The following is a 72,089-nucleotide window of genomic DNA, read 5'->3' on the forward strand; positions in this document are numbered from 1 at the left end:
GAGTGTTTTCACCATCAAACTTTCCAGCTCTGCTTATAGCGCTCCTAATACTACTTATTGTTCTCCTCCATCGCAGGCGCAGCTGTTGGTGTTCCTCCTCCTTTATCTTAATGAACCTTTCTTTTCCTTTATCAGAAAATGACTTTCCTCCCTAAAAGTGTCCATGATAGTCCGTATAGAGGTCAAAGTTGGTCAACCTTCCCCCATAAAGAAAACTATCATCACTTTTTTATTCTTCTATTCTTTCGCCCACTCTGATTCTTTTTCTGACTCATGACCATAAATCTCCCTCTCTGTCTAAGAGGTTCCTGGGCGTTTGTCCAGGATATTTATGAAATATTTCTGCTCATTCACACTATGACTCAATCTCCCTGTCAAAGTAAATCAGCTCTTTATATTAATAGTGTTTCACATGATCAATTGACTCCATACATCACTTTAAAGAGTGATGTTGTAGGTAAATCTAAGCATCTCTTATGTGATGTTGAGGGTTTCTGGTATGTAAACACAAGCTTCTACTGAGCTGTGCAACGTTGGAAAACTCAACATTCACTTTCTGTTTCCCACTGTTTTAGGTTTAACTGTTATACTGTAAATCATCTAATATTGGCCTGTATTCTATTAACGGCCGGGTATCATATTTTGGCCGGTGTCGGAGTCGGCGGAGGTGAATAATGGCCGGTTTTTTATTGTGGCTGGGTGGAATGTGGTAACAAGCAAGTACGGGGGGCAGTTGTGTCATCCGTCTCACTTTTGATTTGCCAGTGATAGACCGCGAGGGTAACTTTAACCGTGCGAGACGAAGAAGAGGCGAAAATTTGATATCAAGTTCAAAGAGAACGTGCTGATTATGCTGTAGAACACTCTGGGGAGCAGTAGCAGGGGTTGTATGAACTAGTCGACTTCACTATAGTGACTTTTTATGCCTGTCGTCGACTAGTCGCTGTCACGTGATAACCGGCAAGATGCAGTCCTCGGAAAAGACAGCAGCCTGCTGTCAGCAGGTGACAAGCTCCTGCACGTTGGGAGGCAACGCGCTGTGCCAGAGCGTCGGTACTGACACCCGCCGTAAAACGGACATTTAACCAAATTGTGACGTTTACCCTCTTGCAATTTAACCTTCCCCTCACCCCCATCCTAACCTTAACCAGCTTGCGAATGCAAAGCTCTGATTGTTGACACACTCCAGACATCTGCGTCCTGAACACGGCCACAGTAACATTATCAAATCAGGTGTCGCCACCTCAAAAACTAATTTAACACGCGATCGTTCATGTCAACTCATTTCCTGTTATGTTTTCTGTCTTTTATTCTTTTATTTGTGCCTGATGCGTTTCGCTGCTGTGGATCGGGGCGCATCACCAGTTTTGTCCTCGGTGACGCACCTAACTGATGTGGCAGGCAAGCAGCGAGCAATCCGTTGTTTTTGCAGTCGGTAGATCTTTTAGAACTGCAGTTCTATGGCGTTTAAAGCGTGCCACAACCCGTGCACGCGCATTGGGTCCACAGCGCGCGTGTGAACGGGAATCGCGAGCGCAAATATACATGGCAGCGCGCGTGTGAACGGGACTCGCGAGCGGAAATATACATGGCGAGAGGTCATTTGTGCACTGAGAGGGAGCAAACTGTGTCTGTGAGCGCACAAGGATGTGCACAAGTGACAAACCTGCGTGCGCGCGTTGTCAACGAGCACACGGCAGAGGAAAACGTGCGCGCGCGGCAGCCTCTCTGCGCGCTCGGTTTCTGACTCCTGCTCGCTCGGCTGTAAGGGCTTTTGGCACTCTGGAGGCGTGGCCTGTGGCAGATCTTCTCTGTCCTCTGATTGGTTAGTTTACCCCGCACTTTACCCTCTACCTATCTATATAAAAAAAAGTCTGATATTCAGTAGTTGCTGGCATAGCTCAGCTGGGAGAGCCGGTGACTCTCCCCTCGGAGGATCCAGGTTCGAGTCCGGGCAAGGAAAATGCAGCAGTTGTCATGTTAATTTTTCTTAATTCCAGGTATTTTACATTTGTGACCGTTCAACTGTCATTAAACGTCCGAATGTTTGCTGGGCAGTGTTTTAAAAAGTGCACATAAGCTAGATGGTTTTAACAATATAAAATTACATTTTTTGTGATACTGGAAAAATACATACTGAAATAAAACTACTGATTGAAAACTTTATGACTGTGGTTGTACAATATATGACTCACTAATACACTGCAAACTCCCTTAGAGTGGGGCTTCCAGAGAGAGAGAGAGAGAGAGAGAGAGAGAGAGAGAGAGAGAGAGAGAGAGAAGTTCTTGCCTCATTAATGTATTGTTTATTTTTTTCAGTATTTAATTGACAAATTTTCCTTTCAAATAATTAATTGATGAGTTACATAATTGTCCATTTAGAATTGTTGAATGGACTGAGTCAAGTTTGGTGCACTTTATATATTTCAAAACATGTTTTTTTAATTTTAATGATGCATATAAATAATTTAAATGTCAATTTAATGAAATATTTCTATTTTTTCATTACCTCACCCTTGTTTTGACAAAAACGGGACCTTGCTGGATAATATCACGGAGAAACTATTTGTTCACAGTACTTGGCTCAGTGAGGATCTGTATACCAAAGGAGATGCTCAGAAATCTGTCTGCAGATTGTTACAACCCAGACTGGAAGTGGTGGGCTGTAATAAGAAAGGAGACCAAACAGAGGAGTGGGGGTTCAACAACTGATTTATTTAACAAAAGTAAGGATTTACTAAAGCAAGTTAGTGAACAGAAAATGGCCAGTGAGGACTCTCCACCACACAGGAGAGACCCAGTGAAAGCAGAAAAACAGTAGGCTTTGTAGGCAGCACCACACCCTGAGCCCAGGTGCCTCCAAGGCTGCTTAACGAGCTGCCTACAACAGAAGAAAAACACAATTAAACACAAATGAAAACCCAATGAGACGGTGGGGGCATCACAACACGTTCAGGACTACCCAAACACCAGTAATTCTTGACTGCACTAACTTGCTTTAGTAAATCCTTACTTTGGTTAAATAAATCAGTTGTTGAACCCCCACTCCTCTGTTTGGTCTCCTTTCTTATTACAGCCCACCACTTCCAGTCTGGGTTGCAACAATCTGCAGACAGATTTCTGAGTATCTCCTCCTTTATACAGATCCTCACTGAGCCAAGTACTGTGAACAAATAGTTTCTCCGTGATATTATCCAGCAAGGTCTTGTTTTTGTCAAAACAAGGGTGAGGTAATGAAAAAATAGAAATATTTCAATAAATTAACATTAAAATTATTTATATGCATAATTAAAAAAAACATGTTTTGAAATAAAGTGCACCAAACTTGACTCAGTCCATTCAACAATTCTAAATGGACAATTATGTAACTCATCAATTAATTATTTGAAAGGATAATTGTCAATTAAATGCTGAAAAAAATAAACAATACATTAATGAGGCGAGAAGTTTTTAAACTTGAACATACCTACACCCACAAGTCTATTTTTACCTGGTTAAAACCATCTAGCTTATGTGCACTTTTTAAAACACTGCCCAGCAAACATTCGGACATTTAATGACAGTTGAACGGTCACAACTGTAAAATAATATTACAGGAATTAGGAAAGAATAGTATGACATCAACTCTATGTTCCTTGGCCGGACTCGAACCTGGATCCTCCAGAGTGAGAGTCACCCACTCTCCCAGCTGAGCTATGCCAGCAACTGCTGAACATCAGATTTTTTTATATAGATAGCTAGAGAGTAAAGTGCGGGGTAAACTAACCAATCAGAGGACAGGGAAGATCTGCCACAGGCCACGCCTCCAGAGTGCCAAAACTCCTCACAGCCGAGCGAGCGGAATTAGAAACCGAGCGCGCAGAGGCTGCCGAGCGCGCAGAGAGGCTGCCGCGCGCGCACGTTTTCCTCTGCCGTGTGCTCGTTGGCAACGCGCGCACGCAGGTTTGTCACTTGTGCACATCCTTGTGCGCTCACAGACACAGTTTGCTCCCTCTCAGTGCACAAATGACCTCTCGCCATGTATATTTTCGCTCGCGAGTCCCGTTCACGCGCGCACTGCCATGTATATTTTCGCTCGCGAGTCCCGTTCACACGCGCGCTGTGGACCCAATGCTCGTGCACGGGTTGTGGCACGGGTCTGACGCGATACAGTTCAAAGGTAACTCATAAGGTGAATATATATGAACCCAGGTAGCAGTTTTTCTTTAGGATTGAGAGGAGATGCAGGAAGATAATAAACAGGCAGGACAGAAAAATAGTCAAATAAAAACGAGTTCGTTTTTGTACCTGGTGGTTGCAACAAACAGACACCATTGAAGGTAATCAGAAGTGAGGAACAGAAAATGAAATAATTATTTTAATGTTTAGAGCAGCAGGAACTCTGAGAGGCTGCAGGCGCATCGGTGAGTTTGCGGCCGCTGCGCAGGGGGAGGGGGGAGAGGGCTGAAGCAGAAACTACCGTTGTTAAAAGAAATGTGTTTAACTTTGAAAATGTGGGCTCAATTTTAATTGTCAAAAACTCCAGCGAACCATTAGTTCATTTTGCTCAAATAGAAATAGAGGCCTGCCTCTAATACTGGCCCTCCTTCCAATAAAGGCCTGGAGCTTGGTGAGCTTGAGTCAAATACAGGCCCGGGCCTGTATTAGAGGATTTACGGTATATATGCTCCCACTTGGGGATATGTTTAGAAATTTTGGGATATCCTTCCATTCTTATGCTGATGATACACAGCTTTTTCTAAAAATGTATTCATCATCTTGTTTAGGGTCTGACCTCATGAGGAAATTACTATGCAGTGATTTTCTCCAAAATGACTGTGCTTAAATTGCTCTGAAAAGCAAATAATCACATCAGCGCCAAGAAACTTCATTTCCCATGATGCTTTGCACACGGAAGCATTGGGATGATGTCACCGCCTAATACCAGAAACACGTTCTGCGCATGTGCGGGAGGCCGTGGAGCTTTTCCCGCGAACTAAGACCATAAATCTTCAGCAGAGACAAAGAAACCTCGTTCTTTTGCCCAGGATACCTGGCGGTAAGGACACGCTTGTCGAACGCTCCGACTCCCTTGAGCACACGGAAGCTCTAAGTGCCCAAGTTGAGCCCACGGGACCGCTGAAAAAAACTAAACTGCAAGCCCATCAGATCTGCTCGTTACTGCTCCCCTCCAGCTGATGTTTGAGGACACAGAACTGCGAAGGAAAGCAGCAACTCCATCCAGCTCTCAGAGACGCTGTAAGTTGTCAAACTCAGCACGAAAGAAACTTTGTTCTCTTTGTGTCCAGCCCGTGGAGAAACACTCCCGGAAAACGCCAAAACAGCGGAGAAAGCCATCAAACCGACGGACGACCCCAAACTGCGGAGAAACACGGAGAACCGTCAAATCAAAAGAGGGAGGGACGCCTCGCTCTTCTGGTGATCAGAAACTCATCTCTTTCTCTCATTCTTTCCTTCTCCCGTTTCCTCTATAGTCCAGAATAAGCAATAAACCGCGTCTATTGCTTAAAAGTAGCTTCGTGTTTTCCTCTTTCGTTCCCAAACACGTCCGTCGGGTCATTTTGAAAGAATAAACTGCTTATTGATCATTGTTTGGTATCTTTAAATGTTTTCTGCTTGGCCACGTGGTTAAACTAAAATATATTATTCGTGATTAATCTTTTGTGTTGTTTCATGATCCTTTGAAATGTTTTGAGTGAATTTAAGGTTAAGTTACTTATGATTCTAAGTGCCTTGGAAGTTAAAGTGCAAGTTGCCACCCACACTTTAGCCAGACAAAAAGGTCAGCCATCTTGCATACAGACTCCATTTTAGAAACACACACACACATACATACACACAAAACACCTTGAACATTATTTTGAATATACATCATTTTATTATATCACATGGTTATTATTCATTTATGCCACTGTTTATTCATTTGACAAATTGTTAATTAAACGTTATAAAATTCAGATTTTCGTCTCCAGTAGCTTTGTTGTGTCGAAGAGAAATCTCTGCTCCAAGGATTCTACGAACTTCAAGAAAGACTGATAAGAGTTTTGGATTCAATTTTTCCCGTTTGAAGGGAATGGTGCCCCGTATATACTTAAGAATATCTTAATTAATTAATAAATCAGTAAATATTCCCATATTTACAGAATTTATTGAAGAATCCAAAAGTAAGTTAACGCTTACTAATTGTTCGCTACCGAATAACCCCAACAATCTTCACATGCTCTTAGTGCATGCGTGGATGTGACAAAGGTAAGGATGTCTGAAAATTTTCTCCAGCTAAACAGCAGCAAAACAGAGGTACTACTCATTGGTACTCCTCATCAGGTCAAATCTTCTAACCAAAAAAAAAAAAAACAATTACCATATTAGGTAGTAACATAACATTTTCTACATCCATCACAAATCTTGGGATCAAACTGGACCAACATTTATCATTTGAAAATCATGTCCCTCACCTTTCTAAAGTATAATTTTTCCATCTTAAAAACATAGCAAGACTTCACCCGTTTCTTACCCAATCAGATGCTAAGAAGTTGATCCATGCCTTTGTTTCATCTAGGCTAGTCTACTGCAACTCTTTATTCATTGGAATCTCTAGTGGATGCCTACAGAAACTTCAGCACATCCAGAACTGTGCTGCCAGGATTGTGACAAGGGGTCACAAGTATGACCACATTACACCTGTACTGAAGTCTCTTCGTTAGTTACCAATCCCCCATAGAATTAAATACAAATTAGGTCTCCTTACCTATAAGTGTATCCACGGAAATACTCCTATTTATCCTAAAGAGCTCCTTACTCTCCACATCACCTCAAGAAATCATCGCTCTAGAAATTCTCAATTCCTGCAACAGCCCAGGACAAAACTTCACTCCATGTGAGATCGAGCTTTTCAAGCTGCAGCCCCACGCCTGTGGAACACACTCCCTGAAACACCGAGAGCACCTCAGAGTGTTGAATGTTTTAAAAACATCTGAAGACATTTTTATATACACAGGCTTTTTCAAACTGATTGATATTGCTGTTGTTTGACCATGTGTTAACTTAGCATTGTATGGTTTAATTTGTTTTATTTGGTTTTATTGAATGTTTTTAATTTTTCTTTAGATTGTTTCTGATTTTCTACTGTAGCACTTTGAGAATTCATTGAAATGTAAAGTGCGTTACAAATAAAACCTTTTGTGCTGGGGTCTCCGTGCTCTGGGTGGCATTTTGAAAACAGAGGTGCCTATTGGGGCCAGTGGGGGAGCTGGCTCCCTGGAGGGCTAAGCCCAACCAGCCATTCCTCCCCATCCCCGCACATTTCTCTCCTCCTGCTCCCTCACATCATCACACAAACATACAAATAGGACCTTGGGGGGTGGGCAAGTCAGGGAGTGCGGGAATGGACCCCATTTCCGCATTCCTGTGGCAACCTGCCCCCCAATTTTATTTGCACCTTATACACTTCCACTGACGACATTCCACGCAAACACACACTTAGGGCCTTGGGAGTGAGCACATTCAACGGCATTTGGCATGGGGATATCTCAGCCTCCTCCCAGGTGCCGGTGCCCACGTCCAATTTTAAACCGCACTTAGACACTGAGGGCTGAGGGTGTAAGTGGGGAGGTGCGGTGGCATCAGCTGGCATAGGCCGGATGATGCCCGCACTGCCCGCTCACCACAGCCATGGAATACACCTCATGATCACACAACACTATATTGGAGCAGGCGGAGGGAGACTAGGGGTCTTACGCCGGGGACACACTGGCCGCGGAAGCGCCGCAAAGTGCCGCGAAAATGCGACCGCCTTCATTCGGCGCCCTTGTTAAGCTATTCTATAGACCACATGGGCCGCTGAAGCGCTGCGAATCGCCTCGTGCCGGCGCTCCAGCCCGCGCCGTGCAGCGATCATTTCGGCGTTGGCTCTATTTTTTTCGCGAGCCGTGGGTGAATCGCGTCAATTCTGGCAGGAAGTCAAACGTAGACATAAGAGGCAGGCCGGTAAAGTTAACAAAATAAAGCATTTCAAAATAAAATTCCGCAATAGTCAAATGTGTTCGTAAACAGACACTGCAGAAAAACCACACGAACACGCACACACATACACACACATCGAACTTGTGTGCGTGTGTGACCTCGTGAAAGGGGGTGTGGTTTTGGGTGTCTTTCCACCGGAGCAAACAGGACAGAGAGGCAGAAAGTCTGAGGCAAGCAGTTAGGATGGATGACTTTAAATGAAGTTGAGAAACACAAGGAGCTGTACGACCCCCGAAAAACATGGTTATTTACGTACCCATTTCGGAAGAAACTGCTAGGATACAGCTGCAGAATTGGAGCGGGTTCCAAGAGATTGAACCAGCAGAAACAACTCATACCATAAGTTCACACACACACACACACACACACACACACACACACACACACGCACACGCACACACGTACAAACACTCAAACGTAGAGGAAAAGAGCTGAGAAAAGGCAGAGAGGAAATGGAGGACACCAAGTGTTTAAAAGAAAAACTACAGCTGAGCCGAGGTGCGCCTCGACTGGGGCGCGTCTGATCTGAACTGATGAGCGGCGAGCAGCGGCCGAATTTCGTGAGCGATTTGCTTCTCGGCGCTTCCGCGGCCGGTGTGTCCCCGGCGTTAGCCACCTTTGTTGTTGCTTGGCTTCCTGGGGCTGGAGGCTAGGAGGGAGATCTGGCCGTCCGGTTGGGGTCTGGGGTGGTGGGTTGCTGTGCTCAGCGTTGGGCGGGGGAGCCTGCTCATCAGCACCCCAGCAGAAAGGGTCAAACTCTGGTTACCGGTGATGGTTGTACCCCATGTGCAGCAGTACCGGGACCAGAGTTAATAGGGTGTGTATGGGGAGCATGAGTGGGTGTCCGGCATGCATTTTCGTAAGTCTTGGGTTGTATGTGCATGTGTGAGCATGAGGGAGGCACTGTGTGACTGTGTTTGTGTATGACTGTATATGTCAGGTGGGGCCTTTGACTCCTCCCCTCTCCTGGAACTTCTTTTGATGATATAGATCTTCGTCCCCCCTCCTCCTGCCACACCTGGTGTGAGGGGTTGTGCCTTGGTCTGCCTGAGTGTTCGTGGCTCCCGGGTCAGGGGGTTTAAGATTTTTGGCATCTGCCTGATCAATCCCGGTGGCTGCCTGGTGGGGTCTGGGTCCCTGGGCTCTGCTGGGTCCCTGGCGGGGGTGGTCGCCCCTGGGTCCCGGGTCGCTGGGTCCCGGGCTCGGCCGGCTAGGGGGTGGGAGGCTGCAGGCGGGCCTGTGGGCTTGCCGCTGATGTCTCCCGGGACTCTGCCGGCTGCTGGCTGTGGCCCCCCGGGGCGATCCTCTGTGCCTCTCGTGGGGGCCTTTCTGGTTGCAGTCTCCTTGGGGTTCCTGTGTTCTGGGGCAGCGCCTGGATCTCTGGGACTTGGAGCTCCCCCCGTCTCCTACGCATCTTTGGGGGGCGGATTTGTGGCCCCTCACACTCTCTGTTGGACGCTCCTATAGAAAAACCTTACATAAACAAGCGTGTGTACACACACAGGTGCTCACATGGTGCTCTCAAAAGTATGGACTTGGGCACGTTAAACACAGGTCTTGAGGCTATGGTGGGCAATTAATGCACTGTGATTTATTATCGTGATTCTTCAGTTAAGCAATGTTGATTATATATTTCTTCATCAAGTTGACGCAGTGATAGCTAGATCTTGTTGTATTGTTGTTGTGTCCCTTTTTTTGTCTTTTTGCTTATTTTGTTTTTTTCTGCAGGTCTAGAAGCAGACTCTTGTTCATTGTTTATTTTTGTGGAACCCCCCCCCCCCCCCCCTCTTCCCACCTTTTGTCTTTTCCTTTCTCTTTCACCTCTGTCTCCGTGTCTGGTCGGAATTACAAAGCATTCAAAAACAATAACAATAAAGTTTAAAGTATCAGGCGTGACATTAAAAGCAGACGCTTTGATGCTCCACCTGAGAGTAAATCTGTAAGGCTTGTTCCCAGCATTCAGACATTAATTCTGTTTGCTTCACAGCCAGACAGGACACGGTAATAAAAAATTAAATAAATATTTTCTTATTATTATTATTAAAGTGTCGGTTTTGTGGCTTCATCTTTTTCTGATCGTGATCCCCGTCTGTTATCTGTTCAAATGGTGAGAACGTACCAGAATCACATTCTTCAAAGGTCAAGTTTACTCATAGTTTTTATACATTTGCAGTGGTCTCAAGTAGGTTATGACCTCAGCTTCCTTATGACCTCAAGTGAGTCCCAACTCTGGTAATTTTTAAATCAAACATGAAAACGTCATATACTCATCAGCCTTTGAATGAGTGTTTCTTATGCTGCACCTTCTACACTGTAACTGCTCACCCTTTACCTTTGCCTTTTATCTGATTCTTAAATCTGAAATGAATTTGTGTATTTTAAGTAGGGATGCACCGATCAGGTTTTTTGCTGCCGATCACCGATACCGATATCAAAGAATGCTGATCACCGATTCCGATCACGTGGATTGGCCAGAAATTTTCTACAACATTATAATGAGTGCTACAAACTACATAATCTGGGAATAACAGAAATGTAACCTAATCTAAAATGGTCCGTATTAGGGTTGTCACGGTGTGAAAATTTAACCTCACGGTTATTGTGACCAAAATTACCACGATTTTCGGTACTATTGCGGTATTTTTTTTAAACGTGCTACATTTTCACACAATTAAATAAACCCTGTATATCAGGAAATAATTGTCCTCAGTTTGTGTCTAAATTTTGCCTAAAATGTGTTATTTTGTAATTATGTTGTTTATTTGTTTACATTTTTCCCTTAAGTCTTTAAAATACCAATATTTGCCCATAACTTCTTATTTTATGTCTGTTTGATGTCATCATTTAAAAATATTAGATCAGATGATACTCAGTACTCAAGTAGCCTTCTAATCAGATACTTTTTTACCCTTACTTGAGCAATCCGTATATCAGGAAAATATTGTCCTTGGTTTGTGTCCTTCCAGTGAGCTTTGCCAGGGAAAATGTCATCAGGCAGTAATCACTGTTAAATTCACAATTATTCTTGGAGAGAGACCAACTCTTATCTGCCCCTGGGAGCCCCGTAATGCATAGCGTCATTTCAACATGGCGGTGTCCGCGACACGGTTTATATGCAGGTAGCGACACTGCTGCTGCTTTATATAGCGACTCGTTGCGTTCTCCCTCAACCCAAATCCTCGGATCACGCATTTTAGCTAAAACGCTAACGCTAACTTGCCTTGCGTTGGCTGTAGAGTTGTGGGTGATGGTCACGCAGATGTGTCATGAGATTTGAAGCGTTGCTGCCTTTCACAAACACTTTTTCTGCTCGTGCTGCAAACAGGATAGCCGTCCGTCTTCTATAAACTCCCTCAGCATTCTTCAAATATCTAAAATATGCCCGTACTTCCGACTTTGTCTTCTTTGAGGGATAATAAATGTCCTCCTGAGCGCTGCCGTCTCCTCCTTTGACCATTATTTCAGCTTTAGCTTCAAGAAAGTTTTGTTGGAAACAAAGCGTGCATGAGCCGCCGGCAACTTCAGCCGATGATACGGTGGCTGGTAAGGGTCACCGCGCCTACACCGCAGCCACGGTAAACCCACCAAGATAATATAGTTTTTTAAAAAACAAGACAGTTATTATTATTGTCAACTTTTTTTTTTTACCGGGGTTTACCGCTACACTGGTTACCGTGACAACCCTACCTGATCGGTTTGCTTTGATCTATTTAGAAAATTCCGATCAAAACCGATAGGGGCGCTATCGGCCGATTACGATCAAATGCCGATCCATCGGTGCATCCCTAATTTTAAGCATGCTGTCACGTTGGTGTTAATGTTCATGCTATTCTTGTTACTGGAATGGACATGGAATTGCCTCTGTGAATGAAATTTGCTATAAAAATAAAGCTGCTTTGTAAGTTGTTCTCTGGGGAGAAAAGCTCAGATGCTCCTGTTTGAGGATGTAGAAGTCAGCTGGACGAGAGAGGCAGCAGACGGTGGGATTTGGAGTCTTATTTCCTGATATTTGGATATCTCGCCTCTGATTGGATAAAAGCAACGCAACCTACCACTGACTCCATGTGCTCTGCAATGTCTATGTTTTCTCTCTCCAAATAACCAACACATTCTCACACCCGAAGCGACTGAAACCAACGAAGGGTGACCAAGCGTTTGCTTCCGACACGTCGGGAGGCGACACGCTGTGCCAAAGTGTCGCTTTTTCGCCGCCTGCGGTAAAACGGACATTTTACCAACATTAAACCTCTAACCTCTAGCGATTTAACCTTCCCCTCACCCCCATCCTAACCATAACCCAGTTTCTCATTCTAAATTTCCCGTTAACTGTGTTTGAGAGGAACGATACAACAAGAAACAAATTTTTGCATGCGCAAGTGGGTTAAGGGGAAGGTTAAATTGCAAGAGGGTAAAAGTCACAATTCACTAAAATCTCCGTTTGACCGTGGGTGTTGGGGCTCCCAACACGTCGGAAACAAACGTTTGGTCACCCTTCGTCAGTTTTAGCCGCTTCGGGTGTGAGAATGTGCTGAAATAGCACAAGTCAGAAGGAGTTCTGTTGTGTGGTGGAGTTGCTAATGCTAACAGTTAGCTTCTACTAGCTAAGATGTTGTCTGCTGTTTCCTGGACGCTAAACCAACAATAGCCTTCCTCGTCGTGAGCCAAGATGGGTGAGTCCATCATGTTAAGTGACAGTGTGACATAGATCTGTCAGGCTTTTCTAATCCTAGAGTTTCACCGTCTGTTTTATATCAGAAGCTAAATCAGGAGATAGGTGTAGGAGACTATTTTCATGTTCAGCCTGCATGAAAAACACAAAGTGACCGATCGTTTTAACGAACTATAAACTAAAATAAAGATGTCTCAGTGAACCTGCTTTTTAAAATGAGGAACAACATGCATGTTAGCAAACAGGTCAAGTTTTCTCACTGGTATGCAAAGCCTAACTAATGCACGCTCCAGGGCATACTCCTTGAGTTTTATTTGCAGAAACCGAAATCCCTCCAGTTAATCATAATAAGCTGATGCATTGTATTGCAGATCCAGGCAGAGACAGAGCCTCTGAAACATGGTCCCAACTGCCTACCAGAAACTAGCTAATTAAGCACAAAAGTCCAAGTGTTCTCCGGGTACACCCTAAATGTGCTAAGTAACCCATAAACAAGCACTGTACTTTGACAAAGTAGATCTCCGTTTGGCAAGGAGAGAGACACCTCCTTGTTAACAGAATCACTCGTCAAGCAATGTCACGAGTCAGTTCTCGCCAGTGTTATTTTTGTGTTTAAACTCAACATCACGTTAACAGCTACACCTCAGCTCAATCTGACGAGTGACGACTTATCTATTGGCTCCAGTCCTAAGAAGCTGTGAAATTGTCTCAGATCGGGGACAAACTGAAACCTCAGAATAAACACGGCCTGAACAAAGTCGATGATTATTGCTTCTGAAGCTGTTATTTCAACAGGCCAAGCTCTGAGGGGCCACAACTTGACCTGACTTACTCTCTTGAGACAATTTCTGTTTTGTTTTCTGGTTTTTGTTCTCCATTATTCTAACACACTCAGCTTCTATTTGCCTTTATTGGCAAATGGTGATTTAGATGAAAGATTGCAGCTTAGCAACCCCAGTCACCAGGGCCATTATCAGCACAATGCTGTGTGATTGTCAGAAATGTACTCAAAAAGCCTTTCCATCCAAAGGCCTTGAGTATAAAATGTTAAATGTGTGTTATTGTTGGCTCAGGGCTGCAGAGAAATGTAACAGCTGAATGTGATTGCAGCAGGATGACATAAATTGCATCTAAGTTGCATGCAAACTGGAAGTCCGCTCACAATAAGTCCAGGAGTTTTTTTTTCCGATACGTCAGCGTGATTTTTGTCAGCGGATTAAAGCCAATTAAAAATGTTGGCGGTTTTTTATTTTTCGAATCGCTCCAAATCTTGCAGTTTCTTCAAAGTTTCCCACATGCTTGCTCAGCATTAATAGCAGATGTCAGTGAGTGAGAGGCTGACAATGTGACCGCGGGCAGATGCAATCCATTACTACTTCCTCTGGATAATGATGCTGGCTTAAAGTCATGATTTTAGGTCTCTGGGCTCGTTTACAGAGTTAGTGAACAGTAGTGACTTTAAATAGTTGGTTAGTGTAAGTAGATGAAATGATCTGCCTCTCTTGGGTCAAAACAAATACTGACATCTATGTGGAGGAGTTTAAGTATCTCACGGTCTTGTTCACAAGTGTGGAAAAAATGCAGCGTGAGATTGATTGGTGGATTGGTGCTGCATCTGCAGTGATGCAGGCGTTGAACCGATCTGTCTTGGTGAAAAGAGAGCTGAGTCAGAAGGCGAAGCTCTCGATTCACTGGTCGAGCTACGTTCCTACCACACCTATGGTCACAAGCTTTAGGTAATGACCGAAAGAACAAAATCGCGGATAAAAGTGGCCGAAATGAGTTTTCTCCGCAGGGTGGCTGGGCTCTCCCTTTGCGAAAGGGTGAGAAGCTCGGTCATCCAGGAGGGGCTCAGAGTAGACCCGCTGCTCCTCCACGTCGGTAGGAGTCAGTTATGGTAGCTCCAGCATCTGGTCAGGATGCCTCCTGAACGTTTCCGGGCATGTCCAACCGGGAGAAGACCCAGGACAGGCTGGAGGGACAATGCCTCTTGGCTGGCCAGGGAACGCCTTGAGATGGGAGCTGGCCCAAGTGGCTGGGGAGAGGGATGTTTGGGCCTCTCGGCTGAGGATGCTGCCCTCGCGACCCGACTCCATTTAAGTGGCTGAAAATGGATAGATGGATGACATCTATGTTAAAAGAGAATAAGGTGTTCAATACCATCATTGAAGGTCAAAGATTTCCTGTTTTTTCCATCCTGTCTTTTCTCACCCTCATTGTTTGATATTTTTAGCCACATTTGGACCAAAGTTCCTCCTTCTTCTGGTTTCTGTACCTGCAAGCAAGTCTGCCCTATTTCCCCCTGTGGGGATCCAAAACCTCACGAGAAGACAAGTAATCTCAAAGTGAAGCATTTTGTTCCAACACGTCCATCGTGCAATTATATCAGATCATTTGTTCTTGTTATGTGGGTGGTAAGTAGGTGTGGCACGGAGCTTATTACAGACGAGGATGCTCGCTGATGGAGGGCACTGATTGGGTGTCTTGGCATGAGAGATATCCAGCGTAGGTGACAAGGGTCTTTGCATCCGAGGGGCACGTTCACAAGGGGCATTGCTTCATGTGACTCAGTTTTCCTTAAGGCCAGCACCGGCACAAATAACGGTGCAGAAGAAGTACATTTTGGTCCCCAGGTACAGTTTGGCTGTAGGGTTGATATTTGAGCTCCAGGTAACTTTTGGTTGGACCTGACAGGTTTATTTACCCAGCTGTTGGTGGCTCCATATATGTACTCATTGTTCTAAATGGTAAAGATGAATATGTTTTTGAGGGAGGAGGATGAAGGTAGGGCCTTGTTTTCTGCTGGGATACGGGCTTTCACATACAGTGGGACCATTATTTAGGGTTGATGCCGTGACAGCACATGAAAACGTGTGGGTCAGAGCATTCACCTTTCTGTTATTATTGTTGTTGTACTTAAAGCCACACCAGCCACAGGGCGTTAACCGGGTACATTTAAAGGTCTAGAATTCCTTACAGGAATGCAAATCAACTCCCAACAGCTACGGGCAGAGTCTGGAACAAAGGACCATGAGACTAACGTCAGTGTAGTTTCAACTTTAGCATCTGTTTCTCTCAGTGCTTACAAAAAAAAACACTTTTGGGAATCTGAGCTTCACTGACAACAGCCCCCTTTTAAATGAAGCGTTATGCTACATTTAGAGGAAACCCCACATTTATTTTATTCCTACCGTTAAAGAGGTGATCTGTGGTGAAGTGAACGGCATCACACCGCTTCCTGAGAGCAGGTGTTTGACTCTCAGGTGAATGAAATTAAGAAAATAAGCTTCTGCTAAACTGTTGCAGAATTAAAAACAATAACCATTTTTTTAGGTGAAAATAAGACACAGTCCTGGAAATCACTGATGTAATTGTGAACGTGACTTTGTTCTTCATGCTTTAAGGCATGCAGATCACTCAGAGGAAATAATTGTAACTCAACATCAAGGTTTTGGTTTCATATCAGTGAAACTTACTGAGTTTTAGCCAGTGTGGCGTTTTCTAATGCTAGGTTTTGCACTTCACATTGCCTCTATACACTCTTATTATTGATAATTTAATGTGAGTGGCAAAATAATCTGTGTACAGTTGTTTAAAGAAAACAAATATGTTGAGTTAAAGAAATGAGTTGTCTTTAGCTTTCCTTGTTTGTCCATAAATTTTAATTTCCCTTTTATTTCCAAATCGTTTTTAAAAGCCACCATTGCAGCACATGGATTTGTTTTTCTTTGTGTTCTCCCTGTAGTGTTGTGCTCAATGTTGGTGAAACAGATGTGGGTTGAGTTCAATTTAACCGGTCTTTGTCTCTGTTGCTGAGCAACACCCAATGGAGACAATCTGGAGAAACTACAAAATCAGAAGCAGATTTGAATGGAACATGGTGGAAAGTACCACAGATGACTAAAACACAGCCACAAACACAACATTCCTGGTGGGACTGAGAAATCAGCCAGACTGATAAAGCCGTGCATAAACACACATTCTGATCTGTAATAGATACTTTTCTGGTTGTCTTATTTATAATTGAACAGTATTGTTCCTGTCTGGGTTCTCCCTGTACACAATAATAACGGTCATAGGGACTCATAACCCCACTTTATTTTTGTATTTCCTTGTGTTTTGCTTGTGTTAGATTAACAAAAACATCAGCTTTATCTTTAGAACATGTGAAAACTATAGTTTTATAGTTCTGATATATATACACTTAGAATCAGTATGTTTGAATGATGTCTGCATGGACTTAAACTGATTTTTTTCGGGGGTCGGATACTGACATGTATGCTGCCGAGGAGAAGGCAGGAACATGCAGCAGTGCCTGACTCGGGTTCAGGGGCCTCAGGTAGACCTTGGCTCCTCTGCTGTCTCATCACAGGGGAGGGGAAAGTCCAGGAGGGGGAGGACCCAACCTTACCTGGATGTCCTATGTCTTTTATAGTCCGGAAGTTGTGCAAATGCAGGGATGGGAGTGGATATTCTGCTGGGGTGGGGCTGGGTTGGTGCCCTCGGACTCCGTGAGGCTCTGTGATGCTGCTGCTTTGGGCCCTGGCATGATGGGCTGGGGTCTCCATGCTCTGGGTGGCATTTTGACAACAGAGGTGCCTATTGGGGGAGCTGGCTCCCTGGAGGGCTTTAGTCCAACCAGCCTTTCCTCCCCATCCCCACACATTTCTCTCCTCCTGCTCCCTCACATCATCACACAAACATGCACATAGGACCTTGGGGGGTGGACAAGTCAGGGAGTGCGTGTATGGACCCCATTTCCGCATTCCTTTGGCAACCTGCCCCCCAATTTTATCTGCACCTTAAACACTTCCACCAATGACATTCCACGCAAACACACACTTAGTGCCTTGGGAGTGAGCACATCCAACGGCATTTGGCAGGGGGATATCTCAGCCTCATCCCGAGTGCCGGTGTCGGTACAAGATCTGCTCGGGTGCAAAATTGGCTCGGGGTCCGTCGACTGCCGATGACGTCTAAGTAGTTGATTGGCTGAACATGAACCTTACGGAATTACGTAATCACGTTACATTGTTATCACGTTACGTTGGTCCAGGCAAATCTTTCTGTTGGAAAGATGGACAACTTTTACAAAGAAATCCATCATTACCTCTTTGAAAATACACTTTTAGCATAGAGCTGCATGTATATTAGGGCTGAACGATTAACTGCATGTGCAATTAAATTGCGATGTGACAAAAGGAGATTTTCTAATCGCAAAGGCTGCAATTTGGCAGCGAGTGGTTAGCGCAATGCTAATATACATGGAAAAACCCATAGGAATGCTAATGCTAATATCGCTGATTACATTATTACAAATTATGAATTAGAAACGTGCCAAATGATTACATTTGGAGTCTAATAGAAAGTAAAACTACCATCAATCAAATAAGTACAGAGGGGACCAGAGTGAATAGGGTGTATAGAGAAACCTTACATAAACAAGCGCATGTACACACACAGGTGCTCACATGGTGCTCTCATAAGTATGGACTTGGGCATTTTCAACACAGGTCTTAAGGCTATGGTTGGCACTAAATGCACTGTGATTTATTATCGTGTGATTGTTCAGTTAAACAATGTTGATTATATATTTCTTCATCAAGTTGACGCAGTGATAGCTTGATCTTGTTGTATTGTTGTGTCCCATTTTTTGGGGTTGTTTTTTGTTTTTTCTTCTCTCTTTCTGCAGGTCTAGAAGCAGATTCTTGTTCATTATTGTTTATTTTTGTAGAACACGCAACCCCCCCACCCCCCCCCCCCCTATCTTTTGTCTCTTCCTTTCTCTTTCACCTCTGTCTCCGTGTCTGGTCGGAATTAAAAAGCATTCACAAACAGTAACAATACAGTTTTAAGTATCAGGCGTGACATTAAAAGCAGACGCTTTGATGCTCCACCTGAGAGTAAATCTGTAAGGCTTGTCACCAGCATTCAGACATCAATTCTGTTTGCTTCACAGCCAGACAGGACACACACACAAATAAATAAATAAATAAAACTGACTTTTATTATTTCCCCTGTATATATCCAGATACATTTTTGGAATTTAACTTTGCATATTTTAATGATAAAATCTAGATTCTAGATTTTTATTAGCACATTTACATTCATTCTATTATTTTAATGTTAAAGGAGCATAAAGTAAGAATGCCATCTTGTGGTCAAATTTGGGTGCTACAGCCCATGTTTCAAAACAAGTTCTATCTAAGTGACTCTTACCTTCCCGTTCCGTGAGTTCCGTGGCTGTTGCTAGCTACAGATCAGCACTAGAAGATTCTAGATGATGAGTAAAGACAAGTCACACACAGTAAGTATAGATAAATACACTTCACTGTAATAACGAGTTGTTAGTAATTGAAAAGTAGCTTGAGATCATCTTGGAGTTGACCATTTGTTTCTAATAAACCGTTAGCATTGTTAGCTCAATGTTAGCTTCTAGCCTTCTTCATCAGATATTAGAGTAAGGCTGGGCAACAAATCGAAAATGTATTGTTATCGAAATTTCTGACTTTTATCGAGATAATTTTTTCCATGTCAATAAATCTGACAATAAAAAAAAAAGAAAACATGTGTGTAACTTGGCAACATTAATGTCCCTATAAGAAGCTGAACCACCTTGAGGCACATAAAAATGTGACTCAACGTAATAAAAGCGACGGCCCCATCTAGTAGACAACCTTTGCTTCTGCGCATACCTGTAATTATCGTCTATTTACCGTTATCCAGGGGAAATCCTCAACATATCGTGATATTGATTTTAGGCCATATCGCCCAGCCCTACATTAGAGTAAGCAAAAGGATACCGTGGCTTCTTATGTATACAAGAATTAACTTCTGGGGTCAGGGTACCTTTACTGGCTTTGTTTGCTGCGTTTTTTCGGCCGGAGTCGAATTTCTTTGGTTCTTTTAAAAAGGACATCAACTTTAAACAAAAATTCAAATGTAGTAAAATAGTTCAATTTAAGAATATTATATTTTTATTTATATGAATCCAAAAGTGCATTTTTGTTTATATTTGATTGGTGCATTTTATTTAGGTGAGCACTTTGATGTCTGATCAGTAGCTTCCTCTGCCTCCTGTTCCTTTGGACTTTCTGTTTCATCCCCAACCTTTATCTGGAGAACAGATCATGCAGGAGGCTTTGGGTTCAGCTGCTGTCTCTGACCTCTAAACTGACATTTAAATATTAAAATGTTTCCTTGATACAATTTCCCTCAAACAAGAAGCCTTCATTAACATGAACTTGTGATAATTATTGTCTTGTTGGCTAATTTTCTTCTATTCCATCATCAGAGCACACCTCACCGAGATCCTGTTAATCATCGGCACCACCAAGGTTTGCCGTACTCGTGTTGCCTTTGTGGCATTTAAAGACTAACCACCATCACGGATCAGTAGGGGAAACACGGCGGCCCTCGACGAGTCCGGATTGTCCTGAACTGTACGACCACAGCGTCTGCCACTCTGCGGTAAAATCTCAGGCAGCTTTTTAAATTACACATCTGTCTACCTCTTGATAGATCATTAGTGTCTTCATATGTCTGTAATCATAGGTTATTTGTTATCATTAGGTATGTGGATGATGTGGAATGCTCTCTGGAATGCTGCTGAGTGGGAACATTGTGCATGGCCTCAAACACAACCTGAGCTTTTCTTTCCCTGTTTGGTTCGGGTTAATCTTTAACTCTTATGAGCTGGAACTAAAACTCCTGTCTTTGGATCATAGCAACACCTGAGATCTGAGGTGGTGGAAAAACCAAGCTTTAAACTAAAACTCATTTTAGGCAGTTTCAGTTATATTTCAGTGTATTTTTGTGTAAAACTTTTGCATTTCACCCAATAAACCCATTTTAACAGCCTCTACTGACAGAAATGTAGATTCTGCTCATCATAATATGTGCGAAGACCTAGTTTGGACGTCATATAGACGTGGGCTGGACAGATGGACTCAACATAGATATGATCTGCATGTCCATGCCACGTTGACTGTTTGCAGGGAAGCTAAAAGGTAGTCTGAGTTAAAGTATTTCAGTAGGACTATTAAGACTTTATCATCTCTTCTAAATAAGTCAAAAATAATAAAAAAGAAAATACATCAGTTGGTTTTTCTTGTCTTAAATGCATAGCAGTATAGAATTTGTTGTTTCAAACACTTTTACACAACTATACTGGTGCAAATTCACCTTCTGCTTTGCAGCAATTTGACTCCGGTATAGAAAAATGTTTCAGCTAAATTTTGAGTGAAATGATAGAAAGTTGAATAAACATAAGAGGGGCTAATCTAATCATAAAACTGAATTGAATCACTTCTTAGGAGAAAACATGAAAATCTTCTGCACATTCTGAATTTATTAGTCATTTACTGAAAATATTTAGATGGTCAAGCTCCCATAATTACCTTCTCCTTATTTTATTTTTGAAACTTTCATTGTTTCACACCCTGATGGCTAAAGTTACAAAGCCGTGCTTTTCCCCTGACCTGTCGGTTATAGAATTCTGTACTAGCCGATAGCTTATCAATCCTTAAAAGGCCATGTTCTTTTGTTATGTATAGAAATCAGTCTTATGGGTGGCAGATTCGAGCAGTGCAGCAACAACAACCAGGAGCAGAAGAGTTAAAAGTGATGACCTGACCTCCAAATCCCCTCTGATATCAGCTCGATCAGGCATCTGTGGGATGTGGTGGGAAAACAAGTCTGATCCAAGGAGGCCCCACCTTTCGGGACTTAAAGGATCTGTTTGGCACGTCAGAAAGCGCAGGAGCACCCTGAGAGGTCCCGTGGAGTCCACGTCCTCGCGGGTCAGAGCTGCTTTGGAAAAGACTTGTAAAATATTTGACAGGTGGTTTTAATGTTGGTCTGCAAGGACACTGTGGTTTGGTTCAGTCTCACAAACTCGTGTGCAGTAGCTTTAGATTTACTCCCCAGAGGAAGAAAAAAAACTCCCCTTATGCAGCTTTTTAAAGAACAACTCCTGGTTGTGTTTTTGTTTCGCGTGAAACTGTCTCCGTCCTGCAACAGTCAGCGCTTTAGTGGCATTAGCGTATCTGTTGTTTTAAGGCTCTCTTGGTGACACACCTACCAAAACATTCCTCGTGCTTTATTTTTAACAGTACTGACATTTGATAGAGTGAAAGATGGCGAGTCCAACCTCTGTTTACAACTGTATGGCTGGTATCTCCCCAGCAGCTCTGGAGCCGAGCCAGGAGCTGAGGGGGTAGAGCATGATGGGGAGGAATCAGTGGGCGTGGGTTGAACATTACTCATCAGTCCCAGGTATTTCTATTAATATCCCCCAATGATGTGGCAGCAGAGCAGTGGAGACATGTCAGACATTGTTTGGGCTGTCTTCATGTGGGTTTAGAGGAATTCAGGGCATGAAGTGCACCTTGAGGCAGAACATCGAGTTGCCTGACATCTCAGAGTGAAGCCTTTAGCCAGGCTGAGCTGTTTGTGTTCCGCGACTAGACTCTTATTTATTCAGTTGATGAAGGGATTAAACATTCTTGACGACAATAATAACAACTCGAGCATTCCTGAGGAAATTCTTGAAGATGAAAGCACAGCCACAGCCTCAACATTCTACTTCATAACTGTTTAAACCAAATGTTTTAATGAAGAAAGCACCTGTGAAGAATAAAAACAACCTTAATCCAAAGAAATGCTTAAGCTGTTGTCAGCAGCTCATGAGGGTCATCAGGGCTTCTAAGGGTACCATGGTAACCTAAAGTACCTTTTCAGGGTCAACATCCAGCAGGGTTACTGTGGTAACCATCAGTGGTTTCATGTGATGGATAGTTAAACTGGCTTGAAACAAAGTAAGTATGGAGGGTTGGGTGTGCACTCACGCCACTCTGATGGGATCTGAGAGTAAACTGTAAACGGAAAACCTCACCGGGGGGCTTCAGCAATGAGAGATGCATCAAACTCAGATGTCGACTTTTTTATGTATAATTACAGAACAACTGTCCTGAGAACTTATGTGGGTGAAAAATTTGCTTCCTAAAATGTTATTTTAGAACACTACATGGGAAAATCTCCCTAAAAACATTCAAACTAAACTGTGATTATAAAAAAATCTAAGACATTGGACACCAGTTCAGTCATGCAAAGTCAAACTTCCTGTGACCAGTTTTATGTTCCTACAGTGAAGTCTACCTGAGCCATCTTTAGAGGGGTGGAGCTTTCTCCCATCCGTCTGTCCATCCATCCATCCATCCATCCATCCATCCATCCATCCATCCTCCTCTCATCCGGGATCAGGTCGCAGCAGCTTCAGTAGGGAGGCCCAGACTTCCCTCTCCCCAGCCACTTGGGACAGCGTCTCCATGGGAATCCCGAGGTGTTCCCTGGCCAGATGAGAAACAGTCTTTCCAGTGTGTCCTGGGTCTTCCATTAGGTCTCCTCCTGTTGGATGTGCCAGGAAAACCTCACCAGGGGGGCGTTCTGGAGCTTTCTCACCCGTATTACAACAATCCCATTGATATCTATGGAAGAAAATTTTCCATTTGAATTTAGAAATTTGTCTGCATCACATGACTATCGAGAATCCAAGCTCATTTTTCCCAACAGAGCTGAGGAGGCGCTGTAATCAGGGTGGATTTGTAAACAGAATAGTTAATAATTCATGAAAGTGTATAAATTCATGGAAGGGGTCGGCTGGTTTTGTAGATTTTATCCTTTTAGGAACAATCACGAGAAAAAATACAAGGAAAAAAGGCCAAAATAATTCAGAATGATTCAATCCAACAGAAGAAAAATCTGATCATCAAACTGCAGAAAACTACAACGAATGATGAGTCAGCGTTTTAAGTTTTGTAATAAACCACAAAGCTGCGTGTCAGGGTGTGTAGACGTGGTATAAATAACATCTCAGCAATCCAAGGTAGTTATAAAGGTTTATTTATAGCCTTCTGTTTTTATTAGTTATTCAGTTAAATGTCAGATGTGTCACTGAACAAGAGGCAGTCAGCTTCTTCTGGCAAATTCAAGATTAAAATGTTCAAAACTTCAATTTATAATTTACAATAAAGACTGTGAGAAATGAAAAACTACGAAAAATATCTATTTAGGTTGTTTGAATCAAACATTTATTATTGCCTTAAATTATTAATGTAGAATTATTAGGATTAATGTCACCATTTTAGACACAAATGGGTGATGAGGACAAAATATAAATTTTTAACTGATTTTATTCATTTTTGTTACAAGGGCATTAAAGAGTTAAAGCTCAGATCACTCAAAGATAACTGGAGTTGAAGCATTTAGGGCTTGTGAAGTGATTGAATTTTAAATAAAGTTGCATACTTTTGGAAGGATTTACAGTTTTATTGACTCAAAAAGACAAATAAATGTCAAAACCATTGAAGCAATAACAGTTGTGCTGTGTTGCTGCAGAAGGATTGAACGTGTCAGAAATCTAAATAAATCTGACTGATCGTTGGTTTGTTTTTCTGCGCTCATGAAGTAGAACGTGATGATTCAGGAGCACACGGCCGTGTCAGACTAATGCCAGATAATGAGCGGCTCTACGCCGCTTTGACAGATCTCTGCCTGCAGGCCTCTAACTTTTAGAAGAGGCGTGATCGCTGCTGAAACGGGTGGATGCGTGATGGATGTTTTGTGGAGCAGAGTAGCAGCAACCGTTGCTATTATGGATTCCTGGGTTATCTAGGACAGAACAAACCCGTCCAACCATCAGAAGGAAACATCAGTTGTAATCGGCTTTTTATGCGTGCGTCAGTTGGTCACTGCGACCCTTCGCTTCGTCTAAAGATTATTTATCATAAAGCTCATAAACATCGAGGAGACGTCTAAGAAAAGCAGATGTTTGCTGGGTTTGGAGCTGAGCTGCCGTTTCAGTGCATCTCAGGCTGAATCTTTATTGCTGGAGCTGTCGGGGAGTGAGCGTGCTCGCCAAGAGCCAGAAGTCAGCCCTGCCAAACAGTGATGGATGCTTTCTTGGCTTTTTTCCATCTTTGAACTGGAGTGTTTTCTTGTACCTGACGACTAACAAGATTAGGTTAGTCCCAAGCAGGCAACGCTGATAAAATCTAGACGTTTATCATAAAATCTGATGCTTTTAGTTGGAGAAGAACAAAATCGTATATATATTATAAAAGTTTGAGAGTGAACTAGAAGGGTTTTAGAAACCTCTCACCCAAATGTTTTGACTCGCTTAAGCTTCATGTAACGTTCCCTACTCTTCACCATAAAAACACTTCATCACGACCTGTTAATACCTGTCGTTTACAGCTAGCTGAGGCTTTCCCTCCTTTTCCACGACCAGAAACGAGCTGCAGGTGCTGTTTGACAAGAGCAACTAGTCCAAACCATTCAGCGCTCTGTGTGTTTTTACAAGATCACAAATCTCCCCAAAGCTCTCGTGTGTGTGTGTGTGTGTGTGTGTGTGTGTGTGTGTGTGTGTGTGTGTGTGTGTGCTCACATATGTGCATGACTCAGTGAAGATCACTCTGACTTTCAGCTGAAACCCGCCGGCTGGATCTGCAAATCAGCAGTTTTCTGAATTCGAGGTCAGCAGGTTTGTTGGGAAATCTCGTAACGACGGTTTGATGCTCAGCTTGACGATTCCTCTTAAGTATCCAAAGTTTTTTTCCAGACATGAATCTCTTAGAGATTGCTAACCTTTACCCAAGTGTTTAATGCTATTTTATAAAAAGAGACGAAGCCTTAAAACATTTTAACCAGAAGGTAAAATATACTTTAGTCTCCACATCTTATCGAGGCGTACACTAAACAAAAACTAAAGAAAGCCTAAAAAGGATGTGGTTGTTTGAATGAAAAGTTAAACATTAAATATATTTGATCATTATTACTTTAATATTAACATTTTGATGTAATTAATTTAACATCAAATGAAATGAAAATAATTCACCTTTTTTCTGGTGTAAACTTTAAAGGTTTTAGCATCTTATTAAAAAATGTCAACATGGTCGTTACATCGTAGAAACAAGTAAAACGCGTTCCACGAGTACTGGTGTCATCACTGTGGGGAGTTTCCTGATCCAAGACATGCAGAATCAAGCAAGGAGACGTGGGTAAGGAGAAATAACTAATGTTTATTAAAAAGGGCAACTGAGGGTGCACCGCCAGACGTGGCGGTGATGCTGAACACAGCTCCGGACGGGGTCTGCAAAGATACACTGGTGATGGGTTTGGCAGAGAGAAACAGAACTTCAGACTCAGTCTCTGTGGACCTTACTGTGGAATGACAAGCCTGGGGATTTTGGGAGGGCAGGCAGGACTGGGGTGAGCAACGTCGGAGGTTATCCAAAATCCAAGGGGAAGCGAAGCGTCTGGGGTATCCGTAATCCAATGGGGGGTGAGCGGAGGGAGAGCAGGTCGGTCCAGGCGTGGAGGGAGATCAGGCTCGAATGTGTTGTCCAGGTTATTGCAGAGGTGGTCTGAGGCAAGGGATCCTGGCGAGGATAAGGCGAAGTAAATTCAACAGCAAAACAAGTAAGCACAAGACAGGGACAAAGACTATAGTTAACTCTAGTTGGCGAGAGCTGCCCAAAGTGAGTAATCATCCGGCGAAGTGGAGTGATCTCTCAGCTCCTTATAAACGCCGGCCCGGTTGATTAGCAATAGCCTGCAGCTGGCCGCTGTCCAGAAACTCCCACCTGCAGAGACTTGAGGCAGAATGAACAGAATGGTGCTGACTCACCCCAGATCCTGATAGTAGTACACCCCCCCCAACATATGACCTCTGGCGGCCGAGCAGAGGCGGAGGAGGAGGAGGAGGAAGAGGCCCTGAAAGCCTCAAACTCGGAGACGAGGGAAGGGTCCACGATGAAGGACCAGGGAACCCACGACCAAATCCTTCCCAGTCTACGAGGGACTGGTGCCCCCTACCCCGAGGACAGACACTGAGAAGCCTCCTGACAAGGTAGACAGGACTTCCTTCAAAGAAGCGAGCAGGGGTGGGGGGTGGGGGGTGGCATGAGAGGGACACAGAGGACTAGAAACAACAGGTTTAACAAGAGACACATGAAACACTGGATGGACCTTAGGGGAGGAAGGTAGGGTCAAACGGACTGTGGTGGGACTAGGAATTGCGGCAATAGTGTAGGGACCAATGAAGCATGGGGAGAGTTTACGGGCGAAGGCCTTCAGACGGATGTCTCTGGTGGACAACCATACCTTTTGACCTGGAACATAGGGAGGGGCAGGACGTCTGTGACGGTCAGCGAGCCTCTTGTTGCGGTCGTCCGTCCTCTGCAGGGCCAAAGAGGTCTGGTTCCAGACCCGTCGAGCACCAAAAAGAAACTGGGGAACAGAGGAGGCGGACTGCACCTGGTCAGAGGGGAACAAAAAGGGGTTGGAAGCCCAGAGAGGTCTCGAAAGGGGACTTGCCAGTGGATGAGGAGACATGACTATTATGCGCGTATTCCACCCAGGGAAGTTGCATGCTCCAGCTCGATGGGTTTGTGGCGCACACACAGCGCAGGGTGGCCTCCATCTCTTGATTTAGCTGCTGACACTGGCCATTCGTTTGGGGGTGGAACCCAGAGGTAAGGGAGACCCTGGCCCCCAGTGCGGCGGCAAACTCTTTTATTTTATTTATTTATTTATTTTTTGTTTCATTCAAAATAAAAACAAATAAAACATATAAACTATAAGAAATACATAACAAAAATCTAATTTGAACGAAAAGGAGCAGAATGAAGAAAAACATCTTATAATTTCTGCCCCCTTTTCCAGAAGAAATAATCAATTTATATATAATTACCATTTGTCAGACAAACATACAGATTCATTTTAAACTTTTTCCTGTTCTAAATTCCAGTGTGATCATGATCATTGATTTAATTTACATTTTCAAAATTATTTAGTACACTAAATTTGGTAAATTTTTTGAATATATTAAATGACCGTTTTTTTTAAATTTAGTTTTATTTACTAGTTTCTCTTTTCAAATATCCCCTGATTGTTGAGAGAAAAAGATGGCTGCGGGTAGGATGGCTGCTTGATAGCCGGGCTCTCACATCGCTTCAGCCTTTTTATGCTTCTTGTGGGTCACTTTCAAGCCTTTTATATTGCTCTCAGAGGAGTTTACAACATTTTTAAAAAATATAAGTGTGGATAAGATGCCGAACTACAAGAAAAGCACCACAGGGGCGCCACTGCAGCAGACGCTGCTTAAGGCTACCGCTAATGCTAGCCCCAAAACGGCCCATGGAACCGGATGCCAGAATAATGCAGCTCCTTGGGAAGCTGGCTGCGGACAAGTCAATTTTGGAGGATCAAACGAAGAATTTTGCCGATATCAGGAGCCAACTGGTGGATGCGGAGAGTGGTCTCAGCCTTGGAAGGGAAGCTAGCTGATGTGCTAACACGGGTAAACAGTGCAGAGGCTCGTTTAGACGCGCTGGAGGAAACGGAGAAACAGTGGGGAGAATCCCCCCTGGTGAAAGCGACTGATGTTGAAGCTCTAACGTTGAAGCTGGCTGAGTTGGAGGATAGAGAAATCTGGCGTTCCCAGCAGACCCTCACTATGCATTTGGGCCTGCCAGGTCTACGCGGCATCTTCCCCTGCCATCTGATCCAACTCACCACCAGGTGTTGATCAGTTGACAGCTCTGCTCCTCTCTTCACTCGGGTGTCCAAAACATACGGCCGCAGGTCAGATGATACGACTACAAAGTCTACCATCGACCTGTGACCTAGGCTGCCCTGGTACCAAGTGTACCGATGGGCATCCTTATGTTCGAACATGGTGTTCGTTATGGCCAAACTGCGGCTTGCACAGGAGTCCAATAATGAAACACCACTCGAGTTCAGATCAGGCGGGCCGTTCCTCCCAATCACACCCCTCCAGGTCAAGCTGTCATTGCCCACGTGAGCATTGAAGTCCCCCAGCAGGATAATGGAGTCCCCTGACGGAGCACTATCTAGCACTCGTCCCAGGGACTCCAAAAAGGGTGAGTATGCTGAACTGATATTTGGCCCATAAGCACAAACAACAGTCACGACCCGTTCCCTGACCCAAAGGTGCAGGGAAGCTACCCTCTCGTCCACCGGTGTAAACCCCAACACACAGGCAGAGAGTCTTGGGGCTAACAAAAAGCCAACCCCAGCCCTCCGCCTGTCACCCAGAGCAACTCCAGCAAAGGAGTGTGTCCAACCTCTCTCAAGGACTTGGGTTCCAGAGCCAATGCTATGTGTCGAGGTGAGTCCGACTATATCTAGCCGGTACCGCTCAACCTCTGCCACAAGCTCCTGCTCCTTCCCCACCAGCGAGGTGACATTCCATGTCCCAAAAACCAGTTTCCTTGTCCGAGGATGGGACCGCCAAGGCCCCCGCCTTGGTCTGCCACCTGATCCACATTGCACTGGACCCTTCATGTTCCTCCTGCGGGTGGTGGGTCCACAGTTAGATGAGCCCATGTATCCGGTTCGGGCTGGGCCCGGCCAGGCAGTGGTGGGCAGTCAGGGCCAGCAAAGCCTTCTCTGCTGGCCTAAACGTACTCAAAACGTAAATGTATTTTTTTTCCTTTGGTAAATATTTTTAAATTAAAAAAAATGTTCACTGGTCTATTTTCTTTATATCCTATTATACCCACTTGGCTGTGCTGCTTCCAGTGTTAAAATTCCAAGGCTGGGTGTTATCCAATCAGATTTAAGCTAGCTTGTGTTTTCAGGCAGATTAACGTCTGCTCTAGGCCTTCAGAATCAATCGAGAAGCCCACTGTCCGCTGTAAGTGAACAGAGACGAGCCAGTTGCGATAGCCAATCAGCTCACGAGTCAGCGTGGCTCAGGCCAGCTAGCTGGCCTCACGCAAAAGTTGACATGAACGCATCCTGTGATTGGATAAGCAGTAGTTAGAACTTTTCTAGCGGCATGAAGCAAAATATCAAAACTAAACACAGAGATTTGTACCTATAGGCAGCTATCGGTGTATTTTTGAACACATGATGGCTGAAAGAGGAGAAGGGACGGACTTGGTTGCAGATTAACTTGCCACACCATTTTCCAGACGGACCTTTCAAGAAAAAAATGGATCTTGTGAGAACAGGTCGTCCGACTCCAACGCTAGCTGGCTTGTCCCAGCAGGAGAAAGGATTTGTTCGTCATTTTCAGGCAAGCAACTATGAACGGTACCCACGGCTAACAGCTTCAGAGAACCGCTGCAGGTTATTCTGCTGGGAATGCCCGTTGCTCGCATCAGATGGATTTGGTAGCATTAAAGCGCGTTAAAATGTACGCCAGAAACACGACCGGGCAGACACGTCTTTCAGCATTAGCCTCCATGTCCGTAGAAAAGGATCCACTCATGGACCTGAAGTGCACAGATAAACTGTACAGAGCCATTGAGGTTTTCCTGAGGAAAGAAAGAAGGATGGATTTTATTTTCAAATGAGCAGGAGAGGAGGAGATCCATGCTGGACATTTATGTTGGTGAGTAGAAAGTATTTTTTAATGTTTTGTCATTTCATTGTGTTAATAATAAATGGTAACGAAATAAAATGTCTAAATGAAATTATTCTGTGTGTTCTGTTTCTATGCAATTTATATTGTGTTTGACGTGGTGTGTGCAGCTGCGCCAACATGTTCAATTGTTTCGCGGTGCAATTTTCTCCAAAACAAATGCAAATAATGTGTTTGCTTTACTTATTTATTTTATTGTCTCATCTCTTAAACCCGTCTTTCATTTTTGAGATTTGACGGTATCCGTGGTGTTAGTTTCCTACTCTCAATTGGGAATGCAAGTTTGATTTTAAAGGCTCCGGAAATGACGTCTTGCCCAGCCACTGGTGTGTGTGTGTGTGTGTGTGTGTGTGTGTGCGTGCGTGCGTGCGTGCGTGCGTGCATGTGTGTGTGTGTGTGTGTGTGTGTGTGTGTGTGTGAGAGAGAGAGAGGTTTCTCCAGCTGTGATGTCCTATTGATGGTATTTTAAGGTGTGTTAATTTAGATTGGACTGAATAGGAAATCACTGAAGGCCCAGGGGTGGAATGCACCGCCCGCCACTGCGGCCAGGCCCCATGGGCAAAAGCCCGGCCACCAGGTGCTCGCTTACAAATGTAAGTGAATGGTTCAATGATGATGATGGTTTTAACAGTTGTCATGTCCAGGTCCTGATAATTGGTTGATCGTTTGTTTCCACAGTTTATTTTTTTACAATGTTTCGTGTTTCTTCTTTATCAACTTTGTCAAGGACAATACTATTGACAGTACTAATCATTGTGGTCAATTTATCTTCTATTATTGGTTTGTTCTCCATCAAACTCCTGCCTACATTTACAAAAAAATCATTAAACTCATCAGTGATTTCTTTATCATCATAAATATCTTTTTTGTCCTTGACAAAGTGATTTGGAATACTGGATTTTGTTTTCTCCATTAGTCACACTGTTTATTATTCCCCGAGTAGCTTTTATGATATTTTTATTCTGATTCAATAGATGACCATAATAATCTTTTTTTTTTGCTTCCTAATTATTGTTACCAATTTATTTATATATTTTTTATATCTATCTTCTGCTTCATTTGTTTGCAATTTAAAAAACTCCTATATAAATTATAATTTTTTGCAAACTCTTTCCAAAGGCGAGAGGTAAACTGAGGGCCCCGGTCCGACAGGATGCCGTGTAAATGAAAAACATGTTTTATTAAGAGTTGAGCAGTAACAGAGGATGAAGGAAGTGATTTTAATGGCAGGTGGCAGGCTTTAGAGAAGCGATCTACTATAGACAGTATAACTGTGAAACCATTAGACGGGGGTAATCCAGTAACAAAATCCAGGGCAATGTGGGACCAGGGTTGTGGAGGAATAGGAAGGGGCTTAAGGAGACCAGAGGGAGGTTGGTTGCTGCTCTTACCTCTGGCACAGATGTGGCAGGCAGCGATGTAACTTTTGATGTCCGTGTACAGAGACGGCCACCAGAACATGCGACGAAGGAGCGCCACTGTGCACCTGTTACGTCCCCGACAGGTGTTGTAATAATGTGAAGGATGGGGGTAACATAAGAACTGGCGGAGGAGTTTAAAATGGGTTTATTTGTAACAAAAAGGTATTAAAACACAAGCAAACAGATCCCTCTAAAAAGGTTAACATTACACAGCCAAATTATCAACTATAAAACACCTTATATTAAAAGTTTAACCGAGCAGAAGGTGTTTTAAAATCCCAAAGTTGATAAAAAAGTCCCAAACAATTTACTGATTAAAACACCTGGTAAAAGCTTATTATAAAAGCTTTACCACATGAAGGTGTTTAAAAACCAAAGTCAGTAAAATTGCACCAAATACAGTTAAACTTTAAAAAACTTATCACCAAGAGTTAAAAACTACCACAGTTTAAAACTCCAACGAATCCAAACGAATGCAACCAAAAAGGGGTTAAAACCAAACAAAACCCAGGAGGACAGCAGAACCCCTGCATTGCTGCCTCCCAGACTGCTGAAGGCACAGCCTTTTTATGCAGGTGTTTGCTCATCATGATGATTCCTCGCAGCTGTGCTCCTCAGCAGTCCGGGAGAGAGGAGGAGGAGGGGCGATGCCAGGCTGTTTCACCAGAGCTGGGTGATCCTGGCTCCTTCTCTCCACAGAACAGCCTGGCATCCGTAACAGCACCCCACACCAGGATGCATGGAGAAACGCCCAGTGTGAGCCCAGTGGATGACAGGACCTCTGGCCTGGTTGGGGACATAGAGTCGGTTACGTGGACTGTACCTGGGCCCGGGTCTGTCTTAAGGGCCTGTAGCACTTGTGTACGAATGTCCCAGGTCAGGGCCCCGACGATCCAGGAGGGAGGTATGATGGTGGTAGGCTCGAGTTCCTTGTCTGAGGAGAACTGTCGGGAGAGGGCATCTGGTTTTGTGTTCTTGGCTCCAGGTCTGTAGGAAATAATGACGTTAAAACGAGAAAAGAACAATGACCAATGGTGCTGTCCTTCTTTTCGCGTCCTTGAGGTAAGCCAAGTTCTTATGATCAGTCCAGATCACCACTGGAAGCTCCGCCCCTTCAAGCCAATGTCTCCACTCCTCCAAAGCGAGCTTCACCGCAAGAAGTTATCTGTCTCCGACATCGTGGTTGTGCTCCGCTGGAGAAAGACGTCGAGGGAACAAAGCACAGGGATGGAGGACGTGATCATTAGGGGCTACCTGAGAGAGTACGGCTCCCACTCCGGTGTCAGAGGCATCGACCCCCACTGTGAACTGCCTGGAGGGGTCTGGTCGAATCAACACAGGGGCATGGGTGAACTTAGCTTTCAGCAGGGAGAAGGCATCCTCGGCCTGGGTGGTCCAAACAAAGGGTCTGAAAATAGAGGTTAGACTGGTTAGTGGGACTGCGACCTAACTGTAGTTACGGATGAAGCGGCTGTACAAGTTTGCGAAGCCCAGGAAGCACTGAAGTTGTTTCCTGGTGGTGGGTGTAGGCCAGTCCAAAATTGCTTGGGTTTTCTCCGGGTCAGCCTTCAACCGCCCGCTCTCCAAGATGAATCCAAGGAATCTAACAGATGGCACATGAAATTCACACTTCTCAGCTTTCACGAACAATCTGTTCTGCAGGAGGCGCTGTAACACAGCCCTAACATGCTCATCATGTTCAGTTGCATCCTTTGAGAAGATTAAAATATGGTCGAGATAAACAGAGACAAAACAGTTTATGAAATCACTCAGCACGGAGTTGATGAGAGCCTGAAAAACTGCTGGAGCATTGGTCAGACCAATTGGCATTACCAGGTACTCGTAGTGCCTAAGGGGGGTTTTGAACGCAGTCTTCCACTCATCCCCCTGCTTGATCCTGACCAGGTGGTATGCATTCTGGAGGTCCAGCTTAGTGAAGATGGTGGCATCCTGTATGGGCTCAAATGTAGAGGAAAGAAGAGGCTGTGCATATTTATTCTTAACTGTAATGAGATTCAGCCCTCGGTAATCAATACAGGGCCGCAGTGTACCATCCTTCTTGGGGACAAAAAAGAACCCTGCCCCCAAGGGTGATGTTGAGGGACGAATGATATCAGCGGCCAAGCTCTCAGTAATATTTCTCTATACACTCCCTCTCTGGTCTGGAGAGGCTGTAAAGGTGGCTGGATGGAAAAGTGGCTCCTGGAAGCAGATCAATGCTATAATCTAATGGTCTATAAGGAGGTAGGGTGGCTGCGTGGTCCTTACTGAACACCCTACTTACAGTAGGTCATGATAGGACTCGGGTACACCTGAGAGGTCTGGGGGGTCAGGAGAAACACTAGGGGTTGTGTTGAGGACGGAGAGAGCAGATCTAAGGCACGATTCTGAACACCTGGGGCTCCAAGACTTTACACTAATTGACTGCCAGTTTATGTGGGGATCATGGATGGTTAGCCAGGAACGACCTAGGACTAGAGGTGACTGATGAGAGAGGGACACAAAAAAAGACAGCTTTTTGGTATGGTTGCCAGATATCTTTAGTCTGAGCGGAGCAGTGCGGTGAGTCAGGGTGGTGAGAGTGTTACTATCTAATGAGGATACTGTGAGAGGTGTGGAAAGAGGAACAGTGGGGAGTTCTAGTTGTTTAACCAGTTTGACATCCATGAGGCTCTACTCACAGCCCGAATCTACCAAAGCGTGACAGTTTAGTGTGTGATGGCTGAAAACTAAGGTACAGGAAATGGTACTACGAGAGGTTTTACTGTTAGTTATACTCTCGTGTCTATTGATGGGCTCTGTCTTTTAACAACGATGGACACTTAGCCACAAAATGTCCAGACAGACCACAATACAAACAGAGGCCTGACCTGCGGCATTGCTGTTTCTCCTCAGGGTCCAAATGGGTCAGACCAAGCTCCATTGGATCCTCCACCGGGCCCTGGTCTTTAGACTGAGGTGGAGCTGGGGGCTGCGAAAAGTGATTAACTGGGTGGTGGAGTGTACCTGCATGTTTCTCTCGGTGTCTTTTATCGATCCGTAGGGACCTGCTGAGGGTGTGGAGACTAAGAAGATCACCAATGTAAGATGGTGCTTGTCCATGTAAGGCCCTATAGACCAGAACCAGGATCTTGAAATGAACCCTGACGTTGACTGGCAGACAATGAAGCTGGAGGAGAAGCGGGGTGATGTGGATGTGTTTGGAGGACTTGGTCAAAAGCCGATCACAGGCATTCTGAACCATCTGTAGACGGTTCAGAGAGGTTCTGCTTAGACACGTGAAAAGAGAGTTGCAGTAGTCTAAGCGTGAGGAGATGCAGGTGTGGAGAACTGTCTCAAGTTCAGAGCGGGACAGAATGGGACTCAGCTTAGCAATGTTCCTGAGATGGAAGAAGGAAGAGCGAACAAGATAACTGACATGAGACAGGGTGAGAGCTGGGTCAAAGGTCACGCCAAGATTCCTGATGGAAGGTTTGGTGAGAGAAGCAAGCTGACCAAGAGAGTCTCTGACTTTGAGAACCAGCTTGTCTGGGGCACAGATGAGGATCTCAGTCTTATCTTCATTCAGCTGAAGAAAGCTCCCAGCTATCCAGGTTTTTATAGTCTAAGCAGGTGTGTAACAGCTGCAGTTTAGACATCTCATGGGGCTTAAAGGAGATGTACAGTTGGATGTCATCTGCATAAAGATGGTAGGAGATTCCTTTGAAGGAGCTCAGGATGTGCTGAAGAGGAAACAGATAGGGGCCCCAGCACAGAACCTTGTGGGACACCATGGGTAAGGGAGATGGTGGAGGACCTAAACTTGGAGAGGGCCACAGTAAAGGAGCGCTCAGAAAGATAAGAGGAGAACCACTCCAGAGCAGTTCCTGATAGGCCTACCCAGTCGCTCAGCCTCTCCAGTAGCAGGTGATGGTCAACAGTGTCAAAGGCTGCAGTCAGGTCCAGCAGGACCAGAACAGAACAGTCCCCTGCATCACTGTGAGTCAGAAGGTCATTAGAGACCCTAAGAAGAGCTGTTTCAGTGGAATGAGCTCTACGAAAACCTGACTGGAAGCAATCATAGATGTTATGTTCATCAAGAGCAGCTGTGAGTTGTTTAGCCACAACTTTTCCAAGATCTTGGAGATGAACGGAAGTTTAGAGATGGGTCTGAAGCTGCTATGGAGTGTAGCTACTCTGGTCTGCTCAACAAATTGGACTTCACGCTCCGTACTGATGTCCACAGACATTTATTTTCTTCAAACACTCAGAAGGTTGTGGAACACCGTGAAAACTAAAAGGAAATCAAACATCTTAAATGAAACTCTTCCTAATCTCAATAACACAATTACAACAGCAACAAAAAAACAATATTACTAACAGTGTGGGCCTGTTTGACCAGTAGTAGACACGCAAGGAAGATTTCACGTCTTTATTGTAGCTGTCTCTTACTTCTTTTATATGTCTTCTTCATGTCACAACAACTTTCTCTCGAGCACCAGTAGTTTCACAATAAAATCAACACACTATTCAATTTAAATGACAGACCAGTTAACAATATAAACCAAAATGAATCTCGTAACACGACTGAACTTGCTGTTGCCATGGAAACATAACCGGACTTTTCTAGCGTCAGCTACATGGAGAGAGGGGTCAAGACTTAGTTTTTTAAGAAGCGGGTGGATTTCAGCATTTTTAAAGTAAGCAGGGACCTGACCAGAGACCAGAGAAGCATTAATTATAGAGAGCACACTGGGACCGATGGACTGAAAAGCACTTTTAAACAAAGATGAGGGTAAGATGTGGAGGTGGCATGCAGAGGTCTTCATAGAGTTAACTAGTTTGGTTAACTCAGGCAAAGAAACAGGAGCAAAGCTATCTAGGATGATGGGCCTGGTTGGAGTCGGGAGAGGCAGCGATAAGGCTGAAGGAGATGCTAGATCTAACCTTATTGACTTTGTCCACAAAGAAAGACAGAAAGTTCTCACAGTCTGTAACAGAGTGGATGGAGGCTGTAGGAGAGGCAGGAGAGACGATGCTGCTGATGGTGTTAAACAGCACCTTGGGGTTCCCTTTGCTCTGGGACACCAGGTTGGAGAAATAGGAAACCCTAGCGTCTCTGACTGCAGAGTTAAAGGATGTCAGAAGATCCTTTAGGTGCAGCAGACGGACGTGGTGTCATGATGTGTGGAGTGGAGGTGATGGACCATGTGTGGTGGAGCTGACCAGGAGGCAGGAATGCAGGCACGGATAAAGTAAAAATGGGTTTAACACTAGAAGTCCCAAGAATTTCAACATCCCCCCTGAAGTCCTGAAGCAGGGTCAAAAGACCCTTAGTCCACACTGATGACTCTGATAGCTCCAATTAGCATCCCTTCATTTGTAAATGTGGCCATTGCCAGAGGAATCAGCAGGGGGGAGGAGAGAAAAGTCACATGATGTTGTGCCGCATTATCCAGGTCATTTTGCCAAATGTGAGAGGACTAGAAACATGAGACATGAAAACATGAGAGAAGTTTTCACTTTTGAAACATGAGTGACCTGTTTTGGTAGAGATATGACATTTTGCTGCGGTTCCACGGTGCTTCACTAAACCATATAGAAGATTTAGCCAAATACACCTTGAATTTTGAGAATGTCATCTCAGTTTCGAGAAATGAGCCAAACTAATTGAAAAAAAAACTGTAAATCAACTTAAACTTGTTCAAAAGTTGGGGATAAGTTGGTTCAAAATGACTGAGTGGAAGCTGCTCCTGAGAGTTTCTGCCCATCCCCCAGCAGCATTTTTTGCAGGACCGTCCTGAGCAACAGCTACAGAAATTTGCATCCATCCTTTTGTGCTGTGGAGGATAAATAGGTGACTGCTTCACCTATTTTGTTGACAAGAAACAAAATGCAAAGGAGGCTAAAGGTTGGTTTATGCTTGACGCGTCCGCGAGGTCCGCACGGCTCCGCGCGGAAAAGTTGCGTCATTTTGCGTCATTTTAACAACCACGCCCCTCCACCGCGTCTCCGCACGGCCCAAGATTTCCGCAACGTGCACCTCGGAAAATTTCTAACCACGCGGACGGTCGGACGCGGAAAAACATGGCGGACCGGCACGGCAGAGGTTCGTAAATACAGACATTTGTATGATTCAGCTCAGAGATCACCGTGATCAACATGTTGTTAATAATTCTTGGAGAGAAATAGCTCGCACTGTCGGAAAAGACGAGAACGCTGTTAAAAATGCTGAAATACCATGTTGTAAACAGTGATTTCTACTTCTACTATGGTGTAGTGTTGGATGCATATGCTGTAGAGCTCCATGCTGCCCCGTTCAGTTTGGAAGAATATTGGCTCACCGCAGAGACGAGCCGCACAAACCATAAACGCTGCGAGTTGTGAAGCGTGTTCCAGCCGCGAGCCGCATCACCGCGCGGAAAGTGAATGCGTCAAGCATAAACCAAGCTTAACCACTCAACAGGCATTGGAACTGATCGTGAGCAAGGCCAACCCTTGTGACTCAGATGGAGAAGACAACCAGATTCGGACTCTGAGCTGTCTTCAGTTTAGATTTCTCAAACTACCTATTTTCATTTCCTGCCTATCTCTTTTTGTTTAGAACCAAACAAAAAGTTAATTTAAAATTGTTTATCTTGCAGATGAGGAGACTCCTCTACCAACAAAGAGAGCTCGGTTGGGGAGTGAGCTGACAGAGACCTCAAAAGATGGCACAGTGTGGTGTGAAAAACAAGTGGGGACATGTCTCCATATCACTCCAATAAAACCTTACGCCACAGCTGGAAAGCCAACGGCTAAGGCCAAACGATGTATCCGGAGTCGACTTCAGAGCTTCCTCTGTTTTATCACTCTTGACTTGCTTCGAACCATTCAAGAATGGACTACTCAGCATGCACGTCACACGGAGCAGGTGGATTGGTTCTTGGATCTCCCTGAACTAATGGCATTTATTGCAGTCATTATCTTGCGGGGGTTGACCAAGGTTCCATCACTACGTGACAGCTGGTCACCAAACCTGGCAAACCCAAGGATCATTGCAACTATGGCTCAAAACCGCTTCCAAGACATCATGCAACACTTACGCTTTGATGACATGTTCACACGCAGTGAGCGAGTGGAGACCAATAAGTTTGCTGCAATCTTTGACGTGTGGGGATCGTTTGTCACCAACTGCATCGCATCCTACAACCCTGGTCAACACATCACTATTGATGAACAGCTTTTCCCATCAAAGACACGCTGCTGTTTCCTAGAATACATTGCAACAAAACCGAACAAGTTTGGCATCAATTTTTGGGTGGCTTGCGACTTCAAATCAAAGTACATCTGCAATGTCCTCCCATATCTTGGCAAGGACCCTAGTCATCCCAGTGGGGAGAGACTGTCTGAGAGTGTAGTTATGAGGCTAATGGAACCATTCATGGACAAGGGCAGAACTGTAACCATGGACAATTTCTTTACATCACTGTCACTTGCGCAACGACTGCTTAGCTGGAAAACCACTATCCTCGGCACAGTCAACAAAAGTCTCCAGGAAATTCTTCAATCCGCTACACAGATTGACTGCACTGAATTCACCACTCAGGTGTTTTCAACCACTGGTGCCACACTGACAGTGTATAGAGCTCCGGACACCACGTGACTCTCAGTTAGTGGACGCCATTTTGGCATGCAAAAAAGGTAAACAAACACGGATGTAACCATGAAAATGAACGGGATCCGCTTGGATTTTACTTCGTCGGAGTTTACTTCACACTTTAAAACAGAAGAAATCGTTTTATATAGTCAGAAATTAAATAGACTAAACATCTCCGACCCTTACCGTGCCCCTGGGATACTTTTTAAAAACGCCAGAAGCTGTCGTAGCGGACTTCTTACCGGCACAACACCGGACCTGACCGGGGAACCCCTTGGGATTTACCCAGAGGAGCTGGCTCCAGCGGCTGGGGAGAGGGAAGTCACGCTACTGCCCCCGCAACCCTACTCCGGATACGCGGATGAAAATGGATGGATGGACGGACAAATAACAGATTTACACATAAGTAATCTCGGTGAGACAGATAATAGTAATCCAAAGTGCTTTTTATGTGTGATCTGACAATTGATCAACCATTGCTTAAAAATGAAACACAGCTTAGCCGGTTAATTGCTGTGATCATAAAACACGTAAACGGCAGCATGCAGAACTCACGAGGCAACGTTTTACGTGATGTTTACTTGCTGCTATGAGTAATAAGACAGAAAAAGCCACGCCAAAATAAGTTTAGGAAGCCCACTAAGAATCATAATAACAGCATTTAAAATAAATACCATACACAGTTGAGGAAACGTTGGTTTAAGTACCTGATATGAAGTGGTCGCTGCATAAGCGAAAACCTTTACTCTCGGGATCCCACAGCTTCATTTTCGCCCGGTCACTAGCGCGTTTTATTACAATGATCCAACGTTTGCGGCGCTCCGGATTTTGGGGAATCCTGTAGATGGCTCATTCCTTATGTCGTCCGCGTCTGTTCTGCATCCTGGGGCACAGCAGGAATCTACCATATTTCCCGTTTGATTGAGTTTTCTGACAATAACAAATAGTCCAGCTACCGGCTTCTGCATGCCAATATGGCGCCGTTTCAATTTGAACTGTTGCATGCCGGGAGAAGTGACATCAACTCCCGGAGCTCTATGCGCCCAAACGGAAGAAGGCTGTATACATTCTCAGCAGCTTGCACTGCAAGGTTGAGACTGAAGATACCACCAAAAGGAAGCCAAACACAGTCACACAAAATAACAGCACAAAGTGCGGTGTGGATTTGATGGACCAAATGGTGCAGGAGTACAGGGTGCGTGCAGGAACACGGAGATGGCCCGTCGCCATGTTCTACAACATGATTGACATGGCAGCACTGCATGCACATGTGCTTTATCAGGCATGCATTGGGGTGCAGGAGAGATGGGTGAACTTCCTGGTTGAGATTGCAAAAGAGTTGGGTGACAGTCATGTGAGTGAGAAGAAGGCACGAAAGGAGAAACTGCTTTGGCAAAAACCTTCCACACCCAGCCCTGGCAAAAGGGCAAAGTGTCAGGTCAACCATCGTTGCACAAACAATTGTGCAACTGTGAGATGTGTTGACCTCTACATGTGGCATGTACCAGAGTCATACCCTGGCAGTGCCAGGTATATTCCGACAGTGCAGACTGATGCACTCACTCACTCACACACATGCACACACACACACACATGCAGCCCCCCAATGCAGCTTAGTGTAAATATGTGTGAAATTGTTTTATTCCTTGTATTTTTTTGTATCATTTTTATGACAAAAATAAAAAGCATGGAAACAAATAACAGTTGTTCTTTTGTATATTTCTCATGCTGAAATTTCAGTCCTCTTGAATTAGACACAAATGCTTCTGGTCTTTGCTCACAGCTGGACCTGGAAAACCTAATTTACAAAACAAACGTGGCTGTTCACAACTCTTTATACAATGTTAGCTAAAATCCTTCAGGTCACTCGACCCATCCCTGGGTTCCAAAGGAGGAAATGTTAAATGACCCTTCTCTGGGACTTCTAGTGTTAATGACAGGATACGGCAGGAACGAGAACATCACGACAAACAACAGTAATCTGACCAAGACTGGCACAAGGAGGGAGGTATAAATACACAGGGAAATCAGGAACACATGGGCAGGTTAACAAGGGGCAGGTGAGAACAATAAGGGCTAATCAGGGCAGGAGAGGAACACAGTCAGGAAGGCAGGGGCAGATCGTGACACGTGGAGATGGGTTTTCTTCCACAAGCGCTCAATTTTTCTGCATTGGCGCTTTAGGCTGCAAAGACTGTGATTAAACCTGTCAATACCACATTTTCCCAATTAGGCATGGTGGTTTATGCACCATTCAACCTTTGTTGGACTGCCTGGAGGACATCAAGCTATGGTTGGCTCCAAGGGCGTCAGTTTGTTTTCAGAATTGCTGGGGACAATAACCATACACTTGAGTGGGGATTAAAAATTGCTGGGGACAATAAAGTAGGCTAGCACAGGGGTCGGCAACCCGCGGCTCTTCCATCCATCTGATACGGATCTCTGTGCTTGTAAAATAATGAATGGATATTTAAATAAAATACTTTATATTTTACTGCATTAATTTTACATCTGTATGTCAATTCTAAATGTAAAGATTGTCTGTGTAAACCTGAATAGTTCCAACCTGGTCTTACTGTGAGACCGGGTTGACCGTCACGCTTGTGCGTAATCATATAGGCGCTTCCTGAGCTGATGAGGATGTGAGATTCTGGGCTTCTCCTTAGACAGGCTCCTGGATGTGTTGCCACATTGGAGACAGGAACAAGCACTATTTAGCCAATGTTTCCTAATCAGGGAACATTTTCTAAGTGACAAGTCTCGCTTCAGTCGGAGGAATCTTCCCGCATGCGCTCTGGTTCTGCGACACGCTCCAAGCCCCTCTCCACATCTTCAGCTTGCTGTGGACCTTATGTAGTGCACGCTGACAGTGAGCTGCGCTGAGCAATGTCCAGCTCAGATGTTCAGATGGGAATCTTTTCTTGAGTGATTTAGCTACATCTGTGATTTAAGTGGAATAAAATGTCAGTTCGTCTGCATGCGTCAGGGTAATTCTTTCTATTCTTTCTCCGTCAAAATAAACGGTCAAACGGCCAAAATGGGAACTATCCGGTCAACACAAGCCCTGCTTTTAATTGTTCTGTTTTCTTGTGAAAATTGTTGCAAAGAGATAAAATTAAACTTGATTAACACCAGAGCCAGTGCGCCGTTATCTCCGTCACTGTAAATGAGGGAAAAACAAATTGATCGGACCCTTTTCTGACCTTCCCCAGTTTAAACTGTTCAGAATACAAATCCAGGCTCTGTCTCGTTAGATTGGTGCAACTACTGAATGAAACTACATTAAACCATGTTGAAAAGAAAAGGATCTGATTAAATCGTTTCCCCCTCATTTACAGTCACGGAGTACAGCGCAGTGCGCGTGGCTCTGGGGTTAATCAAGTTTAATTGTTTCTCTTTGCAACAATCTTCACAGGAAGGCAAAACAGTTAAATGGCAGGTTACAGATATTTACATTTGACTTTTATTTTGACGGATAAACTCAAGGATGTTGGTTGTTTTGAAAGAATTACCCCGACGTGCACTGATGCACACACAGATGAGCTGCTTTAATCGTTACGCACATCGCGGAGGTAACTAAATCCATCAAGAAATTATTTCCATCAGAATATCAGAGCTTTATACTGGACACTGTGTTCAGCGCGGCTCGGAGCGCACACGGTGGACAGTGGGCTGAAGATCTGCAGAGGGGTTCGCAGCGCAGCGCAGAACCACGGTGCATGCGATAAGATTTCCTCCCACTGAAGCGGTCTGGAAACCCGGTCTCTCTGAGGGATGTGTCACTTGGAAAAATGTTCTTTTTATGAAATTATGAAACTTTGGCTGAATAGCGCTTGTTCCCGTCTCTAATATGGAGACGCATGATGCATCCAGTCTGAGGCAGAATAGCCTCTTCAGCTCAGAAAGCACCTGTAGAGACATTTGATCACGAACAAAGTTTATGTGGAGCAGAAGCGGTCGGGCCATGGCAGGTGAAATGTTCCTAGCCTACATGAAGTGAAACTGTTTAATTGTAACATTAATATGTTACTGGACACGCTGGTCTGGTTGGTTAGACCAGTGTTTGAAGTGGAAAACACACACACACACACACACACACACACGCACACGCACACGCACACACACACACACACACACACACCAATTAAAATAATGCTGATAGCGTGGACTAGAAGCCAGGTGATGGTTTACGTATTTAAATGATGATCAGGCTGCTGTAAAATGTAATCTCCATCCACATCCAGACAGAATTACCCTCTATTCTTTCTCTATTTGCTCTGTTCTTGTCTGGGCTGACGTAGCTGACGGTGCGCGCAACGCGCCCAACTAGCGGCTGGTGCACATTTTATGCATTTGGAGAGGTGGGCTGGATGCTTTGCTTTTACTGGAAGATGGTCCACTTAACGCACGGTTGTATACTACATATTAATGACAAATGAATGAAAATTAAATTGTGAGTTTTTACTTAATATTTTATAAATAAAAATGATGGGGGAAAACATTTATGACGTCTTTTTAAACGAAATTTTCTAGCACGACCTGCCTGCTTCACTTAAGTCACTGCTTATTAAGGTCCGTCCAAAATTACTGTGGGAAATGGGTAATATTGGCTCTTTGATGGGAACAGGTTGCCGACCCCTGGTATAAGATCTGAGCTGGTAAAACAAAAATCCTCATCAGCAGGCTTTTTTGAAATTGGGGGGGACACAGTTGCCAATCACAAATTTTGCCGGGGACATGTCCCCGGCGTCCCCGGTTAAAATGACGCCTATGGTTGGCTCAGATCTACTCATGTTTCAACAAAAACAATTCAATTCAATTCAAGTTTATTTATATAGCGCCAAATCACGACAGGAGTCGTCTCAAGGCACTTCACATAATAAAAATTCCAATTCAGGTCAGTTCATTAAGCCAATCAGAAATAATGTTTCCTGTATAAGGAACCCAGCAAATTGCATCAAGTCACTGACTAGTGTCAGTGACTATACAGCAATCCTCATACCAAGCAAGCATAAAGCGACAGTGGAGAGGAAAACTCCCTTTTAACAGGGAGAAACCTCCAGAGAACCCTGGCTCAGTAAAAGCAGCCATCCTCTACAACTCACTGGGGATCGAGAAGACAGAGCAGACACACACACACACACACACACACACACACACACACACACACACACACACACACACACACACACACACACACACACACACACACACACACACACACACACACACACACACACACACACACACACACACACAGACAAGTAATGTGTCTATAGTTATATTGTGATGTCTTAGTAAATATTCTATTTGGTGAAAGATAAACTTTATTGTATTTATCCTAGTGGATCTATAATTAAATGGATAAACTAGTATTAGCACATCAAAAGTCAAGGAAACCAAAATGTTATTATCAGGATAGGGAGAATGTTTAAGTGGTTAGCAGCAGTGTGCTAGTCGATGGCCCCCTCCACGAGGCCACCACAACTCAGCAGAACGTCATTGTCGCTTCTTCTGGGGAGAAAAACACTTACAGAGAAAATAAAGTTAACAGCTGAAACTGCACAAAATAGTACAGTTAAAGAGTAGACTGTAGAAGAAAGCAGTAGAGTGTGAGAAGTGGTCAGTGTATCCTCCAGCAGTCTAAGCCTATAGCAGCATAACTACAGAGATAACTCTGGATAATCTATCCTATTTAGATGGAGGCATGTTGGAGGCAGGGTAAGGGAGAGTCGTCTTTACCGACTGTACACTCCACCTCCCTCTACTCCCCCACTTGTACTGATTTAGGCTAACATCAGATTTTAACCATAGGCCCTATCAAATAAAAATGTTTTAAGCCTATTCTTAAATGTAGACAAAGTGTCTGCCTCACGGACTAAGGCTGGGAGCTGGTTCCACAGGAGAGAAGCCTGATAACTAAAAGATCTGCCTCCCATCCTAATTTTAGATATTCTGGGAACCACCAGTAAACCTGCAGTCTGAGAGCGAAGTGCTCGGTTAGGAACGTATGGGACAATCAGATCACTGATGTATGATGGAGCTTGATTATTAAGAGCTTTGTATGTGAGAAGGAGGATCTTAAAATCTATTCCGAATTTAACAGGTAGCCAATGTAGGGAAGCTAAGACAGGAGAGATATGATCTCTCTTTTTAATTCTCATCAGAACTCTAGCTGCAGCATTTTGGACAAGCTGAAGACTTTTAACTACATTATGTGGACTTCCTGAGAGTAATGAATTACAGTAATCCAGTCTTGATGTAATAAATGCATGAACTAGTTTTTCAGCATCACTCCTGGAAAGTATGCTTCTAATCTTAGCAATATTCCGAAGGTGGAAAAAGGAAATCCTACAAACGTGTGAAACCTGGGATTTGAATGACATGTCCTGGTCAAAGATAACACCAAGTTCCTTGCTTTGTTCGCGGAGATTAATGTAATGCCATTAAGGTCAGGCGATTGGCTAAGCAATTTCCTTTTCTGGATTTCTGGTCCAAAGATGAGAACTTCCGTCTTGTCTTGATTTAAAAGCAAAAAGTTTAGAGTCATCCAATTTTTTATGTCCTCAAGACAAGCCTGTAATGTACCCAACCGATTAGGTTCATCAGGGTTAATGGATAAATATAGCTGAGTATCGTCAGCATAACAGTGGAAGTTTATCCCATGCTGTCTAATGATTTTACCAATTAGGAGCATATATATAGTAAAAAGAATTGGTCCAAGCACTGAACCCTGTGGTACTCCGCAAGTAACCCTGGAGTATGAAGACGATTTGTCATGTACGTTTACAAAATGAAATCTGTCAGACAGGTAGGATTTAAACCAGCCTATTGCTGTTCCTTTGATCCCTACAACATGTTCAAGTCTTTCTAAAAGAACATTGTGATCAACTGTGTCAAAGGCAGCACTGAGATCTAACAAGACTAGAACAGACACAAGATTCTTATCTGAGGCCATGAGAATATCATTTGTAACTCTCACTAATGCAGTTTCAGTGCTGTGATACTCTCTAAAACCAGACTGAAATTCCACAAACAGAGCATTAGTGTTTAAATGCTCACATACTTGGATGGCCACTATTTTCTCCAGGACTTTGGATAAAAATGGAAGGTTAGATATTGGTCTATAATTCATTGGGTCATCTTGATCCAGAGAAGGCTTCTTAAGTGAAGGTTTGATTACAGCAACCTTAAAATCTTGTGGTACATACCCATTTACTAAGGATAGATTGATTGTATCTAGAATGGGGGCAGTAACAAAAGGAAATGCATCTTTAAATAATTTGGTTGGGATTGGATCCAAAATGCAAGTTGAAGGTTTAGATGAAGCTAATATATATATATATATATATATATATATATATATATATATATATATATATATATATATATATATATATATACATATATATATATATATTTTTTTTTTTTACCTGGATGTCCCATGTCTTATATATTCTGGAAGTTGTGCAAATGCAGGGGTGGGCATAGATATTCTGCTGGGATGGGGCTGGGTTGGTGCCCTCGGACTCCGTGAGGCTCTGTAATGCTGCTGCTTTGGGCCCTGGCAGGATGGGCTGGGGTCTCCATGCCCTGGGTGGCAGTTTGACAACAGAGGTGCCTATTGGGGCCAGTAGGGGAGCTGGCTCCCTGAAGGGCTAAGCCCAACCAGCCATTCCTCCCCATCCCCGCATATTTCTCTCCTCCTGCTCCCTCACATCATCACACAAACATACACATAGGACCTTGGGGGGTGGGCAAGTCAGGGAGTGCGGGTATGGACCCCATTTCCGCATTCCTGTGGCAACCTGCCCCCCAATTTTATTTGCACCTTATACACTTCCACTGACGACATTCCACACAAACACACACTTAGGGCCTTGGGAGTGAGCACATTCAATGGCATTTGGCAGGGGGATATTTCAGCCTCCTCCCGAGTGCCGGTGCCCACTTCCAATTTTAAACCGCACTTAGACACTGATGGCTGAGGGTGTAAGTGGGGTGGTGCGGTGGCATCAGCTGGCATATGCCAGATGATGCCCGCACTGCCCACTCACCACAGCCATGGAATACACCTCATGATCACACAACACTATATTGGAGCAGGTGGAGGGAGACTAGGGGTCTTAGCCACCTCTGTTGTTGCTAGGCTTCCTGGGGCTGGAGGCTAGGAGGGAGATCTGGCCGTCTGGTTGGGGTCTGGGGTGGTGGGTTGCTGTGCTCAGCGTTGGGCGGGGGAGCCTGCTCATCAGCACCCCAGCAGAAAGGGTCAAACTCTGGTTACCGGTGATGGTTGTACCCCATGTGCAGCAGTACCGGGACCAGAGTTAATAGGGTGTGTATGGGGAGCATGAGTGAGTGTCCGGCGTGCATTTTTGTAAGTCTTGGGTTGTATGTGCATGTGTGAGCATGAGGGAGGGAGTGTGTGACTGTGTTTGTGTATGACTGTATATGTCAGGTGGGGCCTTTGAGTCCTCCCCTCTCCTGGAACTTCTCTTGATGATATAGATCTTTGTCCCCCCTCCCCCTGCCACACCTGGTGTGGGGGCTTGTGCCATGGTCTGCCTGAGTGTTCGTGGCAACCGGGTCCGGGGGTTTAAGATTTTGGCATCTGCCTGATAGATCCCGGTGGCTGCCTGGTGGGGTCTGGGTCCCTGGGCTCTGCTGGGTCCCCGGCGGGGGTGGTCACCCCTGGGTCCCGGGTCGCTGGGTCCCGGGCTCGGCCGGCTAGGGGGTGGGAGGCTGCGGGCGGGCCTGTGGGCTTGCCGCTGATATCTCCAGGGACTCTGCCGGCTGCTGGTTGTGGCCCCCCGGGGCGATCCTCTGTGCCTCTCGAGGGAGGCGGGGGCCTTTCTGGTTGCAGTCTCCTTGGGGTTCCTGCATTTTGGGGCAACGCCTGGATCTCTGGGACTTGGAGCTTCCCCCGTCTCCTGCGCATTTTTGGGGGGCGGATCTGTGGTCCCTCACACTCTCTGTTGGATGCTCCTATAGAGAAACCTTAAATAAACAAGCGCGTGTACACACACAGGTGCTCACATGGTGCTCTCAAAAGTATGGGCTTGGGCACGTTCAACACATGTCTTAAGACTATGGGGGGCACTTAATGCATTGTGATTTATTATCGTGATTCTTCAGTTAAGCAATGTTGATTATATATATATATATATATATATATAGTTTTTTTTTTGTTTTTTGTTTTCATCAAGTTGACGCAGTGATAGGTAGATCTTGTTGTATTGTTGTTGTGTCCCTTTTTTGTGTCCTTTTGTTTTTTTTTTGTCTTTTTCTGCAGGTTTAGAAGCAGACTCTTGTTCATTGTTTATTTTTGTGGAACCCCCCCCCCCCCCCTCTCCACCTTTTCTCTTCCTTTCTCTTTCACCTCTGTCTCCGTGTCTGGTCAGAATTACAAAGCATTCAACAACAATAACAATAAAGTTTTAAGTATCAGGCGTGACATTAAAAGCAAACGCTTTGATGCTCCACCTGAGAATAAATCTGTAAGGCTTGTCACCAGCATTCAGACATCAATTCTGCTTGCTTCACAGCCAGACAGGACACGGTAAAAAAAAAAAAAAAAAAAAAAAAAAAAAAAAGAAGCTAATATTTTTGATAACTCTGAAAGCTCAACTGGATCAAAACGGTTCAAGACCAGATGAGGTTCTACAGTCACCTCTGAAGCTGCCTCACTTACTGAGGAAGAAGAAATCGCATTAGGGAGGATGCTAAAGATTTTGTTTCTAATAGAATTAATTTTACTTGTAAAAAAAATCCCATGAAGTCATTGCTGCTGCGGGCTAAGGGAATAGATGGCTCAGAGCTATGATTCTGTGTAAGTTTAGCAACTGTACTGAAAAGAAATTTAGGATTATGCTTATTCTCCTCAATTAATGCTGAAAAATAAGCAGTTCTAGTTTGTTGAAGCTTATTTTAATAAAGCACAAGACTATTTTTCCAGGATTGGTAGGCTTCCTCATGGTGCGTAGAGCGCCATGTTCTCTCCAATTTCCTAGAGTTTTGTTTTAAGGCTCGTAAATGAGAGTTAAACCAGGGAGCCAACTTCCTGTCCCTAATTACCTTCTTTTTTAAAGGGGCTACATCATCTAATGCCACACGTAAAGAGGAATTAACATGATGAACTAAGGCATCAATTTGTGAGGGGCTAGAACTGAAAATATTGCCCTCTGTTACGTTCCTCTGAGATGCTGAGGACAGTAAAGATGGAACAGTTGATTTAAAAGACGCAACTGCGTTGTCAGATAGAGACCGACTATAGTGAAATTTACTTTCATGTCTCGAGAACTCAGTTATAAAAAACTCAAAGGTTATCAGAAAGTGGTCCGAGAGGACTGGATTATGTGGAAAGATCGTTATTTCCTCACACTCAATGCCATAAATCAGCACAAGGTCCAATGTATGATGGCAGGAGTGGGTGGAGCTATGTATTCTTTGAGTGAAACCAATTGAGTCTAAGATATTACTGAAGGCTACATTGAGGCAATCATTTTCAATGTCCACGTGAATGTTGAAATCCCCCTCTATAATGACCTTATCAGTATTTAGCACCAAATCGCCTGGTGGACGATATAAAACTACAAACAAGAGTGGTTTTACAGTTTTGCAATCTGGATTAGGAAAACTAAGAATAAGATGTTCAAACGAACTGTAATCTGTAAGGGACTGATTAATAAGTCCGAATGAAAAATGGTTGCTACTCCTCCTCCTCGCCCTGTACTTCGAGCAATATGATGATTTAAATAATTTGAAGGAGTCGACTCGTTTAAAGGAGCATGGGGCAGGAATTGTCCAAAAACAAAAAGTACATGTTCATTCTTGTGAAGCTTATGGGTGATGAAGCATTTTAAACTAAAAAGAATGATGAAACCAGTTTATCATTCCATTTTGTTAATCACGCTGTGTGCTGCAAAATGCAAAACATTCCTGATCCGAATTTCCTGCGCTGTTTTACGGATATGACGTTAATTGACGCTTCAAGCGCGTTCTCGACAAGGTTCAAACCCGGAAAAACATTTGGAAGCTTGCTAGGTGGCGGTAATGCGTCTTTCACTACTAGCCACGTTAAAACCTCAAACAGAAGAGGAAGAACCCTGGAAATGGATTCTACAACTAGCAAACGACCAAGCGCAACTCAAAGCCCACTAAAGTGGCACAAAGAAGAAGGTTTTATCAGCGGCATCTCGAGAGTCAAAAAGAAAATATGATAAAAGTCGGTCAGGGACCCGAATATCTATTGGTTACGCTCTGGAAGAATGGAGGCTGCTTCAACTGGATTTGGGCCTGAAAAAGGATGCGGACATGGCACATTTTCTAGTGACCAGGTAAGTGTTGGTCTCCTTATTTCTGCTGTAGGTTTCAGTAACGAGTAGGTAAACATATCAGAGCTGTATCTGCACAATTTGAGAAAATAAAATAAAACTTATGGATTTAGATAATGCTGATTTAGGTAATCTAACAAATCTTTGTGCAGATGAACAAGAAACTTATCTAAGCTAACGGTGTTTAGCATATGGCTTCCTGATCAGTTTAAAAAAGCTAAAAGCAACTAAGGTGTAATCAGATCACTTCTACGTTTTGTGGACGACACCGCATGTGTTTGGAGATAAATGGATGCTCCGTTTATTCTGACGAGAAAAGTAAACAGAGCTTGATTTGATTATATGACGTCACCGCTCAGCTGGAGAGAGCTAGCGTGCGTTAGCATGTTAGCTGTGATCACGCTTCAGTTTCTATGTACCACAGAAGAGAACGGACATTTTCCAAACCAAAGATGAGTCTTTAGAATTATGTCATATTTGATCTACAGTCCAACCTCTAAGCAGGACTGTTACTTCAGTAGATAATGTTATTTGTGGGGTTTGTGTAACAGAACCCCATCGGAATATCTTTTCCTAACGTTATTGCTGTGCTACAAAAGAATAAATAATAAGTCAGCCATAACAACACGTTTGACTAAAAGTAAAGTTGTGCAGAAGTTTGTGTTTATTTTTCTAAATTTGTCCAGTTGAATGTAGGTCAGAATAAAATATGTTTGTGAAAATGATAAATAAATTTTTTTTATGACTGACATGCATTTTCATATTGCTAGTTGTGCCACAGGTAAAGATGCTTAGCCATTATTGATCTATGTAAACAGAAGGTGTAGAGTCTCAACCAACTTGTTGACATTTTTGCTTAAAAATGTGTTTTCCAGCTACCAGAAGAAGCAGGCTCCTGAAACTGCAATTCAGGGAGGTAATGTGCAGTCAACCTCAACACCCAGTAAGAGAACAGCAGCTAAAATGTTGCATCGATTATCTCCAACTGAACCTGTGTCTGAGGGGTTAGTATCTTTTCTGTAAAACAAATATTCACGTTTTTGTGCTATGATATTTCATATATTAAATTACACCTTGCATATCCACACTTGGTTCAGAACTAACATCACACCACCAAACACTTCTGACATTATCTTTACAGGGAAGATTTTCTAATGGCTGGTGTTGAGGCCTTAGCTTATGACCTAGATTTGGATCCTTTTGAAGAAAGGTAAATATGTTCATGAGAAGTCTTGCCATATACGCAGGAAATTACTGCTGTACTATGTGCAAAAAAGATAAAAACACAACAGATCAGCAAATATAGGTCATTATATATATTTATGTTGTGAAGTGTCAATTCACAGCAGATTGTTGTTATTTGCAGAAAGAATTAATGACAGATGTATTAGGCTCCACATTTATCTCTTTAGAATCAGTACCATTTCAGGTAAGTTCCAGTATTTATCTTTACGTACAACAAATATTATTGTGTTGTCTGTAGTTTCAAATCCATGGATCTAGCTAATGATGCAGTCCAAATTGATGAGGACCAAGCAAACAACTTAATCAACAGTGTGTGAGTTGCAATGTCTTCTTATCTAGGGGTGGGCAATATAAACGATATAAGGTAGAAATGATATAAAATTGGGTAATTTTACGGCCCCCAGCTCGTCTAGGAGATGATGTTAAAGGGGGCGTAAAGAAAGATATGTGAATTACTGGACAAAACCAAGATTTACTCTCTTAGAGGAGTTCAGGGCTGGACTGGGACAAAAATTCAGCCCGGGCATTTTGACTGGAGACCGGCCCATCACCTGTTTTTTTTTGGAAAAGACATTAAGCCTTACGCTGTTTCTGACACACACCAACGTACACTTTCTTATTGGTAGTATTTATGTATCAATCTAATAAACGTAAACCTACACCATCCTTCCTATCCTGGTATTCTAAAAAGTAGGGTTGGGGGTAACTGATTATTTTTAAAATGATTATTCTGACGATTATTTTATCGAATAGTCGACTATTCTAATGACTATTTAGATGATTAATCTAGCGATTACTTTTCTATTGCACAATTACTAAAAACCAAAAAATTCTCAAATAAATTCCTCCAAAAAATTGATAAGTCGTTACTGTAAGAGAATAAACACTACAGGCCTTCCATTTTGTATAACACTGCTTTTATTATGTTGCGGTTGTTTATGTTCTGGTGACGTGTAGAACTTGGGAGTGCAGGCTGCTGCCTGAGAGGTGGTTGGAGACGGAGTGTCTCCATGCTGCTTTGTTTTGTTCACTTATGTGCATGAGGCAAGTGGTGTTACGACCCTTCCTGGGGAGTCACGTGTTTCTCCTATTTTAACTGTAAATCCTTCTTGCTGTTATATTTATAACAAGAAACAGATATTCGGACAGAAAATTTTCACGTTTATTCGAATATGATTGTGGAACACACCCAGCATCATAATAAATGAAGTAATGTTTATGCCAATTTAAGCCTTTATGGGTGACCAGGACTCTGTGATCAATTTTTGGCAAGGGAAATTATCATTTGTTGCCATTTTTGAGGTGTTTATGAATGTGGAAGACACCCAGCATCCTGTGATGACACTAATAACATCAAGAGATAATAAATAAGGTAATATTTAGGTCAATTTAACCCTTTACACGTGACCAGGACACTGTAATCAATTTTTGGCAAGGGAAATGATCATTTGTTGCCATTTTTGAGGTGTTTATGAATGTGAAAGACACCCAGCATCCTGTGATGGCACTAATAACATCAAGAGATAATAAATAAGGTAATATTTAGGTCAATTTAACCCTTTACACGTGACCAGGACACTGTAATCAATTTTTGGCAAGGGAAATGATCATTTGTTGCCATTTTTGAAGTGTTTATGAATGTGAAAGACACCCAGCATCCTGTGATGGCACTAATAACATCAAGAGATAATAAATAAAGTAATATTTAGGTAAATGTAACCCTTTACAGGTGACCAGGACACTGTAATCAATTTTTGGCAAGGGAAATTATTTTTTTTTTTCTTTTTTTCTGTGCCATTTTTGGGGTGTTTATGATGATACAGTAGGCAGTATGAGTACAGTAACATCAACAGATAATACATAAAACCCTTATTTGGTCAATTTTAGTCTCCATGAAAATCTTAGCAATTCGATCACTTTTTGGCAAGTAAAATGCCATTTTAGTTGTCTACAATTAAATCATCAATAAAGAATTTAAAGATATTTTGAGGCATTTCTTATAGGTAAACGGGAGGGTGTAGTCTATTTGGCAAGTGACAATCTTAATTTTATGTGCTGAAGTGCTTTTATCTTGTTACTTTTAAATAGAGCAACGTAATGAATAGTAACCTACACAGTGTCATTAAAGCCAAAGCTTGATCATTTTAAATACTTTTTTTCAAGTAAAAATGTGCCCCAAACTAGTTAACTGTGGCTCCATGTCAAGTGGACTAAAGAAAGGAAGGGGAAAAAAAATTAAATCGCTGGAGAATTGTTTATTTCCATTTATACAACGTTTACATTCAATACAGGGTACCATTTTACATTGTTTATTTATTTTTTTAGTATCAAGGCTGTAACATAAAGAAAGCCAGTTCTTACCACAAAGTTTGTGGCACAAACCATCTTTCAATCGCAAATATTGCAAAAATGATTAATATATCCTCATTGTGAAAGTTTAAGACAAATAGCAACACTTAAAACAACTTCCGAACTGGAAAAACTAATATGGCAAGGTGCAGAAACGAGTGCCGGGCGGGATTTGATCCCCAGACTCCCGAGTGAGAGTCATACGCTCTAACCAGTCAGCCAAAGGGGCATCTCCTTAGCCTAGTAGCCAGGGCGCATGATCAATCGGGACATTGTGGATGCTCACCACACTGACACATCTCCCTCCCTCTTTCCACAAGCACGTCCTCGTGCTCCCGCGCAGGGTGCCACAAACACTGCCACACTAATATCCGCGATAAACATCTGTTTAAGTACCGGAAGAGGTTATCTTTGCTTTCAGAATGTCCATATTGCTAGATATGCTGAGTTTTAGGGCGAAATCCTGGGGAATTTTGTCTAGAAATGCAATTACCTAACCGTGCGCGATCCCGCGGTGGCTAATCATTTTTTGGCAGCGAGTCAATTTATGGCACAACACCGACTCGGGTTTCTCCTCCTCCTCCCTCTTTTCTTCTCCAACCTGTCGCTGGGCTGAGGCTCCATCACTTCCTAAATTGCTTTTACTTGAACCTTCACTACCAAACAACTGTGAGATTTTAACACATGTGCCAGCATCAGCCTGAAGGGCCAGTTTCTTTTTTTAGTCGAATTTTCTCCGCTCCTCCTTTCCGTTTTTTGTTCTCCATTTTGTAAAGCTCGTCTGTCTGTTTACTGAGATTCACAAACAACTGGCGGGTGCATCAGACCTCTGGCTATTGGTCCAGCCCAGTGTATTATTACCAATTGGCCAATCCACCAACTTTTACGAGGCGTCGCGTGGGGCGGCGCGGACAAGTTGTCCGCAACAACTAGAGGCCAGGAAAAAAAAAAAAGAAAAAAAAAAAACAGACACCGGCCCATAAAAGATGAAAGGGTCGGCCCAGCGGGCAGTTGCCCGCTATGCCCTATGGTCAGTCCAGCGCTGGAGGAGTTTATTAACTAAAAAACACTGCTTTATGCAGGCTAAGACAAAATGAATACAAAACCAAAAGGACGTCCCACTGGGGAATTAACAATACTAAACAGAAGGATCATCCAATACTGGGTAAATAACAATACTATTAATAAACACAAAACGCCGGTGCTAATCCGGGAAAGTAAAGGAATGAGACAAACACAAAAGGCTACACCAAAAGGGTGAGCTGAACTCTTTAACGAGTATTCTAATGGAGACAAAAACGAGCTCTGGCTACTAGGAAGTGTACCACACAGGTAAGCAAAACGAAGACTTTAACGTCTGGTTTGCTAGGAGGGAAAAAGAGGAACACTCGCTTTAACACCAGGCCTCTGCTAAGCTTCCCTCCTCGAATGACAGAGGGAGCTGCCTTTTATAGGAAGCTCCCTGACTGAGAAGATTAGCGACACCTGGCTCAGCTAGAGCCAGGTGAACAGGTAGGAGCTCTGAGGCCACCTTGTGGCCACAAAACAGACAACGTCTGTAACAGGTAATGATAGTTTTGGGCTATATCGCAATACGGCGATATTGTGATAACACATGACATCACTAAGATGTGCACCCTGCTGACAATGGGACAACAGAATGGCAGTGACTGCAAGCATGGAGTGGGCGGAGGAGGAGGCCTATATGCCTCAAGTGGCATATATTTGCCACATGAGGATATCTAAAAGCATGTCAATTTGACATCTATAAACAGATGAAAAAATATATCGCAATATATATCGTTACTGCACATGCTTCAGATTATATCGCAATATAGATTTGAGGCCATATTGCCCAGTCCTATTCTTATCTACACTCTTTTTTTAAACTCCAAAGTCTTAAAACAATATATTAATTCTACTTTTATTTATTGTTTTCATAACAGAATAGAACTGTTATGAAAACTTTGTCAGGCTGACGAAGTTTGCAGCCGCAAACAAAACGTTGCAGGTAAATAAAACCCTTCTATGTTTTAAAAAGAACTAAAAGATGGAATTGTTGTTTTATCCTTGTTCACAGGCTGGGATCCTAAAGGGAATTTCCATCCTACTTGTGTGGCTGAATGACATCTTCAACCAATTTTGGTACATTTGCCAGAAAGCACAACATCGTGATATGTTTATTGTAAGTATTGTGACATCTTTTGGACAACAAGACAACAATGCACATTGACATAATTACCTTTCTTTTCATAACAGTGCCAGCTCTCGTGTTTCTGTTGGTGAGCGCTTCTGTCACATGTAAAGTTTTCCAATAAAACTTATTTTTCTGTTAGGACATGTGGGTGGGTGTGCTTCACCATGTCACAGGGAAGCATGAATGGACCCGTGGCAAATGTGACCATGGACCACTTGATGCAACGACCAGTGATAAAGAGCTCATGGTGCCAGGATCTCCACCACACGAGGCTCTTCAACGAATCATGTTCAACAGACGCTGGTTGAAGGATGTCACCAATCTGACCTTTAGGTATATTAATAACATTTTCATAAGCAAAAAAGCTAAAGTGTCAATATCAAAGCTGAAAATGTACATATAGAAATGACAATTGTGGGTGAAAAGGCTATCAAAAGTGTGATTCCTAATAATCTATAAAGTTGTAGCTTTTGTTTTTTTACAGGTCAACTTCAGAACTGTTGAGTTTCCAGAATTGCATTCTCATGTAATCTATGTATGATCTAATGCTGCTGTTCTCCTCTCTCCATAAAGGCCCCAGCTACGTGAGGCATCAAATGACAGGAATGACTTCTTTCATGTACACAGATTTATTAGAAATTAAGAAAAAATACTATGTACAAATGCAAATAACAGAACTTTTTTGTACATAAATAAAAATAAATATATTGCACAAACTGTTTATTTTTGGGTGAAAATGCTGTCTTCAGCTAAAGTTATTTTGAGGTATTGTGCTGTTTTGGAACTACTGTAGTTGTAGATAAACGGTTTGGATTTTTGGGTTAGGGTGCCCTCAGTCAGGAAGACGGTGTCCTGGCGTCTCTTGCCGAAACTCCAGGATATCCAGCATCACCCCTGGGTCACCACTCTCTCGAGAATATAATCTCTCTCCTCCTGGCTCAGGTGTTGTAAAGCTGTCTAGAAATTAAAGAGCATATGTTTACATGACTAGATTCATATCTCCAGTGAGTGATGTTTTCGTTTTTGGCATCTCTATTATTTTATTTTATTTTTTTACACAAATGGCTACAACCAACCTGCATCTCAGCTATACTGGCAGCTCTCAGCTGTGCAAGCCGGTCTCGGTCCTCTTCTCTGAAAGCTGTTCGCTGCCTACCCCGGCGCCCTGGTCCTCTTGATGGAGCTCTGGACCTCAACCTGCTGCCCTCACCCCTTGAGCGTGTCCTTCCCCGACCCTCGGAGCGACCTTTTCCTCTCCCCTTTAGCCCTTGGTCTCAGACTTTCCCACGACACATCAAAGTCTGTGGCAGGCTCAGGCACACTCCATCCGAACTGTCTTCCATCACTGCTTCCAATATGAATTCCTGAAAATCAATGACAGTAATGATAAAAATGACTATTACCCTGTAGGTCTTGTTGATATTATGATTTTATTTTGATGCAATTTTGAACTAAACATTGATATTTATGTTCTTATTTACATTGTTGTGATGCCTGTCCTGTAATGAAATTGGTTTCACAAATGATGTCAGTGACTTGAAATTGGATGTTCTTACATGATGTATAAACAATAAAATTAGCTTGTTAGTAAGTTTAGTGCAAAATAATAACTGTAATTGGTCTAAAAACATCAGAAATCACCTGCAGCCACAAAGCCTTATGCTGGTAAAGTAGCATCATGTTACTGTCTTGCTAACCAGTCACAAAACTGGCTTATGAATATTTCATAGGAAGCAGCACTTGCTTTACATCACGAGTGTCATGGCTAAATTAAAATGCTAATGTTGTCATGGAACTTTACAAATATTAGACTAAAGTAACAATGTTACTTACTTCATCGCTCGACACGGTGCCTTGTTTGAGCCGCGCTCTGGCCGTACATCACTGAAACTTTTTTTTTCTAGTGAAGAGTTTGTGCGCGCTCTCGTTCCGGGCTGCAGTTACGCACAGCGCCGAGTGCGTCGCTAATGAGTTTCGTTTCTTCATCCTGCCCCATGCTCCTTTAAGCTAACATAGTCCTCTTGCTGCAGCCAGGATTCTGTGAGAGAGAGCAAAGAGATCTGATTATCACAAATCAAGTCATTAACTAACAAAGTCTTAGAAAAAAATGGATCTAATGTTCAACAACCCACATTTAATTTTTCTAGTTTTCTGCTCAGTTGAGTTTGTTCTAATATTTATGAGATTCCCATGATTTGCTTTATTAAGCCTGATATTTAATCTGTGTGCACTGTGAACCCGGATTTTGACACCACTTAAAATACTGAGTTCATATTACTTAAATTGGCCTAATTTGTGAACATTACTTGTTCATTTTGATTAAACTTCACTTTTTATGTCCTTTTTTTATTCTAATCATGTTTGTAAGTTCAATCAACAATGTCTACTGAAACAAATTGAGTTTATATTACTTAAACATCAGTAATGTCTTACATAAACTAGGAATTTTGAGTGACACACTTTTTTGATGGTCTAGCTTATTCTAATTACCGTATTTTCCGGACTACAAGCTGCTACTTTCCCCATGCTTTGAACCATGTGGCTTTATAATGAGGTGCAGCTTTAACCAGAAAGGATGGATGCTGGAAAGTCTAATGAAGGGTTAAAGGAGTGCTACGGAAAGCGCCCAGGAGGATTTTGTTCACCTCAAAACGGCGCTGCTTGTTTTCCCAGCTTCACCCCGGTATGATGACAGCAACACGGAGAGCAACACTGACATCGCCACAGAAAAGGTATTTGACGAAGCCAGGGGCGTGTCCAGGGAGTGGCTTGGGGTAGCACATGCCACCCTTGGAATCTGATTGGCCACCCCAGGTGCCACCCCACTAAGTTCCAGTTTAAATTGACTTTACATTGTCGACAAAAGGCTTGGGTTGTAAACTCCAAAATAGTGTGTGGTTGCATGCACCTTTCACCTTGTTTTCTAGCCCAGGTATGTAGTATTAATATTATTTAATATTTTTTCATATTCACATACATAATATTTAGAGTCCCACTCAACTCCAGTTGGTGGCAGTAATGACACAAGAAGTGACTTGCTAACCACCACAAAAGTAGAAGATGAAGAGGGGAAAAAATGGTGATTGTGCAATGTGAAACTCAAAAATTCACTAGAAAGTAAATAAATAAATAAACAATTTGTGTAAATAAATAAATAAGCATAACCATTGGTGCCACCCATGAATAAACAAGTGGCCCACATGGGCCACCCCATTTTAAAAGTCCTGGACACGGCTCTGGACGAAGCTCTTTTGAGGCTGTTCTACTCCCGACACTGAAGAAGATGACTTCAGTGCGCAGGAGGATGATGCATAAACTAATCAATAACTTTTCTGTTTTTTTTTTAATACTGATCAGTTCAGTTACGTTCAGTTAAACTACGTTTTGAATTCAGTAAACATCTGCAGCTTTTAGCCCGGCACGGCTTACATTGAGGTGTGCTGCATAGTCCGGAAATTACGGTATGTATTTGAGTTCAAACAACTTATCAAGCTTGCCTTTTGCTCCCGCAAAAAATCTGGTTTAACCCTGTTTTGAACAGTGGCACTGTTGAGCGCTAAGCGGCTGCCTGCACTTGAGAGTGTGAGAAGGAGCAAGCAAGTTATCCAACCCACATTTGACGTTGAAGGATATATTTTTGTCTTTGATTCAGTCCTAAAACGGTAAGTGAAAACTTACACTTGTTGCATGTTAACTGGCAAGGGAATGAAGTAGCCTAACTATTGATATGTTAGCAAGGTAGTTCTAGCTATCGTTTCCCCGACACTTTCTTGGCTAATTCAGGGCTGTACAGACGAAAAAAATCAGTTTGTGCTAAAAAACTATATTAAATTTATATAAACTAATACGTAGCAGCCGTGCGGTCGTTTTGCGAGCAGTTTTCTTTTGTAGGGGATGCTAGAGACCACGACAGACGATGCTATGCTACGTGTCGATGCTACATTAATGCTGTAGTCTATTGAGAGAGAATATGTTAGACTAATGTTCATGCGCGGCTGTTCTCAGTCCACCAGTAGACAGTGTGCGTGGATCCGACGGAGTTCTGAAGCGGGATTATTCATGTCAAAATACCGTTAGTTTAGCGGTGCACTACAGCTGATGTTTAGTTATTATAAAGACGTTTTGTGTAGTTGCTGCATCTTTTTTGTCTTTTTTCTAACAGTGTTTTTCTTTTTTTTTCCCCTCAGATTGCTATTTGAAGTGTAGCTGAGCGGGACACCTGGAGCAGCATTTGGAAAGTGTGTTTTCAAGTTGTTTTTTTATTTATTGTATCGTTAGCTAACTGAAGATGGAGTGGAGGTGTAAATATTGCAGTTTTATTAGTGGGAAGAGGGCACAGCTTTTTAAACACTACCGGCTAAAACATGGAAGTCACACACGAACAGTACCAGTTCCTTGTTTGCACCAGGACTGTTTGTGCACATTTAAGTCCTTTAACAGCCTAAAAGCACACATATCTCGTGTTCATGGTAAAACTGATGAAGGAAAGCCAAGACAAAATGAAGCTGTAAAATTCTGCTGCCAGTTGTGTGAATTCAAAGAGCCTTTTTCCGAAGCAGAATTTTTCACCCATCTCAGAAGCAGCCACTTGAGAGTCAACCAAAAGGTTCAGTGTCCATATGCAGGCTGTAGATTTGAAAGCAGTGTATATTCAACTTTCAATGCACATAAAAGCAAAGCACATAGATATGACAACTGGAATATGTTCAAGAAAGAAATAGTTAATGTCATATGTGATGAAAACAAAGAAAGTGATGTTACAGATGAGCAAATGCCATTTGATGACACAGATGATATAGACAATATCAATGAGGAAACTTGTGAGATAGATCTTCATTGTTTGGAAAATCAGTTGGAGCATAACTTGGCAGCACTTTTTTTAAAGATGCAGACTATCCTCCACATCCCTGAGCGGTCTGTGCAGGAAGTTATCAAACAACTTTGTGAAATACAGGATTTGTCAGTGCCCCTTCTACATCACAAGGTGAAGATGATTCTTAAGGACTTTAATTCTGTGATAGATGAGTCCATAGTGAAACGGGTGTGCAATGCTTTCTCAGACACCAACATATTGACTAAATATTGTGGCAAACATGGTTCCTTAGAAACCACAAAAAAGAGAGCATCCTATGTATCTAAACAATTTCCATTGGTTTTGGCCGTGGGCAGGACACTGTCTCTATGGGGTAGTGGGTGGGTAACAGTACAGAAGCTGCAGAGGGGTGGGTTAAACTACGACTCTGCTTCCTGGTCTGGACCCTGGGTTGTCATGGAGGACTAATAAAACTGGCCATATTCCTAGAAAGAAGAGCTGCTCCATCCAAAGAGGGGTGGATGCCGTCTCTCCGCATCAGACCAGGTTTTCCCCAAAAAGTTTTCAAATTATCAATGTAGCCAGCGCTGGACTGACCATAGGGCATAGCGGGCAACTGCCCGCTGGGCCGACCCTTTCATCTTTTATGGGCCGGTGTCTGTTTTTTTTTTTTTTCTTTTTTTTTTTTCCTGGCCTCTAGTTGTTGCGGACAACTTGTCCGCGCCGCCCCACGCGACGCCTCGTAAAAGTTGGTGGATTGGCCAATTGGTAATAATACACTGGGCTGGACCAATAGCCAGAGGTCTGATGCACCCGCCAGTTGTTTGTGAATCTCAGTAAACAGACAGACGAGCTTTACAAAATGGAGAACAAAAAACGGAAAGGAGGAGCGGAGAAAATTCGACTAAAAAAAGAAACTGGCCCTTCAGGCTGATGCTGGCACATGTGTTAAAATCTCACAGTTGTTTGGTAGTGAAGGTTCAAGTAAAATCAATTTAGGAAGTGATGGAGCCTCAGCCCAGCGACAGGTTGGAGAAGAAAAGAGGGAGGAGGAGGAGAAACCCGAGCCGGTGTTGTGCCATAAATTGACTCGCTGCCAAAAAATGATTAGCCACCGCGGGATCGCGCACGGTTAGGTAATTGCATTTCTAGACAAAATTCCCCAGGATTTCGCCCTAAAACTCAGCATATCTAGCAATATGGACATTCTGAAAGCAAAGATAACCTCTTCCGGTACTTAAACAGATGTTTATCGCGGATATTAGTGTGGCAGTGTTTGTGGCACCCTGCGCGGGAGCACGAGGACGTGCTTGTGGAAAGAGGGAGGAAGATGTGGCAGTGTGGTGAGCATCCACAATGTCCCGATTGACGATGCGCCCTGGCTACTAGGCTAAGGAGATGCCCCTTTGGCTGACTGGTTAGAGCGTATGACTCTCACTCGGGAGTCTGGGGATCGAATCCTGCCCGGCACTCGTTTCTGCACCTTGCCACATTAGTTTTTCCAGTTCGGAAGTTGTTTTAAGTGTTGCTATTTGTCTTAAACTTTCACAATGAGGATATATTAATCCTTTTTGCAATATTTGCGATTGAAAGATGGTTTGTGCCACAAACTTTGTGATAAGAACTGGCTTTCTTTATGTTACAGCCTTGATACTAAAAAAATAAATAAATAATGTAAAATGGCACCCTGTATTGAATGTAAACGTTGTATAAATGGAAATAAACAATTCTCCAGCGATTTAATTTTTTTCCCCTTCCTTTCTTTAGTCCACTTGACATGGAGCCACAGTTAACTAGTTTGGGGCACATTTTTACTTGAAAAAAAGTATTTAAAATGATCAAGCTTTGGCTTTAATGACACTGTGTAGGTTACTATTCATTACGTTGCTCTATTTAAAAGTAACAAGATAAAAGCACTTCAGCACATAAAATTAAGATTGTCACTTGCCAAATAGACTACACCCTCCCGTTTACCTATAAGAAATGCCTCAAAATATCTTTAAATTCTTTATTGATGATTTAATTGTAGACAACTAAAATGGCATTTTACTTGCCAAAAAGTGATCGAATTGCTAAGATTTTCATGGAGACTAAAATTGACCAAATAAGGGTTTTATGTTTTATCTGTTGATGTTACTGTACTCATACTGCCTACTGTATCATCATAAACACCCCAAAAATGGCACAGAAAAAAAGAAAAAAAAAAAAGAAAATAATTTCCTTTGCCAAAAATTGATTACAGTGTCCTGGTCACCTGTAAAGGGTTACATTTACCTAAATATTACTTTATTTATTATCTCTTGATGTTATTAGTGCCATCACAGGATGCTGGGTGTCTTTCACATTCATAAACACTTCAAAAATGGCAACAAATGATCATTTCCCTTGCCAAAAATTGATTACAGTGTCCTGGTCACGTGTAAAGGGTTAAATTGACCTAAATATTACCTTATTTATTATCTCTTGATGTTATTAGTGCCATCACAGGATGCTGGGTGTCTTTCACATTCATAAACACCTCAAAAATGGCAACAAATGATCATTTCCCTTGCCAAAAATTGATTACAGTGTCCTGGTCACCTGTAAAGGGTTAAATTGACCTAAATATTACCTTATTTATTATCTCTTGATGTTATTAGTGCCATCACAGGATGCTGGGTGTCTTTCACATTCATAAACACCTCAAAAATGGCAACAAATGATCATTTCCCTTGCCAAAAATTGATCACAGAGTCCTGGTCACGTGTAAAGGGTTAAATTGACCTAAATATTACCTTATTTATTATCTCTTGATGTTATTAGTGCCATCACAGGATGCTGGGTGTCTTCCACATTCATAAACACCTCAAAAATGGCAACAAATGATAATTTCCCTTGCCAAAAATTGATCACAGAGTCCTGGTCACCCATAAAGGCTTAAATTGGCATAAACATTACTTCATTTATTATGATGCTGGGTGTGTTCCACAATCATATTCGAATAAACGTGAAAATATTCTGTCCGAATATCTGTTTCTTGTTATAAATATAACAGCAAGAAGGATTTACAGTTAAAATAGGAGAAACACGTGACTCCCCAGGAAGGGTCGTAACACCACTTGCCTCATGCACATAAGTGAACAAAACAAAGCAGCATGGAGACACTCCGTCTCCAACCACCTCTCAGGCAGCAGCCTGCACTCCCAAGTTCTACACGTCACCAGAACATAAACAACCGCAACACAATAAAAGCAGTGTTATACAAAATGGAAGGCCTGTAGTGTTTATTCTCTTACAGTAACGACTTATCAATTTTTTGGAGGAATTTATTTGAGAATTTTTTGGTTTTTAGTAATTGTGCAATAGAAAAGTAATCGCTAGATTAATCATCTAAATAGTCATTAGAATAGTCGACTATTCGATAAAATAATCGTCAGAATAATCATTTTAAAAATAATCAGTTACCCCCAACCCTACTTTTTAGAATACCAGGATAGGAAGGATGGTGTAGGTTTACGTTTATTAGATTGATACATAAATACTACCAATAAGAAAGTGTACGTTGGTGTGTGTCAGAAACAGCGTAAGGCTTAATGTCTTTTCCAAAAAAAAAACAGGTGATGGGCCGGTCTCCAGTCAAAATGCCCGGGCTGAATTTTTGTCCCAGTCCAGCCCTGAATGTAGCCCATGTTGTTTTCAGGACACCACCTAGACAACCAGCGGTTGAAGGACAGCATGCGGCTAAACATGTCGTCACTGGTCCGATCAGGCAGGGGGCCAGAGAAAATTACGGAGTCCGACATTGTTTTGGCAAACTTACACACCGAAGCAACATTATTTTAGTGACCTCCGATTGGCGCAACCGGGTGTCGTTACCGCCAGTGTGAATAACAATCTTACTGTATTTACGCTTATCCTTAGCCAGCAGTTTCAGATAAGATTTAATGTCGCCCGCTCTGGCCCCAGGTAAACATTTAACTATGGTTGCTGGAGTCTCTAATGCCACGTTTCTGACCATGGAGCTGCCAATGATCAGAGTGGGCTTGTCAGTGGGTGCGTCACTGAGCGGGGAAAATCTATTAGAAACATGGACGGGTTGGTGGTGGCCCACGGGCTGGGTTCTATGCTTCCTGCGTACCGTCACCCAGCCAGCCTGAGGTCCCGGCTGCTCGGGTTCTGCTGGAGGATCGCTGCGGGGTGGTTCTGAGCTAGTTAGCCCCACACTAGTTAAGTAGCTACGGATGTTTACGGGTTTTTCAACAGCGCGGAGCCGGGACTCCAATTCCGACACCCTCGCCTCCAAAGCTACAAAAATGCTACATTTATTACACGTACCATTATCACTAAAGGAGGCAGAGGAGTAACTAAACATCTGACACAGAGAGCAAGAGATAGGAGACGGAGAAGAGGAGACGGAGAAGCAGAGACAGAAGTAGCCATAGCCATGCTGAGGCTAAGCTAACTGGACGAGCAAACTGTTCAGTACCAAATAAACTGCGTGCAAACAAGACTGAAGTGATTCTGTTTACTCCACCAAAGACCCTAGGAGGTGCCCAAGGGCTTGATTTTTCCACACTGGCACCACATCAGAAGGCGGTGGTCACTAACCTAGGGGTAAAGTTGGATGCAGAGCTCAGATTTGATGCTCAAGTGAACGGAATCGTGAGATCTTGCTTCTTTCATCTATGCCTTATAGCGAAAATTAAGCAATTTCTGTCACTTAGTCATTCATGCCTTTGTTACCTGCAGGCTGGATTATTGCAACTCGCTATATGCGGGGCTTAGGCAAGCTCCAATAGCACGCCTCCAGGCGGTTCAGAACTCGGCTGCTAGGTTGTTAACATCTACCAGGAGGTCTGAACATATTACACCAGTCCTACGTGCCTTGCATTGGCTCCCTGTTTCCTATTGCATCAGGTTTAAGGTAATCCTGTGTGTGTTTAAGGCGTTAAACTCAGGGGCACATAAATACCTTTCTGACATAATCCACCGACATGTCCCGGTGTGTTCCCTTAGGTCAGCTGACCAGAGACTATTAACTGTGCCCAGGTACAGCTTGAAGTCTCGTGGGAGCTGTGCCTTCTCAGTGCTCGAACCAAGTCTTTGGAATGAGCTGCCAGCCGACGTAAAGCAGGCCAAACCACTGGAGACCTTTAAAAGCCAACTAAAAACACATCTGTTCTCGTTGGCGTTTGGACATTGAAGTTAGGATCGCGTGTTCAGCATCACTTTGAATGTGTCTGGATCTGATTCTAGAAACAGGACTGATTTGGATTGCGAACTTGTACTCGGGATTTCTTATTGTATTTTAAATGGTTATATGTCTGTTTTATTGTTGTGCTTGTTACTGGTGTACAACGCTTTGTTTGTCCATTTTTGGCATGTGAAAGCGCTTTATAAATAAAGTCGATTTGATTTGATTTGATTTGATTTGATTTGATTAAACCAGGGAGTAGGGTTCACTGCAGGAACTGATCTGGTTCTGACAGGACAGATGTTGACCAGAATGGAGAGGCAATGCTCGTTAAACTGAGAAGTTAAGGAATCTGGGTCGTTATCAGAAGAACAGGGTGGATCAAAAGCAGCAGAAAAATAACTAGCTGTGCTCTCTTTAAGAAAACGAGAACCAACCATACGGCGAGCAGGAGGTGGGGACACAGAAACTGACAAGTTAAAGAAAATGGTGATCTGAAATATAAACGTCCTCAGGACAAACACTAGCTTACACTGCAGTAAAAAATTCTGACATTCAGAGGACTCACCCTCGAAGGTAACAGGAGTTGGAGAGGCGGCAACCCGGAAGTGTTGGGCAGCTGGAGGTTCCAGTTGTTCGGCTCCAGGTGGAACTGCGGGTTCCAGGGCAGAATGTTCCGGATATGGTGGAAGTCGGCTGTGCAGACTCTGGAGTAGGGAATCCATTTAAAGAAGGCGCTGGTTGAGCACAAGTCAGGAACAAAGACTATAGTTAACTCTAGTTGGCGAGCGCTGCCCAAAGTGAGTAATCATCCGGCGAAGTGAAGTGATCTCTCAGCTCCTTATAAACGCTGGCCCGGTTGATTAGCAATAGCCTGCAGCTGGCCGCTCTCCGGAACCTCCCACCTGCAGAGACTTGAGGCAGAATGAACAGAATGGTGCTGACTCACCCCAGATCCTGACAACAGGTTCAGGTTCCTAAACCAGATGTGACTAATAAGTAAAAATCTCAGGTCGGACGACTCGAGGGTCTGAGCTGAAATGTCTTTTTTTATTTAACCTTTAAAGTGGAATGCAAAACCCTTCAGTGCAGCACATGGGAAAAAAATAAACAACTAAAATAACAGAAAAATCTACAAAAATGAAATATTTGATATTGAATTTCTAGTTTTGATATATTTAATGTAATTGCGCCAATAAAAATGTTTTAAAAAACATCCCCATTATGTGTGTGTGTGTGTGTGTGTGTGTGTGTGTGTGTGTTTGTGTGTGTGTGTGGTGGTGGTGGGGGGAATCATACACTCGACTGAACTGACAACTTGGCTAATTTATTATCCCATTGTGCTGAATGCATGAGATGTTTCAACCCTCATGGAAGAGGACGGAACATCTAAAGGATTGTTTTTTATTCTTTTTGCTCGCCTGTTAGCCTGTTGACTACATCTTGGTGTGCAGCATCCTGTAGCCAGGTTTGTGTTGCATTCTGGGATGCATACGGGTAAACAAACATCAGTAGTTAGATGAAAATGAAGTGAGGGCTGACGTGGACAATCAACAAAATAATGTGTTTTACTAATATAACCCTTTTTACACTAGCAAGTAGGCTAATTAATCAGTAATTAAATTAAAGGGACTTTTCCGAGTAATGCTGCAATACACAATTTTTTTCCTAAACATATATATATGTTCCTAAAAAAATATTTCTTACTCTTCTTGTAAGTCATTGTGAGACAATATTATATTAACATGTTTGTAGTATGAGGACTGCTTGCATGCACGCAAGCAGCTGGCAACACAAATAAAAACAACATGGGTGGTGCTAAGTGGGAGCAATCCAAGGTAGTTATACAGCAACGGCTTAGCAACTCCAACTCTTCACTTTTCACTGTAACATCAAGTCGTTGCTAATTGGAAAAAGCAGCCTGAGATATATTTATTGCTAACTGTTTGCTTCTAATTCAACGTTAGCTTCTAGCCTGCTTGACTTGATGTAAAACAAAAAGTTACCGTGGCTTCTTAGGGGCACAAGAAATAACTTCTGGGTCACCCCTGTTTACTGGATTTGGTTCTTTTAACACCTCTGAGCTTTTTGCCTTTGGTGTTGAATTACAAAGGCCCATATTGCAACGTTAGCTTTGCCAGAGACACGGCAGCCTCACAAATGAACTGACTGTAAACAATGACCTCTTTTGTTTTTTGAAAACCTCCTAGCCAGTTGACAATGACATCAGATTCAGTTTACCTGTCCTTTCAACATGACTGAGAAGAAATTAGACTGTTGTCTAATAATTTCCTTGTTTAATTCTTCCATATTGCTCCTTTAACTAAACTTAAAATTTTACTAAAAATTAACTGATTTTGACAAGAGGAATTAAAAGTCTTCTACTGTTAGTAAATTACACTATAGTGCCAAAAGTGACCAAACCAGTGCATTCCAGTAAAAACATGGATGGTTCAGTATGATATGAAGGACCTGAACAAAGTCTTGACCTCCACCTTTGGGATGAGTTGGAGCGGAAACTCATTTACACATCTTCAAATCTTCTGGAAAGACTTTGTAGGAAGTGTATGATTGTGTTGATTGGATTTATGGTTTCTGAACCGTTTTTCCAGGAATGCATCTCTATCAGACACGGACTCCATATAATGATGCCAGTCAGTGCCTGGATTTCCCCTAACTTGGTTTCCCTTTTGTTCCTACTTATTTCATCATGCACTTTGGTTGTCTCATCGCAGAATGTCATTCATCTCCTAAAGTGTCTGACACTTCAGTAGATGACGGTCGGTGGAATAGCCTTCCTGTAAACACTCCTGTAGGTCTGACATCTAAAACTATTGCGACTCTCTGGGGAACACACAAGGTGCTGTACACCTGTGAGGTAATCCCTCTTTTTTTTTTTTTTTGGTCCAGCTCATTTAACTCAGTTTTACATAAAGGATAATATCTGCTGAAAGATGAGTTTTGAGGGATGGAGTGAGACCACCATCGTTTTTTATGATAACAGCTGCAGAAGTGAGACGTTCGTTGGACAATTATGGATCAGATTGCATCGTACTCTGAGTTTAACCCCGGTTAACGGCTCCACCATGTTCATTTCAGTCCAGGTTTTGGGTTACACCAACTGCAGATACGTGGTGGTGTTCTTGACTTAGAAATTACACAGGAGAGTCGGCAGAATGCAGATCTGGTTTGTCGGGAATCTTTATGGTGAAGCTAAAAACACATTAGAAACTTACTGTAAAAAGTCAGTTCCAATGGACTGAACATGTTTAGTAAAATTACACTTTTGTCCAAAGGCTATGAGTAAAACCATCGGCATTAATATATGGGCAATGGGTTTCCATAGACTCCAATAACAAGTTTGTGCTAAAATGGGAGGTGGCCACCACCGCCATTTTGACCTTGTCACAGGTTCCGTCAAGCCCAGACAATTCCATAAAAGGGAAGAGAGGAGGAGCTGAGGGTGGGGCTGTAAGGCTGGGATCAACTGACGACACCCGGTTGAACTAGCTACAAGCTAACCTGAAGCTAACCCAAAGCTAATGCGGAGGTGGGAGCTAAGCTAATGGAGGTAGCAACCTAGCTACAACCGGAGTTAACTGTGCACAACACCAGAGCTTCTGAGTCAGAGATACGCCGGGCTGACTGCTGGGTAAAACCGGGTGGAACACAGAGGTCTCCGAGACCTCCACAAGCCGGCAGCCGCACAGCACACAGAAGCCGCGATCAGACAGATACGTCGAGCTGCTGGGAGAACCAGCCGTTAGCCCGCCGCAGCAAACATAAGCCGCGATCAGACAGAGATGCGTCGAGAAGTGGCGTATTTTGGCGGTTCTGGCTTGCCAGAAGAACCAGCCGTCAGCCCGCCGCATCACACAGAAGCCGCAATCAGACAGCGATGCGCCGAGCTGCTGGGAGAAACAGCCGGCATTCCGGGTGGAAAACATCGGTCTCCCGAGAGCTCCACAAGCCGATAGTCGGAACCCAGCTCCACCAACATGTTATATTTCAACCCATTTTCTAAAGTGCAGCATTATGTTAAATGCACTGGGTTTTACCCTATTACATTTAAATTTCATGGTTAAACAGTACATGTTAAAATCTAAGCTCAGCTCGGCAGTGACCTAAAATACATAAATATAATTTTACTTACCGAAAAAAATGAAGTGGAGACTCCTTGGACGCTCTATTAGTGCAATTAATGCCACAGCAAGTCATTTTGTCCAACAATTGCACAAAAAATATCCAAACAATACACAAACACAGAGACTCAAAATCCTGGAACAGTTTCCAAGCCAGACTGAGGCTCTACTGAGACCTTTCCACGGAGCTAGCTCTGTGGTCACGTGGGTCTGATGCTCATTAATTATACAGAATTTTAGGCTTTTAACACACTTAAACAGAAGAGTGAGGAAAAAATTCACCCCCCTCAGAGTTGTCATGAGTGTAAACTAGATCATTTAAACCAAAAACATGTTTTGGTACCAGGTTGTAAACATATTTATTTCTGCTGTGAAATTGGTATTTTTAACATGGGAGTCAATGAGGATTTGCTCGCTTCTGACACCAGCCCCCAGTGGATGAGGGTGGAACTGCAATTTTTGGTATTTCCGGGTTGGGACCACTTTTAAAGCCGCATTGTGGGGGCCTGAGTAAAACTCATCAACTAAACCACGGCTTGTCGAGCTGAGAAGCACATGCCTTCCAGCCATTTTAGCCCAAATGGCTGTTTATACTTCAGAGTTTATAAAAGTGGTGTTGAGCAACAGCCAAACTATACCGTTTAATTAGAAATCCATTTCCTGATATTGTGATAAAACTCTTTAAACAATCAGCCTGAGTGTCTCCGGGAGCTCATTTTTTACTTGGCAAAGACACTTAAAGGCCAAAATAATCTAAATATCCTCTGACATGGACTTTCGTTAGCAGTGGATCTTGTTTATCCATAAATGTAACAATTAGTTTTGCAAATGGAGTTAAATAGGAAATTCTTTTTCTATGTATACCTCAGATGTTTTGTCTTCTGTTGAATCGTTGCTGCTGTATGTTGCATTTTCAATCATGTTTTATTGTAATTCAGTGTTTGATGCTTAAAAAAACACCATGATTGTGTGCAAATGAGTGGGCGGAGCTTTTGGCGCCACATCCTGAGTCCTCAGACTCTGGTTCCAAACAACCAACACAGCCATGCCTACGAATTAGAAACCAGTGCTTGAAGTGCAAAAAACAAGTGCCGGTGCTCGCATGGGTTGCAAGCGCGGTGCACCCCACGGCAGTGATGCACCTTTTGTATAATTTATATTTTATTTTTTAGTACAAGTTTTAAAATACACACAGTTCACCATACAGAGCGCAATAATAAGTGAAAGACATACATAAACAATAATGAAAAATGTGCATTGAGTGGTACAAGCCAAAAAGGCTTCAGAAAACACCACTCCCCCTTAAAAACAGGCAAACAAATCAAAATTTGTACTAATTTATAATTACATCATTTTATAGGCTGACATTTAATTAATTGTAACACCTTTTGCACAAAATGCGACCCTTCATGGAGCGCGAGTCCGGCGTATCAGGCTGGGGAGGACTGTGGATGGCTGGTGTTTGAAGACAAATAGATGTTTTTATTTTTTTTTTTTTTTTTTTTTTCAGAAATCTCAGACATTTTTACTAATAAATGACCGGAAAAACTACCAGTATGCACCGTACCCGAGGAAAAAAAAGTCTCTGTGTGCGGATGGGTCAAAATTAGAAGTGGCGGTTCTGTATAATGTGCCGGCCCACTTATAGCACAGTA

General features: G+C 43.1%; 2 long non-coding RNA genes across 2 annotated transcripts; one reads left to right on the top strand and one right to left on the bottom strand.

The window, feature by feature from the left end:
* Positions 1 to 25,750: 25,750 nt before the first annotated feature.
* LOC139062705 (uncharacterized) lies at positions 25,751 to 27,632 on the bottom strand. The gene is made up of 2 exons (XR_011516275.1): positions 25,914 to 27,632; positions 25,751 to 25,841 (listed from the first exon to the last, which is right to left on the bottom strand). It is a non-coding gene; the product is annotated as an uncharacterized lncRNA (long non-coding RNA).
* A 22,545-nt stretch (positions 27,633 to 50,177) lies between these two features.
* LOC129156989 (uncharacterized) lies at positions 50,178 to 51,805 on the top strand. The gene is made up of 3 exons (XR_008560392.2): positions 50,178 to 50,518; positions 51,391 to 51,519; positions 51,657 to 51,805. It is a non-coding gene; the product is annotated as an uncharacterized lncRNA (long non-coding RNA).
* Positions 51,806 to 72,089: the final 20,284 nt, after the last annotated feature.

Source organism: Nothobranchius furzeri, chromosome 14 (assembly GCF_043380555.1).
Source record: "Nothobranchius furzeri strain GRZ-AD chromosome 14, NfurGRZ-RIMD1, whole genome shotgun sequence".
Taxonomy (NCBI): domain Eukaryota; kingdom Metazoa; phylum Chordata; class Actinopteri; order Cyprinodontiformes; family Nothobranchiidae; genus Nothobranchius; species Nothobranchius furzeri.